This window comes from Cornus florida, unplaced genomic scaffold (genome assembly GCF_030987335.1).
Source record: "Cornus florida cultivar Cherokee Brave unplaced genomic scaffold, ASM3098733v1 CherokeeBrave_3.0.0_Hap2_Chr01, whole genome shotgun sequence".
NCBI lineage: Eukaryota > Viridiplantae > Streptophyta > Magnoliopsida > Cornales > Cornaceae > Cornus > Cornus florida.
In genome coordinates this window covers 81,933,578-82,005,666 of record NW_026775571.1, presented here as the reverse complement: position 1 = coordinate 82,005,666, position 72,089 = coordinate 81,933,578, and the positions used below count along the sequence as shown (strand labels likewise).

Here is a 72,089-nt window from a genome sequence, read left to right as displayed (position 1 = left end):
ATGAATTGTCTACCTAAACTAAGTGTAGCACAACCCATCAATTCTAAGCAGGACCCATCAAACTAGTCACAATTGTAGCACACATCAATCTAGAGAATCATGGAATTTACAATAATAAGTCATGGAACATCAAAGCAAGCATAGATTGCCTACCTACGTACAAACATGAATTAAATTGTAGAATAACCCATCAAGCATAAGTATAAACCATCAAATTAATTGACAAACCCATTTAATGAAAAACCCATGTCTAGCCATCACTAGATTCTCAATCAACCACACATAGACATGCAATTAATATAGAAAAACTAGTGTAGAGATCAATTCCCAAATAATCATACATAAGACAACATGTAATTAAAATAGAGAATCAATAGGAAGAATTAAATCATATGAATCATGTGAGACATAATTCCTAATTTAATCACACATAGACATGTAAATAAACTAGAGAATTAATAGGAAGAATTAAACCATAAAAATCATAGAAATATACCAAGATTCATGAAATTCACAAGGCTAGAACAATAATCACAACAATATATATATAAATCCCTAAAAATAGAAATATAAGGGTTTAGATTACACAAGACTTAGGGCTCATCTAATCCCTAAGTGTAGATTTAGCCAATCATGGAGGAGGTGGATGTGGTCATGAAATCAAGCTCCAAACATGGCTCCATCTTCTTCTTCTTCTTTAAAGCTCTAGAGATGAAGAGAGAGTGGGTCTAAAGATGTGTTCTTGAGTTATGCCTCCACTTCCCTCTTTTCTTCTAACCCTAATCTCTAACTTTGCTAGAGAGAAAATAAAATTACAATGTAAAAATAAAAAGATCAAAAGCTCTTTTACAAAATGGGTCACTTCCTTTTATATAGAAGGTTCTTTTCTTAGTCACTAAGTTAGGAATATAGCCCCAAAAATATCTAATCCCGTACTATGTGGTAGGTGGACTTTGGGGCGCGTATAGGAATAAGACAGCTCGCTGTTAACACATGTTCAATCGATCCAACTTTTCTTCGATCGATCTGAGAAAAGTTTGATCGATCTCACTTTTTCTGTGATCGATCTCAGAAAGTTAGATCAATTCAACTTTGATTTTCGATCGATCCAACTTTGATCGATCTCAGAAAAGTTCGATCAATCTCACTTTTTCTGCGATCGATCTCACTTGGCAGCTTTTCAACATCAGCCTCTTTTTGCGCCAGATCAGCCTCTTTTTGCTCTAAATTCTCACCAAGACTTCGTTTGACTCCAAAAAGGCCTTAAGAAGCCATTTTTAGCCCATTTTAACATTATTGACTTGAAATAGACAAAAACACAAATAAATACTAAAACGGGAAAATAAGATAGATAAAGGTCCTAGAACACTCAAGCTTAAGGGGTTTAAAAGCACACTTTTCAGCGCTCATCACCCCCTTTGATGCAAAATGGGTGTGATATTGATGCGAGAATGATGGAGATGGGAGGGAAAGAGATGGAAGAAGGTTGGAAGTGAGGAGGATCGGGGAAAAGAGAGAGTGGGGCGAAAGAGAGAGAGAAATGGAAGGTTAGGATGTTTGAAAAGGAGCTAGGAAGTGGGTTTTAAATGAAACCCAGATCAAGTGCAAGCGCCTACATAGCATGGAGGAAGACTCATGGCGGGGGCCTGCGAGGTGCTGCGGGGCCCCGCGAATTTCCAAACTCATTGCCCATTTGGGCGAGCGCCCGTAAGTAGTTGGAGGGTGCCCGCAATCTTGCAAACTCATTGCCTATTTGGGCAGGTGCCCACAAGGAATTGGTGGGCGCCCGCAGGTTCTGGGTGGAAACCTCATTTTTGAAGTGATTTTTGGCCTAACGGAGGCAGGGGCGGGGTCGAAAAATTCTCGAATTAGAAACTTAAGCTCCTTTAGACCAGAGACACCTTGTAGAACCCTCAGAACTAGAGTCGGAGCTCATTCGCAACAGCGCTATTTTTGAGGCCCGAATTTCCAGTGATATTTTTGGATTTTTGAGAAAATTGCCGAATGAGCTTGAAAAATTACGAAAATGGTACCGAGACCTTAGAATGAATAAGGAAGCCTAAAGTGACTTTTGGAACGCAATTCGAGGTAGTTCCGAAAAAGTTCACATTTTGGCTATACTTAGCTAATTTCTGAAATTTTTTGGTTAAGGTAACTTGGAAGAAGAAAGCCTTGAAATTGAAAGAATTGTTTCCCAAGAGTGTTAAATTTAATGTCGATAGCTAGACAAAGCATGGTGGCGCATCAGTCCATGTAAACTGGGTCCGTTAATAGGACTTTCTTAACTTTTCAGATTGGGACTATGCCATTAACATAAGGCTTAAGCCGTTGGCCATTAACCTTAAAGAGAGATCCATCGGTAGGATCTTGAAGTTTGATTGCACCATGACGAACGACGGATATGATGACATATGGACCATCCCACCGTGAACGGAGTTTACCAGGAAAGAGTCTCAATCTAGAATTGAAAAGCCAAACTTTTTGTCCGGAGGCAAAAGACTTGTTAACAAAGTGCTTGTCATGAAAAGCTTTAGTCTTTGCCTTATACATTTTGGCACTTTTATACGCATCATTTCGAATTTCCTCAAGCTTATTGAGCTGCAATTTGCGAGTAGGGCCAGCTTGGTTAAGATCAAAGTTGAGCCTTTTTATAGCCCAAAAAGCACGGTGCTCTAATTCGACGAGGAGATGACAAGCTTTGCCAACGACAAGTCGATATGGTGACATGCCAATAGGCATCTTATACGCTATCCGGTAGGCCCAAAGCGCATCATTTAGTTTCAATGACCAATCTTTGCGGTTCGGTCGAACCGTTTTTTTCATAATATGCTTGATCTCATGATTAGATACTTTCACTTGACCACTCATTTGAGGGTGGTAAGTTGTGGCAACCTTACGAGTGACATAGTACTTAAGAAGGACGGATTTAAGATAGCGATTACAGAAATGAGAACCTCCGTCACTGATGAGGGCTCTCGGCGTACCAAATCGACTGAAGATGTTTGATTGGACAAACTTGACCACAACTTTATGATCATTTGTTTTGGTAGCCTTTGCCTCAACCCACTTAGACACGTAATCTACCACTACGAGAATGTACTCATAGCTATAAGAGGATGGAAATGGTCTCATGAAGTTAATTCCCCACACATCAAAAATTTCTATGATTAAGTTGGGATTAAGGGGCATCATGTCTCTTCTGAACATGAATCTGAGCTTTTGGCAACGCTCACATGACTTGCAAAAATTGTAAGCATCCCGAAACAAAGATGGCCAATAAAATCCACTTTGAAGGACTTTGTCAGCAGTTTTCTTGGCACTAAAGTGTCCTCCATATACAAGAGTGTGGCAGAAATTTAGGACACTTGAGAATTCAGATTTGGGAATGCATCGCCGGATGATTTGATCTGGGCAATACTTGAATAGTTTTGAATCTTCCCAAAAGAAATGTTTGACTTGGAGAAGAACCGATCTTTCTTTTATTTTGATTATTTGGAAGGAATTTTTCCTACCGCAAGGTAGTTGACAATATCCATAAACCACGGAAGACTTGAATGAGAAATCTAAAATAGCTGCTCATCTGGAAAAGAATTACGAACTGCAGCAAATTCAGAAGATTTCTTTATGAGTAAGCGAGAGAGATGGTCTGCGACAATATTGTCTGTCCCTTTTTTTATCCTGGATTTCAATGTCAAACTCTTGGAGTAAGAGTATCCATCGAATTAGGCAGGGTTTGGTCTCTTTTTTAGCGAGTAAATGCCTAAGAGCGGCATGGCCTGAAAATACAATGACCTTGGATCCAAGAAGGTAAGAACGGAATTTATCCAAGGCATACACCACAGCTAGCAACTTTTTTTCAGTGGTGGTGTAATTCAATTGAGCATCAGATAGAGTTTTGCTAGCGTAATAGATGGCATGCAGAAGCTTGTCCACACGCTGGCCTAAAACCGCACCCAATGCATAATCAGATGCATCACACATGATCTCAAATAGGAGGGACCAGTTAGGCAGTTTCATGATTAGGGCTGATGAGAGAAGAGTACAGAGCTTCTTGAAAGCTTCCAAACAGGCTTCATCAAAATTAAAGAGAATATCCTTGGCAAGTGGATTACACAAGGGCCAGGATATTTTGCTAAAATCTTTGATGAAGCGGCGATAAAAACCGGCATGACTAAGAAATGAACGGATTTGTCGGACAGAATTTGGAGGAGGAAGGTTAGAGATCAATTCGACTTTGGCCTTGTCGACCTCAATTCTCCTTTTAGAAATGACATGTCCCAAGATAATGCCCTCTTAGACCATAAAATGACTAGTTTCCCAAATTAGAATCAGATTTGTCTCCTTGCATCTTTGAAGCATAAGGGATAGATTATAGAGACACGAGTCAAAGGAAGATCCAAAGATGGAAAAATCATCTATGAATACCTCCAAAAACTTTTTAACCATATTGAAAAATATGGACATCATGCACCTTTGGAAAGTTGTAGGTTTATTGCATAGCCCAAAGGGCATGCGCCTATAGGCAAATATTCCAAAGGGACATGTGAATGTGGTCTTCTCTTGATTTTGAGGATCAATTGCCACGTGGTTATAGCTGGAATTACCATCAAGGAAACAGTAATAGCTTTGGCCGGCTAGCCTCTCTAGAATTTGATCAATAAATGGAAGAGGAAAATGATCCTTCCTAGTGATAGAGTTAAGTTTCTGGTAGTCAATGCACACGCGCCACCCGGTGGTGGTGCGTTGTGGCACGAACTCTCCCGCTGAATTTTTAACAACGGTGAGGCCAGATTTTTTCAGAACCACTTAAGTGGGGCTTACCCACTTGCTATCATTGATGAGGTAGATGATTCCCGCATCTAGTAGCTTAATCACTTCTTTCATGACTACTTCCTTTATGTTTGGATTCAACCGGCGTTGTACCTCTCTAGAAGGTTTTACGTCTTCCTCCATATGAATGCGATGCATACAAATAGAGGGTCGATTCCTTTCAAATCAGCCATTGCCCAGCCAATAGCTTCTTTGTGCTCCTATAGCACCGCTAAAAGACTATTTTCTTAGTCCTTTAAAAAGTCTGATGCAATGATGACTGGAAGAGTTTTATTTGTACCAAAAAACACATACTTGAGGTGGGCTAGGAGTGGCTTTAACTCAAGGTGTGGAGGAGATTTCAAGAAAGGGACCGGAGGTTTTCTTGGCACCTTCCAACGAGGAAATTCCATGAGAGTACCAATGTTGAGTAAAGAATTTACTTCTTGGATGGATTAATTGATATCAAAGTTTGCAAAATCAAAGTGAGACATGCAGGTTTCAAAAGGATCTTGTTTAGAATGAAGGGGAAAGATTCTTCGACCATTTCTTTAACCACATCAATAAGAAAATAATCATCCTCTTCAGAAGGATATTGAGTTACAAAGAAAATATGGAGTTTGACTTGCATATTTCCAAAGGCAATATCCATCACCCTGGTTTGACAATTTATTGACGCATTAGCCGTAGCTAAGAAGGGCCTACTGAGGATCACAGGATTATGTTTCTTTGGGTCATAGACCGGTTCCATGTCAAAAACCACAAAGTCTACCAGGGAGTAGAATTTATCCACTTTGATTATGACCTCTTTAAGAATGCCTCGTAAGTGCTTAACCAATCTGTCGGCAAGCTGCAAGACCACGGAGGTTGGCTTAAGATCCCCCAACCTAAGTTGTAAGTAAACTAAATATGGAATCAAGTTCACACTCATTCCTAAGTCAAGGAGGGCCCTCTCTATCTTGTTGTCACCAATGGCACACGAGATTGTCAGGGCACCTGGATCCTTATACTTTGGAGGAGTACTCTGCTGAATGATCGCATTCACATTTTTAGTTAGTCTTACCTTCTTTGGTAAATGATTTTTGGAAGTGTGCTTTTGAGTGCACAAATCCTTAAGAAATTTGGCATAGGGAAGAATTTGCTTGATAGCATCCAAGAGAGGTAGGTTGATCTTACTTTCTTAAAGACCTCCCACTTGTCCTGAATTTTACAAATTTTGTTCCCAAAATCTGTCGACTCTTGGAGACGTTGAGGAAATGAAGCATTAGGCTCATAAGAAGTCTCCACATTTGAGGTAACAAGCTTGGAATTTTTAGTGCTATACTTTGGATTTTCAGGAGTGAAATTTGGATTAGATGAGATGAGATTTGGATTTTTAGGATGAAGAACTTTTTCTTCTTTTCCTCCATCAACCTTGTTGTCCACAATTCGACCACTTCGAAGGGTGATGATTGCTTGGACTTGCTCATGAGTAGGCCCACTCGGAGGAGGGGTTTCATCAATCACATGAATCCCTCTAGGATTCTCAAATGGTTGAGCGGGAAGTTTTCCTTTATCTATTTGAAGAAGTTGGTTTATTGAATTAGCTACTTGTCCCACTTGATTCTCAAGTTTAGCTATGGACTGAGTATGAGAATGAACCATTTGGAGAGTGGGCTACAATGATGTCAAGAGTTGCTTGTTGGATTCCAACATTTGCTTGTTTAGGGATTCCATCATTTGCTTATTTACAGCTAAAATCTCATCAGTTGGAAACACAAGAGGTGGAGTAGAAACATTTGGATTATAGGATGGACGGTAACTCGAAAAGGCTTGAAATTGCCTATTTTGAAACTGAGAAGATGGCTAATTTTGATGCCCTAGATTTTGAAAAGTCGAATTTTGTAGGGCGGGTTGCCTTCATGAAAAATTTGGATGATCTCTCCATCTCGGATTGTAAGTATTGGAGTATGGATTATTTCTGGGCCTGTAAAACATAGCATTTGCTTACTCTTGATTGTTACTAGGAAATTGCTCCGGTGTGGGGCAATCCTCTGAGAGATGGAAAGGGCTAGTGCATGATGCATACATCGCACTTACTGAATTTTGAGACAAGGAGGGAGGGAGAGAGATGTGGTGCCATTAATTGATAGAATTTATGAGCTATGGCATCCACTTGAGAAGATTCTTCCCTCATTGTCTTTGGTTAACATAGATTGGTGTTTTTTGCGTTGGTTAAGGTTGGAGCACTACGAGAATTATGTTGCAATGAGTTTTTACTCAAATTCTTAAGTAAGATCCAAGCCTCATTCGCATTTTTAGACATGAACATCCCTCCGCATGATGAGTCAACCATGAATCTATGTGGGTCAGTTAAACCAATATAGAAAGCTTGCACAATTGCCATTTTGGAATTAAGTGGTGTGGACATTTCCTAAGGAGGTCTTGAAATCTTTCCTAAGTCTCATGGAGTTGTTCCCATCGCTTTGTGAAAAGCTAAGAAAGGAATGCCTTATTTGGTTGGTCTTACTCACATGATAATATTTTTTTTAGAAATTCTTATTACAATTGTGCCCATGTAGTGATGGAATTTGCATCAAAGGAGTTCAACCAATATTTTGCCCTATCTTTTAAGGTGAATGGGAGGAGATGCAAATGGAGAGCATTTTCAAGGAATCCCCTAAGCTTGATGGTAGAACAAATTTCAAGGAACTCATCAAGATGCTTATAGGGGTCTTCATTTTCAAAACCATGAAAGGATGGAAGCATTTGAATCGTGCCAGATTTGATCTCATATTGGGTTGCCTCGATGTTTGGCATCACTATGCAAGAAGGAGAGGTATAAGTTGTCGGGATGAAATGGTCCCTAATAGTCATAGGAGCCACATTTGGAATTTCAGCCCTATCATTATTAATTCCCTCATTCCTGACATTTTCTTCATTACCCGCCATTGTAGTAAATTCAAGTTCAATTCCTTTTATGTTTGCAAATTCCCTAAGGTTTCTTTTGAGAGTTATTTTAAGCGAATTTATGTCAATGGGAGATTCAAGAGTTGGTAAAGATAATAACCTACGGCCAAACATTAACAACACACTTCACAACAAGCACAACACTTCTTCACCATAACATCCACATACAATGTTCCCGTTCTCCTCAATTATCAACAAGACAGAAAATAAATGGCCACGATAAGGACTGATGTTTTGTAATATAGAGAAACGATAAATAGGCTCGATAAGGGTTTCACAAGGTAAATATCACAAAGCTAAACAAATGCAAGATATTCAAATTGTTGAGACTAGACCTTGGAAAAACTTACCTGAAGTCCTCTAGACTTATAATATTTTCAGTTTTCCCTCGGCAAGCCTTGAGTCCTTAGAATCTCACAAGAAAACTTAGAATACAATGTCACCAAAACCAACAAGAAAATATTCACAAGACACAATATTCACAATCAAACCAAAGTTAATCTTTCAACTTCGGTTACAAAACCGTTTACAATCCCCAGCAATGGCGCCAAAAATTGGTCGATGCTATCCGATTACAATTATAATCAACCCCTTTCAATAGCACAGATCATTGTAAAATAGGGCTATTGTACGGGTAAGTCGAACTGCTGGGATTATTAGTTTATGGCAACCAAGGTCTTAAAATTCACTTAGTTTGATGAAGGGGGTGTAGAGTTTTTTTTTTGGTTTGTCACTTGGTAACATGGATTTAAAGATTGCATAAAACAATAAATGCAGAGTTTAAAGAGGAAATAAATTTAGATAGAGAGAACTAGGGAAGTGAATCCACTACCAACCCTATAAACATACTAGATTATGATTAACTTGGGGAAACAACATATATAAGTGACCATGATATGTAGCAACACATGGTTGCTACATTATCTTCAAGAAATTCATTAAATCAAAAGGCAAGAATAACCTATCAAAGTGTCACATGCTTGAACTACCTAAACTAGGGTGTAGCCTTAGACATGCTTATTAAACTAGAGATTATCAAGCCCTCAATAAAATGATAAAAGCACATGAAGTCAAGAGTCAAGATTAATCCATCAAAGGGAGGCCCTAAGTTATGGACTAACAAGTTTCTCATAAAACATGCCATTAAAACCATTTCACAATCTCATTCCCATTGTCACTATGAAAATGCAAGCCATACAACCATGAGAGCATATAATCTAAGACAAGATAATAGATTCAACATGATCATTTATAGAAATTAATATACATTACAATATGTAAAGTGCTTTAGATTATGAAATAACCATATATATACATCATTCCCTTAATTTAAACCAAAACTAAGGCATGCTTACAAGGGAGGGCTTCATTACCTCCCTAGAAAGGGAGTTAGTTACCCACGGATGCAAAAGAGGAAGGAGAAGAGATTACCACACCTTCCATTTTCGCACCTAGAGGCCAAGAACAACACAAACCCTCCAAAACTCAATATTTCTCTCTCTAGAACACCTTACAATATGATATATCTTTATACAACCATACAAGCCTTCTATATATCCAAAATAGCCTCCTGACCACTCTAATTTCGTGACATACCATCCCTAGAAGATTGCAGAACCACACATTGGGTCAAGGGGACAACATTGGGTGAAACAAAGTAGTTGGTGGCCTGCTGTCTGCAAAATAGCAGGCACCCACAGTGCAGGGCGAGGGCCCACGCTGTGTCAAAAGGGGATGTCGCAAAGCTCAGTGGGGGCCCGCAGCTCATGGCGGGGCTCCACCAAATTCCAATTTCTCTGCCTCATTTCGTGGGCACCCGCATTGCTTGGCGGGCGCTCGCGGGTGGCCTATCATGACATCCGGTGGGGGCCCGTAGTGCATTGTAGGCCCCTGCAATTTTTAAATTTTTCTACCTGGAATTACGGGCGCTGGCAGCTCCTTGCGGGCATCTGCAATGTTATAACTTAGGCTTGTGTTGCTTCTTGAATTGGGTTCAGGTCGGCTCGATGACACGATCATTGTTCTTAGTGCTTTTTGCAGGGAAAACATGAGATCAATGGGTCACTGGCTTGGGCAAAAATGAAGGTTCCCGGCAATGGCCTACTTTGATTCTTCATGAACTCAACAAAGCCTCACTTTTAACTATCTTTGGGGAACCAACCTGAAAGGAAACAAAAACAAGCAAATGAAGCTAATATATACAATATGATCAACTAAGGGACTTTACTAATGGAAATAAGGGCGCTTGAATATGCAATATTCGGCGCTTATCAATATATTCGTGAAAATTAAGAAATTACTGAAATTATTTCAAAATTTTATACTTAAGATTTTTATTTAAATAATTAATTAAAAAAATTAAAGGCAAACTTATGCAAATTTAATAGAGAATATTTCATCAAATTAGTATGATTTTTTTTTTTTTTTCACAATTTATTTTAACAAGAAAAATATATCAAGTGTAATTCAATAAAAAAGGGTATTATGGTCATTTAATTAAAAATAGGTAAGACAATGGGGAATTTTGTAACTAAATGTGATAGTTTATGGGGTTTTATGTCCAAAACATAGTTCAGGGGGGTTATTTGCAAACTTAGACATAAAAAGAAAGGGTATTATGGTCATCTAATGAAAAATAGGTAAGATAATGGGGAATTTTGCAACTAAATTTGATAGTTTAGGAGGTTTTATGCACAAAACATAGTTCAGGGGGGTTATTTGCAAACTTAGACATAATTGAGGGAGTTTTTTGCTCTTCACCCTAAAATATATCACATACACCTCAATTTCATACCATAAAACAAATCACTAGAATTGTAAGAATATTAATGAAACAAATCAGTAGTGTCATTAAAAGTAAGTCACTATCACCGCATATCATATCAACCGTAGTATTATAAAGTCACAATAACCCATATCATCACCGCATATCAACTATCATCAATCCACCGTCCTTTTTTGATGAGCGCTAAAAAGTGCGTATTTAAACCCCCAAAGCGAGGGTATTTTAGTCCATTCATCTATCTTTATTTACTCGTTTTAGTACTTATTTGTGTTTTTGTCTATTTCAGGTCAATAAAGTTAAAATGGGCTAAAAATGGTTTCTTACAACCTTTTTGGAGTCAAAACTAAGTCTTGGTGAGAATTTAGAGCGAAAGGAGGTTGATGCTGAAAATTTGCCAAGTTGGATCCATCCAAATTTTTTTTCTGATCGATCCAACTTTTTCAGATCGATCAAACTTATTTTGGATTGATCAAACTTTCTCTGATCGATCGAAGAAAAGTTGGATCGATCGAACTGTTCACGAAAGTTATTAAAAAGCAGGTCTGAATCTCATTTTGACCCAACTTGGGCAAAGCTTGTAAGGGATGATTTTAGGGCCGAGTTCTCACATTTTTGGGCTCCCAAAGCCTTGTATATAAGAGGGATTCAACCATTTTTGTAGGGGGATTCATTCTTTACATTGTAATTTCTATATTTTCTATTACTTTCTCTCTTTAGAAAGTTAGAGATTAGGGTTAGAGGAGAAGAGGGAAGTGGAGGCACATCTCAAAAACACATTTCTATATCCATTCACTCTCTCTCTCTAGAGCTTCAAAGAAGAAGAAGAAGAAGATGAAGCCATGTTTGGAGCTTGCCCTTGAGAGTTGCATGACCACATCCACCTCCTCTATGATTGGCTAGATCTACACATAGGGCTTGGATGAGCCCTAAGTCTTGTGTAATCTAAACCCTTGTATTTCTATTTTTGGGGATTTATATATATATATATATATATATATATATATATATATATATATATATATATATTATTGTGATTAGTGCTTAGCCTTGTGATTGTTGATTTAATTCTTCCTTATGATTCTCTATTTTAATTACATATTGTCTTATGTGTGATTATTTGGGGAATTGATCTCTACACTAGATTCTCTATGTTGGTTGCATGTCTATGTGTGATTAATTAAGGATTTAATGATGGCTAAGCATGGGTTTTTATTAGATGGGTTTGTCAATTAATTTGATGGATTATTCTTATGTTTGATGGGTTGTTCTATAATTTAATTCATGCTTGTAGGTAGGTAGACAATTTTTACTTGCTTTGATATTCCATGGCTTATTATTGCAAATTCCATGATTCTCTAGATTGATGTGTGCTACAATTGTGATTAGTTTGATAGGTCATGCTTAAAATTGATGGGTTGTGCTACACTTAGTTTAAGTAGACAATTCATTCTTTAATTTGATGGTCCATGCTTAATATTGTAATTAGCAGTTGCATTTTGTTCAGAACAATGTATTCCCCATTAATGGAAAGCCAGTAGTTAATTACATGAGCTTAGTGGTGATTCCAACACCCTAAGACCTCGCTTCATATCTCTTAAATCCCTATCTCTAGCTAGTTTACTTTAATTGCAATTTAATTTAATTATTTTCTTGAGTAATCAACCAACCCAACCCTTCTTTGCAATCAATTAGTACATTAGAGTCGAAGTTAAATTCCAACACGTATAATCCCTGCGGACGATCCCTACTCGCTATACTTCATTAGTTGTAGTAGTGGTTTTTATTAATGTAAATTTAACTAAAAAGGCTTCCTAAACCACATTCATATTTTGAACTTGCAAAGCAACCTCTCGCATTAAAAAGTTCACTTTCTAAACACTTAGAAAGGGGTATCGTCAAATTTTGGCGCCATTACCGGGGATTAACAGTTTTGTTGGAATTAAGGTAGACAATAGTGTTCATTTGATTACTTCTGTTTTTATTTTATTTTCCATTGTATATTATTTTCTCTTGTTCTCATTATTATTTGTTTAATTAGGTACTTGACTACAACGAAAGCAAACTTTGGAACTTGAAGCAGTCATTGGAGCTTAAAGCTAACATTAAAATTTGAAGTTGCTTAAGGACCATTGTGAGCAATTCTTGGAACTCTTGTATTTCAATTGTATACTTCTTTGCATGCTTGTGATAGCCCTTGTTGAGGCTTATTTCATTGCTTTATTTTAAGTCCAAGTATAGGCTCTTGTTGAGGCCAATATTTTCTTGCATTTGGATTTTAATTGTGAAAGGAGGAATTGTTTGATCCAAGTTTGGGGGGGAATTACATCCTTTCACCTTATGTCCCTCCACCATATTTTGATCCTTATGAGGTTGAGTCCAGTTCATTTCATGCATCATCTTATTATGGACTTGATCACTCTTTTGATCCTTCATGTGACTATTACCCTCCACCACCATTTTATGATGAACTAACTCCACCACCTTCTAGGTACTCACCTAGATTTGAAAAAACAAGTGTTAGCTTTACTTGATGTGCATATTTCACAAACTCCACATATTAATTCTCATTCTCAAACTTTAGCCATGCTTGAAGCTCGAGTTGAGCAAATTGAAAGTACTCTTTCTCGTCAAGAGGAGGAGGAAGAGGCAAATGAAAAAATGGAAAGAACTTCAATGTATATAGATGAGGATGATGAAAGTGAAGAGGATGAAATAAGTGAGCTAATGCCTAGCACTTTATCTTATACAAAGGAGGAAGTGGCAAGTGAAATAGTGGCTAATCCAATAGAGCAAAACATGATTAATGAGGACTTTCCTTGTTTTGATCATGATTTTATCTTCGCCATTGATACTTTAGAGAGTGAGGAGATGTTGACCACTATAAAGGTAGGAGAGGAGGAAGAGTAACTTGTTGAAGAGAGCCTTCCTTCTATTATCTCCAAAGACCCTCTAGAGACATGTCTTTTTGAAATGTATAAAAATTGTGGTTTTGACCTTGAAAGCTCCAAAAATGAAGTAAACTCTCTAATGGACTACTTCACTAACTTAAAAAGTGAGGAGATGGTGATTTTTGAGGGAGAGAAAAAGGATGATAAGAAGGTGTTCCTTGATATTCCAAATGAGTCTCTGAAAGACAATGCCTCACCAATTATCAAAGTGAATAATTGTAATACCCCGTATTTTATTTCAGAGTTTAGTTTATTAAAAAAAAAAAAAATTCTTTTATGTGAGGATTTCTTTACTTATTATTGTGCATGCTACATTATTATATTAAGTTCATTTAAATGTGCATGTAAATTAATTGTGTATGTTAAAATAGTAATTTATTCATTTAATTATGCATGTATTACTATTAATAATTTTATTTGTTGGTTATGCTTATATTAATCATTATTAGTTAATTAAAGTATTATACTTATGTTATAAAGTATTATGATGATATAATGTATTCTTATGTTATAATAATAATAATAATAATAATAATAGTTTAATAATATAATAATAATAATAATATAATAATAATTATTATAAAAGTTTTATTAATAATAATATTAGTAATAATAATATTAGTATTAAATCAATGTAATGATGAAAAATTAAATCTTAGGATAGGATTTACCTTAGGACATCTTGCTTAACTTGGCTTGCTTGGCTTAAATGTTATAGGTAGGGATATGAGAAATGGGTGAGAAGTTAATATAAATTAGATATTTGTATTATATATATTATATAAGTTTGTATATATATATTAGTAGCCAACTTACTCTTAAGGCAACTTACTTAAGTTAGAAAGCTTAAAAATTACAGAGAGCTATTTTATAGGAGTGAAAGGAAAAGAGAGAGAGAAAGAAGCTTGGACCGGTGTAGGCGATTTTACCCGACTACGCGCAACCGGCGGATTTATTTTAAATCCATAAGGCAAGTTATTATCTATTTTTCCCCTTTGAATCCATAAATTAATTGTTTAAATTATTTAGATTATGATGGGGCATTGAGAGCATGCTTAAATTTTATTAAATGATTTTTTAGTTTATTAAATTAATGAATTTTTAATTATTTAGGATGGTATATAATTAGTTATTATCCTATGATGTTCAAATTATCTAAAAATATTTCCTTAGGGCATTAGGGATTTTTTTAGAATTTTTAGGAATTTTCCGGGCATTTTCTGTAAATTCCGGCGAGACTCCGGCGAGTTTTCCGGCCACCGGCAGTGAGGAAGGTGACTGGAGTTATCTGGTGTGTTGCGGTGTATTGTAACAAGCATGCGCATGGATCAGCAGCCGTTAGATGGGTTGTGAATCCTTAGATTGATTCGGTGTAGCGCGGCGCACCATATGATAGTGCGCGCTAATCATCAGCCGTAGGATGAAAGGAGCATAGGTGGATTGATCCGGTGTGGCGCGCATGTAGGAAAGGTGATGCAGCCAACCAACCGGAGGACGCCACGTCAGCAGGAAGCCATCAACGCGCGCGTGGGAGCGCGTGCGCGCGTGGCTGATGCCAGACGCGCGTGGAGGCGCGTGGGAGAGTGGGAAAGCTTGGCGGCGCGTGTGGGGAGCTCCGAGAGGTGCGTGGGGGCGCGTGAAGGGCCTCTGCAGCTGCTGGAAAAGGCCAGAATACCCCTAGGGACTGTTTTGTCATTACCAGGACCTTCACTATACATTTTGGGGCCTCGGGTTGACATTTTTAGAATTAACGGGACATTATATTATTATTTTATTTCTCGTCAACTATTATAATTGTCTGATTAATATTTCTAAATATTAATTGTATCAGTTAAAGTGCGAATCGCTAGTAAACATATGTAATTAAATTAACGACTATTAATGGTATTATTTTATTAAACTGTAATAACCATTAATGTTAAATTAATTAGTGCTTGGTTTTATTCATATAAATAACCCATTATATATTATGGAATATTTATACTGTTAATCGTATATAAACCATGATTATTATGCTGTGTGCATTTCAGGAAATAAATGGACTGTTTAATTATGTCACATTTATATTATATGGATGAGTTGCCATATAGAACCATGTGAGCTGGCTAATAAGTTTAGACTCATTTATACCTTATGCATTCGTTGCGATAGACAGATGTGTGGCTGTCGGGGTATGTGGTTTAATATTATTGGCATGTGTTGCCTAATTGACATACTCGGTATATTTATTAATATTGTTGGCATGTGTTGCCTAATTGATATGCTCAGTATATTCATCGGTACTTTGAGAGGCGTTATCACTGTATAGTTCGTTATAGTCTGTGTTGTCAGTACCGTGCACCATGTATAATAGCTGATTTCCCGGGTAGGGAAAGGCGACACTTGACCACCTAGTGTGAGTCTAAGTGATCACCGTCTATTCTGGTTGAGGTCATGTTATACATCGGATAGTTCCCGTAGGATGTATACAGATATAGTACTCATCCGATTCATAATGATTAATTTATTTGATTCTCTGATTTGGGTCATAGTAGAGAGGACTTGCTCGTGGGGTTGACCCACCATTGTTGTTATTTCAGGATACGGTCAGTACCCGTTCCAAGGTTGAGGTTAGCAGTGTGGGACCACCATCCGAACTCATCTACTCTTACGATCTAGTTCAGGGTAGAAGTTTTACGTATTACTTCAGCTTCAGTTTTTATTTACTTTTGACGTTGAACTCTCAGGTTTATATTTAGGGATCCTTGACATAGGATTTCCAAGTTGTAATGGAGTACTGTATTTAAATAAAGGATGGATGGATGTTGTATTATTTAGTGTTCCTTTCCTGTCTAAATTCTTTTATTATCATCATTTTGTATTCCATGCTTGTATATTGCCAATTGTTTTTTGATATCCCTCGTTTTTCGTGTATAAGCCTGATCAACTTATGCGTGGAAAATGTGGGGGTGTTACAATAATCATTTGAATGTGTTTCAAGAACACAACAAAGAGGCAAAGCCAACAATGATTGATTTTGTTTTCAAGACCGTGGATGAAAGGAACAATATCATCTCTTTTATTTCTTTTCAAGTCATTCTTTTGGAGGATGATTTCATTGTTATAAGTGAGGCATGAAATGAGAAAATGGAAAAGAGGGTCAATAAGGATGTTTCATATCCGGTTTTTTATTCTTTTGATTAGCGAGTTAACCCAACGTCTTACTAGAGACGTTAAACACTAGTATTCGTAAAGTTTCACATCTCTATTGCTCCCTCATTTCTTTTTATTTTTCGTTTTTGTGTACATTCTTCCATCTATTTTTCAATCTCCATTCTTGTTACCATCATTGGGGTTTAACAAAGGATTTTCTGCACTTTCATCTCAAAATTAGGCATTTAGTGCCCTATTTGATCGATCACAAGAGAGATTCGATCGATCGAACATCATCTCTGCATATCCTCATCTTTATGTTCCATCGTTCGAACTTTCTCTGCATATTTTAGCTCTTTGTCCCATCGTTTGAACTTTATGTTTGATCGATCCAAGTAAATTCGATTGATCCAGGAGCCCTTATGATCGATCGAGATTCCATACTTAGAAATTTTTTTGAAGCTCTGCAAATTTCACTCTCTGTCCCATTGTGTGAGCATAGATCGATCATGGTGTGATCGATCCAAGTCAAGATCGATCACAGCTTTGCCCCTTTGACTTTTTTCCTTTTTCCTTTTTCCTTTTTCCATTTTTATATTTTTTTATTTTAGTTTTCATTTTCTTTTACTTTTGCTATTTTCTGTTATTTCATTTAGTTACTTTTCTCAAAAAAAAAAAAAATGTTGGATCCATCCAACCTTATGTTGGATCGATCGAACTTATGTTGGATCGATCGAAAGTTCTAAAAATTTCAGAAACCCAAAATGCATGCTCTCGATCTCATCGTTCAAATTTTTCTAAGATCGATCCAATAGTGCCCTGATTGATCCAAGTTCGCTGAGATCGATCCAATCTAAAAAAAAATAATAATAATAATAAAAAAAATAAAATTAAAAATTTAATTAAAAATTATTCTTTGCATTTTTTATTTCCTTACATTTTTACTTCTTACATTTTTATTTACTTACCTTTTTATTTTTGTTTGTGTACATATTTGTCTTGTCTAAAAAAAACAAATTAAAAAAATAATAAGTATAATAAAAAAAAAAAGGGTTTTCAAAGTAGCATTCCGTCTTGCTAGAGACGTTAACTTAGCACCCACATGACACATTGTGTCTTTTATCTCTTGTATCATACATGTTCATGTTCATTCTTATTTCTTTATTTTTCTTGCATTTTGTTTTATTGTATATATTTTCATAAAATAAAATAAAATAAAAAATTTTAAAAAAAGAGAGAAGAGTTTTTATTTTCACTCTTTATTATTTTGTTCTTACATCCTTTCTTACTTTTTGTTTTTCATTTCTTGCATTGTACATATTCTTTCATTGCATTTTACCTTCTTTATTTTTATTTTTGTATTTTGTTCATGCATTTTATTCTTTGATTTTCTTACATTCTGTATATAATTGTTTTCATTAAATATAAAAATATAAAAACTTTTCACCATTGTGCCCTTATGAGTAGTTATGCATACTTTATGCTTTAGCTAGGGCTTGATCTCATATCTCTCTTTCATCTTGTGTTATATTGCCTTGGAATGCATGATTGATTATTCTTATCCCATTTGTTATTTGATATAAGTTTGCTAGTGTGATTATTCAAATAGGTTGTTGATTCCAAGTTTGGGGGAGACATCTTTCGAATTGGATCATTGCTGGGCTTCATGTCTTTTCCACCATGGTATACTCTTTCCATCTTTTCCATTATTCTCAGTGCACATTGAGGACAATGTGTGGTTTAAGTTTAGGGGTAAGGTGTCTTTGTTGCATTCTACTTAAAATTGAGCTTTAAATGCATGATTGAGATTGAAGATCTATATTAGTTATGATTTTGATCTTTTGAGGACTATATTGCTTAGAATTTAAAAATTACTTGACTTAAGAGTCCAATACTCCTTGTATGCCTTATGGATGCCATTTAGGAGTAAATTTTTCGAAAGATTGATATCTTGCTTGCATTTATGGTCCACATCATCCTGATTTTGTGATTGTTTTGAGATTCACTCTAAGATTCTACACGAGCACAGGCGTACACTAGCATTCATTTGTGGCGTACATGCTTTATTAATTATTGAATTGGTTATATCCCAATTGAGCTAGTAGTGCATTGAAAGCTTTTATTCTTGATAAAGGTGGATAACAACCCCTTTTCACTAAGTAGCTGGGATTCTAGCCTTATCAAGCATTGAATTTCTCACGCTGAAAGGTGGAAGGCCCAAACTCTAGGTTAATAACTTGAAAAAAAAAAAAAAAAAAAAAAAAAAAAAGTTGCAAAAGCAATAAAAGTGAGGACTTCTCCCAAAAGGAGAGAAGTAGGAAATGATTAGATGGAGGTTGTCTTGATTTGTAATCTAATTGATTTGAGCATGTAAGTCCATAGGGGTGTTTGAACGCCTAATACCCTAAAGCCATTCGGTTTGAGAGTCATTGACCTAACGCTCGACCTCATGGATCGCTAGAAAGCTTAATAGATCAACACATTACACCATGCTTCCATCTTTGATCCTTAAAAAAAAAAAAAAAAATCCGAGTGAAAAGAATAAGCGCACCTAGAACAATAAAGCTTTAATAAAAGGTCCACTCTATGTCTTGATGATCGGTACTAGATTTGTGTGTTAATTTGAGGGTAAGGATGTGATTAATTATTTAGTTGGCTAATATAGCAACATATTTGATGCCGGTCCACTCAAAAAGGATTCTAGAGTTGTTTTGATTTGCATGATCATTTTCTTGATGTGTGGAGGACCATATTTGCTTGCTTGATATTGAAATTTTGGGAGATTGCTTGGAAAGGGTTAAAAAATTGCATACTTGAGGTAGTTTTCTGCCAATGCTTGTTTGCAATATTGGTGCCTCTTTAGAAAGAATGAGCTTAATGTTTGTGGTGTCATTTCTGGAAACCCTTACGAGACTTCACTCATCCACTAGGGGTAACCTAGGGGTTTAAAAGGCTTGTTGCATACGCTAAATGCAATCGTGTTCCATACGAAAGTGGCGTTATCCATTTATTGCTTTCTAGTTGATAGTTGTATTGTTGTTCATTTCATTCCTTTACTCTATAGTTCATTGCTAGGGACAAGTAATATTAAAGTTTGGGGGTGTAATGAGCGCTGAAAAGTGCATATTTAAACCCCCAAGCGAGGGTATTTAAGTTTATTCATCTATCTTTATTTACCCGTTTTAGTACTTATTTGTGTTTTTATCTATTTCAGGTCAATAAAATTAAAACGAGCTAAAAATGGTGTCTTACAACCTTTTTAAAGTCAAAACTAAGTCTTGGTGAGAATTTGGAGCGAAATGAGGCTGATGCTGAAAATTTGCCAAGTTGGATCCATCCAACTTTTTTTTTGAGCGATCCAACTTTTTCTGATTGATCGAACTTATTTTGGATTAATCAAACTTTCTCTGATCGATCGAAGAAAAGTTGGATCGATCGAACTGTTCGTGAAAGTTATTAAAAAGCAGATCTGAATCTCATTTCAACCCAACTCGGGCAGAGCTTGTAAAGGATGAATCTAGGGCCAAGTTCTCACATTTTTTGGCTCCCAAACCCTTGTATATAAGAGGGATTCAACCATTTTTGTAGGGGGATTCATTCTTTACATTGTAATTTCTATATTTTCCATTACTTTCTCTTTCTAGAAAGTTAGAGATTAGGGTTAGAGGAGAAGAGGGAAGTGTAGGCACATCTCAAGAATACATATCTAGATCCATTCACTCTCTCTCTCTAGAGCTTCAAAGAAGAAGAAGAAGAAGATGGTGCCATGTTTGGAGCTTACCCTTGAGGGTTTCATGACCACATCCACCTCCTCCATGATTAGCTAGATCTACACTTAGGACTTGGATGAGCCCTAAGTCTTATGTAATCTAAACCCTTGTATTTCTATTTTTGGGGATATATATATATATATATATATATATATATATATATATATATATATATATTGCTGTGATTAGTGCTTAGCCTTGTGATTGTTGATTTAATTCTTCCTTATGATTCTCTATTTTAATTACATGTTGCCTTATGTGTGATTATTTGGGGAATTGATCTCTACACTAGATTCTCTATGTTGGTTGCATGTCTATGTATGATTAATTAAGGATTTAGTGATAGCTAAGCATGGGTTTTTATTAGATGGGTTTGTCAATTAATTTGATAGATTATTCTTATGCTTGATGGGTTGTTCTATAATTTAATTCATGCTTATAGGTAGGTAGACAACCTTTACTTACTTTGATATTCCATGGCTTATTATTGCAAATTCCATGAATCTCTAGATTCATGTATGCTACAATTGTGATTAGTTTGATGGGTCATCCTTAGAATTGATGGGTTATGCTACACTTAGTTTAAGTAGGCAATTCATTCTTTAATTTGATGGTCTGTGCTTAATATTGTAATTGGTAGTTGCATTTTATTCACAACAATATATTCCTCATTAATGGAAAGCAAGTGGTTAATTACATGAGCTAAGTGGTGATTCCAACACCCTAAGACCTCTCTTCATATCTCTTAAATCCTTATCTCTAACTAGTTTACATTAATTGCATTTTAATTTAATTATTTTCTAAAGTAATCAACCAACCCAACCCTTCTTTGCAATCAATTAGTACATTAGAGTCGAAGTTAAATTCCAACACGTATAATCCCTGCGGACGATCCCTACTCGCTATACTTCATTAGTTGTAGTAGTGGTTTTTATAAATTTAACTAGAAAGGCCTCCTAAACCATATTCATATTTTGACCTTGCGAAGCGACCTCTCACATTAAAAAGTTCACTTTCTAAACACTTGGAAAGGGGCTTGTCATTCTTCCTTCCATTCTTTAGGATTGGCTCTTCTTTCTTCCATCCTTTTCATTCTTGAATTTTTTTTTTTTCCTTTAATTTTCTCCATTACATCACTCAGTCTAATAGCAAGTTAGATAAAAATAAAAAAACAATTGTATATGAAAATTATTTGATTTATTATTTTGACACATTTTTTCAATCTGCCAACAAAGCCAATAGAGGTACTTTTTTATATTGCTAAACTTCATACAAATAATATGTTTTGTCTATGTGTAAAAAAATTATGAACAGGGAAAATATGTTCATATGAATATAGTTGGTATTATTATAATCTAATTAACAGCTGTGAATTCAAGTTGTAATGTGACTTCTTATACATATAGCTACCTTAAATCCAATACTTGTATGACAAATACTTTTACTAAGATTAATGAGGTTGATAAAACAGGTTTGCTAGAACTTAAAGAAGGTATGCACTTATGGGCTAGAGTTGAACAAACTTACCCTTATGACACCAACACAATTCTTTATTTGTCAGTACTTCACATTCAATTTAATTTATGGTTGTGCATTCATTCACACCAACCTCTTTCTGAACTACTAGTGCTTGCACCCTAAAAATAAATGTTTATTCGGCCACATTGCACAAGTCGAATAATTTGACTAAATTTCAAGTTGATGCTTGAGCCTATTAAATGAAGATATACACTATATTACTAATAGGACTCTTATTCAAATTGGAGTCTAAAGTCAATAAAGTGGCTAATTTAAAGCTACGTCATTTTTATTCCAAAAACACGTTCATTTGGATAAGCTTAAGACAAAAGACAAAATGAATTGCATTTGGATAAGCTTAAGACAAAGGAAGTTTTTAATTCAAATATAATATTTGAATTTTAAAAGGAAACTGCTAAAGGAAACTATTGCTCCAGACATCTATAAATACCACCATGAGGGCCTTGTGCAAAAAGTCCCCGATGACAACAAATTTCCTACTTCTGTAATTTCATACTTCTGCAATTTCTTACTTAGTCTTTTACTTGTATTTTACTTCTAATTATAGGAGTAGTCTAGTGTTAGATTTAGAATAAATCACTCTGTATGAGAATTTTACTTATGAAATAAAAGTCGACGTTTGGCTTCAGTCCCCTCTACTTTTATTTTCTAAGTCTCTTGGAATAGATGAATGCTCGTGTAATTTATTTTACTCCCTTCATCCATTCCACTTATAGTGCTAGAAGTCTTTTTTATTGAGGCGTTGAAGAACCTAAAGGAAGGGGTCATCTTTGCCTTCCAACAGTCGCCTGATTTACAAAAGGGCCAATTAGGAATTCGGTTAGCACCAAGGATAGTTTGGCTATCCAACCCTTTGAGTAGAAAGACTCTGGCACGCCCCTAAAAAACAGAGCCAAACAATTTGGCATGCCCAGTGGGACACCGGAAGTGTTTAAATTCAACCTTTATCCATAGTATTTACTCGGTCTCAGTCGCAAAATTTGTCTGCGAAACAGCCTGAATATTAGGAACAAGAGGCTGAACTTGAAGTGAATCAATATCCTTAACATCAGGAACAAGTGGCTGAAATCAAAGTGAATCAACAACCGAGTAATCAGATGTTGGTTAAGAATGTTAACAACTTAGTGCAACGGGTGCAAATTGCCAGCCGTACCTTTCATGGAGCACTAGAGCTAATCCATAACACATTGGCTAATTTGAATGATTCTTTGACCATTCTATTAACAAGGTTTGATCAACACCTTATGGCACGGTCGAATACTACAAATACTTTATTGCATTCATAACAACAAGTTACAGCGCCTGTTAGGGTTCAACAGATTTACTACCAACAACAGCAGCAAGGGTTTCAACCCCTTCTGTAGCCGTTGCATGGACAACATCAACCCCAGGCTAATCAACCGCAGGCTAATTAGTCGCAACATTAAATACCAGCGGAGTACCAACCAATCGGAGGGGCCAATCAAAATATGAATTGGCGACCACTTAATTCGATTTATCAATACCAACCGCAGGTATGTCAGCCCCAAGAGGGGCGAGATAATTTAATGTTGGTTTTAATTTTCCAGCGCCTCAGCCTCAGGCGCCGTATGTGCCTCAGCCTCAGGTGTCGAACATGCCTCAGCCTCAGGTGTCATATGTGCCTCAGCCTCAGACACCTTATATGCATTAACCTCAAGCACAACACCGAAATCATCAGCCCTTGATTGTTGATAGAAATCAATTGACTAATTTAATTCAAGAAATTTATGGACCGGACCCAAGAAGAGTTGGTCACCGTACATATAGGAAGCTATATTTGGATTATATAGACCTATATGAGTTTCCAAGAGGTTATAAAGTTTTCAATTGTTTTACTTTTTCGTGAGAAGACTCCACTTCGACCATAGAACATATTGGTCGGTTTACCATTCAATGTGGTGAGGTTGGAGCAAATGAATTCTTAAAATTAAGTCTATTTGCTAATTCCCTTACAGGGACCACATTTTCTTGGTACATAAGTTTACTGGCAAATTCGGTCTATACTTGGCAACAATTGGAAGAAAAGTTTCATATCCAATTTTATAAGGTCGAACTAAGGGTGTTAATGGCTAACTTATCTAAGCTGTCCCAAATACCTGGAGAGATGGCTGAAGCCTTTATTGGTAGGTTTAAAAGAGAGAGACATAAATGCCAAATAGCCCTTTTAGAAACTGAATATGTGAGTCTAGCCTTGAATGGTTTAGACTTTGAATTAAGGGAATACAATTTTGGGACTTGTTCACACTAGCTTCTAGTGCTACAAGATATGAAAAGGTCCTGAAAGAAGAACAAGAAACAAGGAATGCCACTAGGGGTACCAATTACAGGGACCCAAACTGACGAGTAAAGCCGCTTGTATACGCTAAAATAATATAGTGAATGTGCGGTTCAAGAAAAGCCTTTTTGGTCAAGTTTAAATTTATAAAAACCACTACCACCACTACTACTAATGTAGCAAGAGTGAGTAGGGATCATCCTAAGGGATTGGTGGGTCATATTAAGATGTGGAAACAAGATTAGGGTTAGTAGGTCGAGTGATCAAAGATTGGTTGGTTTGGTTAATTAAGCTAAAACTAAGACTAATCAAGTTTAATATAGAACAAGTAATTAAAGTATAGAGAAAACAAGAGAGAGAGATCTTGGGATTTAGAGGACACCACTAAGCATAGCCTTTCTACACACTCAATGAACAATTAATGAGGGGAAAACATGCGTTGCAATATTAGTGTGTGTGTGTGGTTGTTTCAGCAAGCATGGATGACCAATTAAGTATATATTGTCTAAACAACATAGTGAATAGCAAAATATATCAAACTAAACCATTAATCCTTCCTTTAAGCTCACAATCCAAACACATCACAAGGTTAGAGATGTATACTACTTGCATTCATAAGTATGGAACATCAAACAACAAGCATGGATTGTCCTCCCATTTAACAACTAAGGCAACTACACTACAACTAACCTAATGGCATGAAATTAAACTAATTAAACTAAGAAAGAGACACAATCCATCAAGAAATGAGTATGAACCATCAAATAAACCACAAGAGCATTCTATTAAGCATTATATCTTGACAATCTCTAGATTTATAGCATTAATACACATAGACATGCACCAATAACACAAAAGCTAGAGATAAAGCCATGAACATCTATTCTAGCATACATAGACATATGGATAGAATGAAATGATCAATAGGAAGAATTAAACTACACAAATCATTGAATAAACAGGATCTATGTATATATAAATGTCAAAACATGTATTACAACACAAATCCCCTAAAAAATACATAAATTAAGATGTTGAAGGCATGCTTAGGGCTCACTCTAGCCCCAAGAGGATGTTTAGCCACTCATAGATGGTGTCGTCCAACCCTCAAGGGCTATCTCCATGGTAGAAATGCTTTTGATCTTGAGGTGGATGGAAGAACTCCCAAGAATGTGTCTTTAGCCTCCTCTCCTCTTTTCTTCCTCTCTAAGAATTCTTCAAGATGGTAATAGATCATATGTGTAAGAAGTAGCTCAAATCTTTATATAAGTAGCCCAAATGTTGTATCCAATGGTCTGGGCTTGTACACCAAGGCTTCTCCAATGATTGGACCATGAGATAACTTTTAATGAGCTGGAAATTGAATTAATTCGCACTTGGGAGGGTTCGATCGATCGAACATGGGGTGTGATCAATCAAACATGGCTGAGATCTATCGAACTTTGGCTGGATTGATCCTTCCTTGGCGGTGCCTTTTTAGATAAGGACAAATCCGAGATATTTTTGATAAAGAGACAAAAGTGGTAGGTGGGGTGGTACAACTGGAAAAGATCGAATATTTTCGATCGATCTGAGAATTGTTAGATCGATTGAACATTGTGGATCTTTGGAAACGGACAAAATAGCTTGGATTTATCTTGAGGTGCTGAGATTGATCAATGTCAGATCGATTGAAGATATTTTGTGATCATTTGAACTTTGTGCAATTCCACCACTTTGCTTCATTCTGCTCCCACTTTGCTCATTTCTTCCATTCAACTTAAGATTGTTTCTTTAATGCTCTTTTTTGGCTGAATTAGCTTATTTTGGGGATAAGCGCCAGAAAATGGAAATAACATGAAATCAATCTAAAGCAGGAAAATAAGATAGATAAAGGTCCTAGAATACCTAAGCTTAATGGGTTTAAATGTGCACTTTTCAGTGCTCATCACACCCCCAAACTTAAATATTGCTAGTCCCTAGTAATGAAATAGAAAGTAAAGGAATAAAATAAACAAGTATGAACTAGAAAGCAATAAATGGACACATGCAACAAGCCTTTTAAATCCCTAGTGGACGAGTAAAGTCTCGTGAGGATTTACAGAAATGATATCCACAAACATTAAGCTCATTCTCACAAAAGAGGCACCAATATTGCAAACAAGCATTAGGAGAAAAACTACCTCAAGTATGCAAATTTTCAACCATTTCTAAGCAATCTCCCAAAATTTCAACATCAAGTAAGCAAGTATGGTCCTCCACACATCAAGAAAATGATTATACAAATCAAAACAACTCTAGAATCCTTTTTGAGTGGACTGGCATCAAATATGTTGCTATTTAAGCCAACTAAAGAATTGATCACATCCTTACCCTCAAACTAGCTTACAAATCTAGTACCGATCATCAAGACAAAGAGTGGACCTTTTATTAAAGCTTTATTGTTCTAGGCGCACTTTTTTTTTTTTTTTTATTTATTTAAGTAACTACCCTAATGATCAAAGATGGAAGCATAGTACAATGTGTTGATCTATTAAGGTTTCTAGTGATCCATAAGGTTGAGCGTTAGGTCAATGACTCCCAAACCGAATGGCTTTAGGGCACTAGGTGTTCAAGTACCCCTAAGGACTTACAAGCTCAAATCAACTAGGCTACAAATCAAGACAACCTCCATCTAATCATTTCCTACTTCTCACCTTTTGGGAGAAGTCCTCACTTTTTATTGGTTTTGCAACTTTTTTTTTTTTTTAATTAAGTTATTAACCTAGAGTTTGGGTCCTCCACTTTTCGGTGCGAGAAATTTAATGCTTGATGAGACTAGAATCACAGCTACTTAGTGAAAAGGGGTTGTTATCCAACTTTATCAAGAATGAAAGCTTTCAATGCATTACTAGCTCAATTGGGATATAACCAATTCAATAATCAACAAAACATGTAACCCACAAATGAATGCTAGTGTGCGCCTGTGCTAGTGTAGAATCCTAGAGTGAATCTTAAAACAATCACAAAATCAGGATGATGTGGACCACAAGTGCAAGCATGATATCAATCTTTCGAAAAATTTACTCTTAAATGGCATCCATTAGGCATACAAAGAGTATTGGACTCTCAAGTCAAGCAATTTTTAAATTTTAAGCAATATAGTCCTCAAAAGATCAAAATCATAACTAGTCATGGACCAATCATAGTAAATCCCTCAAATACATAAGTCATGCTCAAAATTTTAAATTTAAAGCAAACACTATAAAGTACACTATTACCCCCAAACTTAAATGGGTCAGTGTCCTTAATGTGCAAAGAGAACAAAGGGAAAGAGTGTAGCAGTGCAATTAGCAAAGAATGACCAAGACAAAAGTCTCCAAAATGGGTGGTGTAAACCCCCCCTCCCCCCAAACTTGGGATTAACTGTGGTCCTGAAAAGATGGCACTGGGATAAAACTCATCAGATAACAAAAGGGATAATAATAGTGCACAGTGGACATGCAAGTGTAAATGGGATATCAAATGAAAATAGTGAAAGAGGAATAAGGTTGGTGCTGTAAAAATTTTGGCAGCACTCTCTCTCACTAAAGTTACTGGGACGCACCTGATGGAGTCAATAATAGACAGATATATCAATACACAGATATGACATCCAAAGATAAAGCATGGATAAATAGTAAGAAATAAGAATAGTATATAGTACATCCAGTGTAGTATCAGGGCTAACAGACTGGCCACAAAAATAATATAACAGTATCAAAAATAGCAGACATCACAGATATATGGAGTAGGAAAAGGAGAGATATAAAAAGATCAAGTGGAAGAGGTAGGACTGGCAGGGCGTGATCCGCGAATGTCTTGGAATAAGTCTCATCGCGCAGCCATGACATCCATACGCAGAGAAGAAATGTCAGCTCATATGGAGATAGTGTCTGCTCGGATGGATACTACGGCATTCATAAGTGTGGAACATCAAACAACAAGCATGAATTGTCCTCCCATTTAACAACTAAGGCAACTACACTACAACTAACTAATAACATGAAATTAAACTAACTAAACTAAGGGAGAGGCACAATCCATCAAGAAATGAGTATGAACCATCAAATAAATTACAAGAGCATTCTATTAAGCACTATGTCTTGACAATCTCTAGATCTATCGCATTAATACACATAGACATGCATCAATAACACAAAAGCTAGAGATAAACACATGAACATCTATTCTAGCATACATAGACATATGGATAGAATAAAATGGTCAATTGGAAGCATTAAACTACATAAATCATTGAATAAACAAGATCTATGTATATATAAATGTCAAAACATGTATTACAACACAAATCCCCTAAAAAATACATAAATGAAGATGTAGAAAGCATGCTTAGGGCTAACTCTTGCCCCAAGAGGATGTCTAGCCACTCATGGATGTGCTCCTCCAACACTCAAGGGTAAGCTCCATGGTAGAAATTTGCTCATCTTCTTGGTTGATGAAGAACTCCAAGTTTGTGTCTCTAGCCTCCCCTTTTCTTTTCTTCCTCATTAAGAATTCTCTAATGTCTAAAGATAATGTGTGTCTCCCTTTAAAAAGTACCTCAAGTCCTTATATAGGTAGGTCAAAATGTCATCCAAAATGACCTGGGCTCGTACATCAATATTCCTCCCAATGATTGGATATAAGACAACTTTTTATGAGCTAGAAAATGAATTAAACCGCACTTGGAGAAGTTTGATCGATCAAACCTTGGCTTTGATCGATCGAACATGGCTGAGATCTATCAAACTTTAGCTGGATCGATCCACCTTGGCAGTGCCTTTTTAGATAAAGATAAATCTGAGATATTTTTGAGATATTTTTGGGAAAAAAACAAAAGTGGTAGGTGGGGTGGTACAACTGGATAAGATGGAATCTTTTCGATCGATCTAAAGAAAGTTCGATCGATCGAACATTGTGGGATCTTTGGATAAGGACAAAATAGCTCAGATCTATCTTAAAGTACTGAGATCGATCAAAGTTAGATCAATCGAAGAGATTCCCTGATCGATCAAACATGTTAAATTTCTATCACTTGTTTCCTTTTACTTTCACTTTGCTCCTTTCTTTGATTAATCTCAAGATTGCTTCAATTATGCTCTTATTTTGGCTGAATTAGCTTATTTTAGGGATAAGTGCCTGAAAACAAAAATAACATGAAATCAATCTAAAACAGGAAAATAAGATAGATAAAGGTTCTAAAATACCTAAGTTTAAGGGGTTTAAATGTGCACTTTTCAGCGCTTATCACACCCCAAAACTTAAATATTGCTAGTCCCTAGCAATGAACTAGAAAGTAAAGGAATGAAATGAACAACTATACAAGTATGAACTAGAAAGCAATAAATGGATAATGCCACTTTCGTAGGGAACACGATTGCACTTAGCATATGCAACAAGCCTTTTAAACCCATAGGTTACCCCTAGTGGATGAGTGAAGTCTCGTGAGGGTTTTTAGAAATGATACCCACAAACATTAAGCTCATTCTCACAAAAGAGGCACCAATATTGCAAACAAGTATTGAGAGAAAACTACTTCAAGTATGCAATTTTTCAAACATTTCCAAGCAATCTCCCAAAATCTCAATATCAAGCAAGCAAATATGGTCCTCCACACATCAAGAAAATGATCATGCAAATCAAAACAACTTTAGAATCCTTTTGAGTGGACCGGTATCAAATATGTTGCTATCTTAGCCAACTAAAGAAATGATCACATCCTTACCCTCAAACTAGCACACAAATCTAGTACCAATCATCAAGATAAAAAGTGGACCCTTTATTAAAACTTATTATTCTAGGTGTGCTTATTCTTTTTACTCATTTATTTATTTATTTTTTATTATAGGATCAAAGATGGAAGCATGGTGCAATGTATTGATCTATTAAGCTTTTTAGTGATTCATGAGGTCGAGCGTGAGGTTAATGACTCCCAAACCGGATGGCTTTAGGGCATTAGGCGTTCAAACACCCCTACGGACTTACAAGTTCAAATCAACTAGGTTACAAATCAAAACAACCTCTATCTAATCTTTTCCTACTTCTCATCTTTTGGGAGAAGTCCTCACTTTTTTATTGCTTTTGCAACTTTTCTTTTCTTTTATTTTTTTTTTCCTTTTTTTTTTTTTTTTTGAATTCAATTATTAACCTAGAGTTTGGGCCCTTCACCTTTCGGCGTGAGAAATTCAGTGCTTGATGAGGCTAGAATCCTGGCTACTTAGTGAAAAAGAGTTGTTATCCACCTTTATCAAGAATAAAAGCTTTCAATGCACTACTAGCTTAATTGGGATACAATCAACAAAGCATGTACCCCACAAATGAATGCTAGTGTGTGCCGGAGCTAGTGTAGAATCCTAGAATGAATCTCAAAGTAATCACAAAATCAAGATGATGTGGACCACAAGTGCAAGCATTATATCAATCTTTTAAAAAATTTACGCCTAAATGGCATCCACAAGGCATACAAGGAGTATTAGACTCGCAAGTCAAGCAATTTTTAAATTTTAAGCAATATAGTCCTTAAAAGATCAAAATCATAGCTAACATGGATCTCAAATTTCAATCACGCAATTAAGTTTCAAACCTAAGTAGAATGTAACAAAGACACCTTACCCCCAAACTTAAACCGTACATTGTCCTCAATGTGCAATGAGAACAATGGAAAAGATGAAAAGAGTATACCGTGGTGGTTTAGACATAAAGCCCGGTAGTGATCCAATTCAAAAGACGTCTCCCCCAAACTTGGAATCAACAACCTACTCAAATAGCCACACTAGCGAACTCTCATCAAGTCACAAATGGGATAAGATCAACAAATCATGCATTCTAAGACAAGGTAACACAAGATAGAAGAGATATAAGATCATGCACACATTTTTTTTTTTTTTTTGAATAAGTAAATGAAATTCAAGAAACTATGAACAATAATTGCTAAGTTTAACGTCTTTAGCTAGACGTAATGCCACTTTGAATGAACAAGTTCAATATTTGAAAAGGGAAGTCAAAGTCAAAACAACACTACACAAGTTCAGATCGATCTCAAGAAGGATTCGATTGATCGAAGATGCAAAAACCTGCAGACATGTTCGACCAATCAGACAGAGAGGCCTTAGGAAGCAGGTGGATACAGGTTCAAAATTTTTCTAAGTGTGGGGACTGCAGATCGATCCAACTTGATTTTGGATCGATCGAAGGACTTATGATTGATCTGACAGAGAGCTAAAATATGCAGGTTTACTTCGAACGATTGGACAGAGAGGTGATTGGATGCAGGTTTGATGTAGGTGAGGAGTTTGATCGATCGAACCTCCTTGGAAATCGATCGAACAGATGCAAAATGTGCAATTTCAACATTAAAGTGCATGCAAACCTAATCACAATCCTTAGTAATGCATATGAACTCAAAGCAAATATCTAAACTTCGCAAGAAATGAAATTTAAGATAGAAATGGGGGAGGAATAGGGTTATGACACCCTACGAAATGCACTAGTCTTTAACGTCTCTAGTAAGACGTTGGGCTCTTTTAGCCCAGATCAAACATCTTGTTATGCATCCCTTCCTTGTTAAAGTGATAAATGCTTTGAACTCCACCCAACAAATGGTTCCCTAAGGAACTTATTGGATTAGGCTCAAAAGAAGTTTTTAGTCCTTGGTCAAAATGATCTTTGGGCTTCCATACCCTTTCAAAATAAGATTTTGAAACAATTTTTTCAGAATTCAGTGTTAAAGATAAACCTTTTGAAATCTTGGTCTCACACAAAAACTTAATACCTTCACATTCATGGTTATAATGGCAATTATCTACAACATTTACTTCTTCATGCTTGTCAAATGAGTTGGTGGTTGGATTAATGATATTCAACTTCACCTTCATGTGGCCAAATGAGATTTTCATTATCCCCATCCTACAATTAATATTGGCATTTGTGGTTGCCAAGAAAGGATAGCCAAGGATAACGGGAATTTGGCTCCTAGGATTTAGAATCGGTTCCGTGTCAATGACAACGAAATCAACGGGGAAAAAGAATTTATCAATCTTAATCAACACGTCCTTAATGATACCCTTAGGCTTTTTGATAGATCGGTCGGCAAGTTACAAAACCATCGACGTCGGTTTCAATTCTCCTAAGCCTAATTTGACATATATCGAGTATAGAAGAAGGTTAACACTTGCTCCTAAATCAAGGAGAGCTCGATTAATGACATGGTCACCAATGATGCATGAAGTGGTAGGTGAACTGGGGTCCTTAAACTTTGGAAGAATGTAATGCTGCAAAATTGAGCTTACTTACTCGGTTAAGACCACTTTCCTAGGTGTTTGGCTTTTGGTCTTCCTCTTTTGGGTGCAAAGATCTTTCAAGAACTTGGCATAAGCCGAAATTTGCTTAATTGCATCCAAAAACGGAAGATTAACTTTCACTTTCCCAAACACTTCCATGATTTCATTTGTTTTGGCCTTTTGCTTATCAATTGAAATGGATCATTTTAAGGTATCCGGAAATGGAGCTTTTGGTTCAAAAACCTTTTCCAAAATTTTCTTTGAAATTTCTTCAACACAAGAAGTTTTGAAATCACTTTGCTTCAAATCACTTTTTAACATTTTCTCATTTAAATGGTCATGCATATGCAATGAATGAAGAATAGGATATGAAACGGGACGGGTATCAACTTGTGGTTGCACCAGTTCACTCTTTTCATTGGACATACCCACTTGGTTGTCCATAATCTTCCTACTTCTCAAGGTCATAACTGCATTGACATACTCTATTATGTTACCTTCTGATGAGGAATGAGTCTCCACAATACATTGTTACTTTGGTGGGGCATTCAAAGGCATTTTTCTTTTCTCTCTTACATTCAAAGTGCTAGCTATTTGCCCAACTTGGGTTTCTAGCTTTGCAATAGATTGAGAGTGAGAATGAAACAACTGTGTGTTTGCCTCTAAAGTGCCCAAAGCTGTTAAAACTTCTTCCTCAAAAATGGGAATCCTAGCATTTCCTTGAGAATATGATTGATTAGGAAAATGAGAAATTGAAAATTAGTTTCCTTGTGATTGATATGGTCTATATCCTTAGGATCCTTGGCCTTGCATTGGAGGTGGAATATACTTCCCATGAAAACCACCTTGGGAAGGGTTTGAGCCCTCCCCTTAGAGAGAAGTTTGGGTGATTTCTCCAACTAGAATTGTAATGGTTGCCATAAGGATCGTTCCCTTGATTGATAAATGTTGCATTGACTTGTTCATGATGTTCAATTTGCACATGTCCATGAGGACAATGGGAAGAAGAATGTAGAACACTAGAACAAGTCATACATGTCTCATTAGATGCATAATGAGAATGGCTAGGGAAGGAAAATACTTGAGTCGCCGAGTTTTGGTTGATCAAGAATTGATCAAACCTTTGAGATAAGGATTTCATTTTGGCGGTAATTTTATTAGAGTGGTCGACTTGATGTAAGCCAACACTTTTCCTACCACTAGAATTCATACCATTATTTGAAGATAAAGTTCGATGCAAAGAGTTTTTACTCATGCTTTCATAAAGACGCCACACATTATCCTCATGCCTATCAATGTAAGAGCCACCAATGGAAGCATCAACCATACCTTTGTAATTGTCTGATAAACTCTCAAAGAAATATTGAACTAATTACCATTTGGGCATGTCATGATGTGGACACTTCCTAAGCAATTCATTGAAACGTTCCCATGCCTCATGAAATGTTTCCCCATCCCCATGTGAAAACTATCTAATAGAAGTTCTCATGGCATTGGTCTTAAAAACTAGATAGTATTTCTTCAAGAACTCTTATTGCATTTCGGCCTAAGAAGTTATTGAAAAAGGCCTAAGATTGTTAAACCAATACTTTGCCTTGTCTTTGAGGGTGAATGGAAAAAGTTTAAGCCTTAAGACCTCTTCCGGTATGTCCGCGTAACTTACGGTGGAACATACTTCAAGAAACTCATCCAAATCCTTCTAAGGTTCTTCACTTGGAAGCCCATGATAATTAGGAAGCATTTGAATGGTTTGTGGTTTGATTTCATAGTGGTGTGCTTTAAATGGTGGCAATTGAATGCATGTGGGTGCATTATATTCATTAGGCACCTAGCAATCTTGTAAAGTAAGGGGAGGATTAGCAATTGGAGGTGCAACATAGGCACCTTGATTTCCTTAGACAGTGGGAGGTTGTGGAGCATACATTGGCTTTGGCATTCCCAATGGAACTTAGCCTTGTTATTGTGATTGGTGAATGAATGGCCTAAGCATGCCTAATGGAATTTGTATGTTTTCATGATGCACATTGGGATAGAGGATACCTTGTTGGTCTATGTGACCAAGGTCTTTTACATGCTCTCCATTATGGTCTTCCATTGATGAAATGGATTGACTAGAACTTCCTCTTCCCCTAGGATTGCGAACTACAGATTCAAGATGAAAATTAAGAGGGACAAGAGTAGGTTTCAATGATCTACAACCATGTATGCATAAGCAAAACACAACAAGCAACAATGAATGAGCAATCACTTCACATTCACAATAAATCAATCAACAAACTTCCTCCACATAACATGATCCCATACTCCCATGCGTTAAACAATAAGCAAAGAACAATAAAATGCCTCCGCGTGGGCCGATGATTTAAGTAGAGATTGAGTTAAGAAAGAGCTCACAAAGGGTCCTTTAGCACTTCAAAAAAAATTTCAGTTTTAGTCTTACAAATTTTTTTAGATTTTAGCTTTTTTCTTTGCTTTGCTTAGCTCCTTTACTCGAATGCTCCTTTGCTCACTTCTCTAGCCCAATGCACCTAGTTAAACAAGAACCAACACAATAAGTAATCAAAATAAAAATGAAAATAAAGTAAAAACACAATCAAAAGAGTACTAATTCCTAATTGATTACACCAATACGACGTTGCCTTCAATTAATCCTCGGCAACGGTGCCAAAAACTATGGTGTGGCCATCGTTCTACCACATAGCTTAAGAAAGTGCATTAAGGTGAGATGCCAAGTTTTAAATTTATAAATGTCACTACTACCTTTCACTAAAAATATAGTTAGGGTAAGTAGGGATCGTCCCAAAGGATTAGTGGGTCATATTAGTTGTGAAATCAAGATTAGGGTTAGTAGGTCAAGTGATCAAAAGATTAGTTGGTTGAATTATGCTAAAATGCAATTTAAACTAAAGTAAACAACAATGCAATAGAGAGAGAATAAGAGAGAGAAAGATCTTGGGGTTTAGAGATCACTACTAAGCATAGTTTTTCTACACCCTTAATGAATAATTAATGAGGGGAAAACATATGTTGCAATATTGGTGTGTGTGTGTTTGGTTGTTTCAATTAGCACGGATGACAATAAAGTATAAATTGTTTAAGTAACATAGTAAAAAGCACAATATATCAAAGTAAGCCATTAATCCTTCCATTAAGCTCACAATCCAAACATATCATAAGGTTAGAGACATATACTACTTGCATTCAAAAGCATAGAACATCAAACAACAAGCATGGATTGTCCTCCCATTTATGAAATTAAGGCATCTACACTACAACTAAGCTAATAACATGAAATTAAACTAATTAAACTAAGGGAAAGGCACAATCCATCAAGAAATGAGTATAAACCATCAAATAAATTACAAGAGCATTCTATTAAGCATTATGTCTTGACAATCTCTAGATCTATAGCATTAATACACATAGACATGCATCAATAACACAAAAGCTAGAGATAAACACATGAACATCTATTCTAGCATACATAAACATATGGATATAACGAAATGGTCAATTAGAAGCATTAAACCACATAAATCATTGAATAAACAAGATCTATGTATATATAAATGTCAAAACATGTATTACAACACAAATCCCCTCAAAAATATATAAATTAAGATGTAGAAAGCATGCTTAGGGCTAACTCTAGCCCCAAAAGGATGTCTAGCTACTCATGGATGTGGTCCTCCAACCCTCAAGGGCAAGTTCCATGGTAGAAATTTGCTCCTCTTCTTGGTTGATGACGAACTCCAAGCTTGTGTCTCTAGCCTCCCCTCTTCTTTTTTACCTCACTAAGAATTCTCTAATGTCTAAAGATGATGTGTGTCTCCCTCTAAAAAGTAGTTCAAGTCCCTATATAGGTAGGTCAAAATATCACCCAAAATGACCTAGGCTCATACATCAATATTCCTCCCAATGATTGGATATGAGACAACTTTTTATGTATTGGAAAATTAATTAAGTCGCACTTGGAGAAGTTTGATCGATCGAACCTTGGCTTTGATCGATTGAACATGGCTGAGATCTATCAAACTTTTGTGGGATCGATCCACCTTGGCAGCGCCTTTTTGGATAAAGACAAATCTAAGATATTTTTGGCAAAGAGACAAAAGTGGTAGGTGGGGTGGTACAATTGGATAAGATGGAATCTTTTCAATCGATCTGAAGAAAGTTGGATCGATCGAACATTATGGGATCTTTGGATAAGGACAAAATAGCTCAGATCCATCTTGCAGTGTTAAGATCGATCAAAGTTGGACCGATCAAAGAGATTCTCTGATTGATCGAACATGTTGAATTTTCACCACTTGCTTCCTTTTGCTTCCACTTTGCTCATTTCTTTGATTAATCTCAAGATTGCGTCAATTTTACTCTTATTTGGCTGAATTCGCTTATTTTGGGGATAAGTGCCTGAAAACGAAAATAACACGAAATCAATCTAAAATAGGAAAATAAGATAGATAAAGGTTCTAGAATACCTAAGCTTAAGGGGTTTAAATGCGCACTTTTCAACGCTCATCAAGCTTTTGGTTCAAAAACCTTTTCAAAATTTTTCTTTGAAGTATCTTCAACACAAGAATTTTTAAAAATATTTTGCAATTCTTTCTTTTCAAAATCACTTTAAAAATCACTTTTCAACACTTTCTTATTTGAATGATCATGCATATGCAATGAAGGAGGAATAGGATGTGAAACAGGACGGGTGTCAACTTGTGGTTGCACCGGTTCATTTTTTTCATTGGACATACCCACTTGGTTGTCCACAATCTTCCCACTTCTTAAGGTTGCCATTGCATTGACATGCTCAATTGTGTGACCTTCCGATGAGGAATGAATCTCCATAACACACTGTTGCTTAGGTGGGGTATTCAAAGGCATTTTCCCTTGCTCTTTAGCATTTAGAGTGCTTGCTATTTGCCCTAATTGGGTTTCTACCTTTGCAATAGATTGAGAATGAGAATAAAACAATTGAGTGTTCGCCTCTAGAGTGCCTAAAGCAGTCAAAACTTTCTCTTCAAAAGCGGGACTCCTAGAATTTCCTTGAGAATATGATTGATTTGGAAAATGAAAATTAGAGAATTGGTTTCCATGTGATTAATATAATCGATATCCTTGGGATCCTTGGCCTTGCATTGGAGGTGGAATATACTTCCCTTAAAAACCACCTTGGGAATGGTTTAAGCCTTCCCCTTGGCTTTTCTAAGAGAAGTTCGGGTGATTCCTCCAACTAGAATTGTAGTGATTGCCATAAAGATTGTTCCCTTGATTAACAAATGCTGCATTGACTTGTTCATGATGCTCATTTTGCACATGTCCATGGGGACAATTGGAAGTAGAATGTAAAACACTTGAATAAGTCATACATGTCACATTAGGTGAATGATAAAAATGGTTAAGGGAGGAAGATACTTGGTTCGCCAAATGTTGGTTAATCAAAAATTGATCAAACCTTTGAGATAAGGATTTCATCTCGGCGGTTGTTTCATTAGAGTTGTCGACTTGATGTAAGCCAACATTCTTCCTTCCACTTAAATTTCTACCATTCTTAGAAGATAAGGATCGATATAAAGAATTCTCACTTATGCTTTCATAAAGACGCCACACATCGTTCATATGCCTATCAATATAAGAGCCACCCATGGAAGCATCAACCATTTCTTTATGATTATCCGATAAACTCTCAAAGAAGAATTCAACCAGTTGTTATTTAGGCATGTCATGATGTGGACACTTCCTAAGCAATTCATTGAATCTTTTCCATGCCTCATGAAACATTTCATCATCCCCGTGTGAAAACTCTCTAATTGAGGTTCTCATGGCATTGGTCTTAGAAACTGGATAGTTCTTCTTCAAGAACTCTTGTTGCATTTCCGCCCAAGAAGTTATCGAAAAAGGCCTAAAATTGTTGAACAAATATTTTTCCTTGTCTTTAAGGGTGAATGGAAAAAGTTTAAATCTTAAAACCTCTTCTGGCATGTCCGTGTATCTCACGGTGGAACATATTTCGAGAAACTCATCCAAATGCTTGTAAGGTTCTTCACTTAGAAGTCCATGGTAGTTAGGAAGCATTTGAATGGTTTGTGGTTTGATCTCATAGTGATGTGCTCTAAATGGTGGTAATTGAATGCATGTGGGTGCATTATATTCATTCAACGCATAGTGATCTCTTAAAGCAAGGGGAGGATTTACAATTGGTGGTGCTACATGAGCACCTCTATTTCCTTGAATTATGGGAGGTTGTGGAGCAAATATTGGCCTAGGCATTCCCAATGGAACTTAGCCTTGTTGTTGTGGTGGTGGGTGAATGAATGGTCTCGACATGCCTAATGGTACTTGAATGTTTTCATGATGCACATTGGGGTAGAGGATACCTTGTTGGTCTATGTGACCAAGGTCCTCCACATGGTCCTCATGATGGTCTTCCATTGATGAAATAGATTGACTAGAACTACCTCTTCCCCTAGGATTACGAACAATGAATTCAAGATGAAAATTAAGAGGGACAAAAGTTAGATTTAATGATCTCCGACCATGTATGCATAAGCAAAACACAAAAAAGCAACAAACAATGAGCAATCACTTCACATTCGCAACAATTCAATTATCAACAAACTTCCTCCACATACGATGATCCCATACTCCCATGTTTCGAACAACATTTAAAGAAAAATAAATTGCCTCCACGCGGGCTCACGATTTATCTAGGAATTGAAAAATAAGCCTCCACGCGAGGCAACGATTTAAGTAGAGATTGAGTTTAGAAAGAGCTCACAAAGGGTCCTTAAGCACTTTAATTTATTTTTCAACCTTAGCTTTGCAAATTTTTAGATTTTAGCCTTTTTCCTTGCTTTGCTTAGTTCCTAGCTTAGAATGCTCCCTTGCTCACTTTTCTTTAGCCCAATGTACCTAGTCAAATAAGAACTAACACAATAAGTAACCAAAATGAAAATAAAAATAAAGTAAAGACATGATCAAAAGAGTACTATTTTCTAATTGTTTCCACAAATACAACATTGCCTTCAATCAATCCCCGGCAACGGCGCCAAAATTTGACGAGAAAATAATGTAGTGAATGTACAGTTCAAGAAAAGCTTTTTTGGTCAAGTGTAAATTTATAAAAACCACTACCACCACTACTACTAACGTAGCAAGAGTGAGTAGGGATCGTTTTAAGGGATTGATGGGTGGTATTAAGATATGGAAACAAGATTAGGGTTAGTAGGTCGAGTGATCAAAGATTGGTTGGTTTGGTTGATTAAGCTAAAACTAAGACTAATCAAGTTTAATGTAGAACAAGTAACTAAAGTATAAAGAAAACAAGAAAGAGATATCTTGGGATTTAGAGGTCACCAATAAGAATAGCCTTTCTACACACTCAATGAACAATTAATGAGGGGAAAACATGTGTTGCAATATTTGTGTGTGTGTGTGGTTGTTTCAACAAGCATGGATGACCAATTAAGTATATATTATCTAAGCAACATAGTGAATAGCACAATATATCAAGCTAAGCCATTAATCCTTCCTTTAAGCTCACAATTCAAACACATCACAAGGTTAGAGATGTATGCTTGTTGCATTCATAAGTATGGAACATCAAACAACAAGCATGGATTGTCCTCCCATTTAACAACTAAGGCAACTACACTACATTAAGCTAATGGCATGAAATTAAACTAATTAAACTAATTGAGAGACATAATCCATCAAGAAATGAGTATGAACTATCAAATAAACCACAAGAGCATTCTATTAAGCACTACATCTTGACAATCTCTAGATCTATAGCATTAATACACATAGACATACATCAGTAACACAAAAGTTAGAGATAAAGACATGAACATCTATTCTAGCATACATAGACATATGGATAGAATGAAATGATCAATAGGAAGAATTAAACCACACAAATTATTGAATAAACAAGATCTATGTATATATAAATGTCAAAACATGTATTACAACACAAATACCCTCAAAAATACATAAATCAAGATGTAGAAGGCATGCTTAAGGCTAACTCTAGCCCCAAGAGGATGTCTAACCACTCATGGATGGTGTCCTCTAACCCTCAAGGGCTATCTCTATGGTAGAAATGCTCTTGATCTTGAGGTGGATGGAAGAACTTCCAAGAATGTGTCTCTAGCCTCCTCTCCTTTTTTCTTCCTCTCTAAGAATTTTTCAAGATGGTAATAGATCATATGTGTAAAAAGTAGCTTAAATCCTTATATGGGTAGCTCAAATGTCACACCCAATGGTCTAGGCTCGTACACCAAGGCTCCTCCAATGATTAGACCATGAGACAACTTTTAATGAGCTGGAAATTGAATTAATTCACACTTAGGAGGGTTCGATCGATCGAACATGGGGTGTGATTGATCGAACATGGCTGAGATCTATCGAACTTTGGCTGGATCGATCATTTTTTGGCAGCACTTTTTTGGATAAGGAGAAATTCGAGATAAATTTGGGAAAGAGACAAAAGTGGTAGGTGGGGTGGTACAACTAGATAAAATCGAATATTTTCGATCGATCTGAGAATTGTTGGATCGATCGAACATTGTGGGATCTTTGGATAAGGACAAAATAGCTTGGATCCATCTTGAGGTGCTGAGATCGATCAATGTCAGATCGATCGAAGATATTATGTGATCAATTGAACTTTGTGCAATTCCACCACTTTGCTTCATTCTGCTCCTACTTTGCTCCTTTCTTCCAATCAACTCAGGATTGCTTCTTTAATGCTCTTATTTGGCTGAATTAGCTTATTTTGGGGATATGCGCCTAAAAACGGAAATAACATGAAATCAATCTAAAGCGAAAAAATAAGATAGAGCGCTCATCACAAACTATGAAATTCATGTGACAGAGTCATCGAATAATAATTATGTCAAAGATTTTACTTATGAGATTCATTTGACAAAGGTTGAAAGTGGCCTTGATGTTGATGCTACTAAAAAATTATGTATTGAACCTTGTATATGTCAAGGGTCGACAAAGCCTCTAGAAACCATTAGTGGTGCCCAGGTGTCAGATTCAACAACCAGAAGGACACTAAAAAAGGTGAAAAGAAAATATACTTCTGCTCTAAGGCCTACTTGGCTATGGATAGCAATTCGTTCGGCCCCAAGAAGCCCAAAAAGGCCGATTTAAATTATGAGTTGTTGATTGACAACCAAATATGCACGTTTTGGTTGTAAATGTGAATAATTTAGTGCTAAGATTAGAAATTACCCATGAGCTAAACATAATCAGCCTCTACATAATTCAATCCTTCACCTAGACCACTTACTTGCCACTTTGGTGGCAATGTTTGATCAGCACCTCAATTGATTAAGTGTTCAAACCAATTGTATGGTGAATGTGTCATAGTTAAGATGTGGCTGAAAGATTACTGATACGCGAAATAAAAATAAGGGCTGGTGGCAATAAGTTGTTGATCGGAAAATCAATCGAAGAATTGTCAGAAGATATAAGGACTGGTTAGCTATGTGAAGGGCCAAATAAGAGTGACTGATTTAAATTGTAATCCATCAGAAGATGTAACTCTTTAAAATTTTGGTCTGCCCTTATTACAAAGAACCGGGGGCATTGTTTACACCCTAAAAATAAATATTTATTCGGCCACATGGCACAAGTCGAATAATTTGAAAAAAAAATTTACTCCAATTAATTAAAGTTAATTAATTGATGGGTGATTTCTTATAATAGGCTGTAATAATAGAGGATTATTGCAGGTTGATGCTTGAGCCTATTAAATGAAGATATATACCATATTACTAATAAGACTCTTATTCAAATTGGAGTCTAAAGTCAATAAATTGCCTATTTTAAAGCTACGTCAGTTTTATTCAAAAAACATGTTCATTTGGATAAGCTTAAGACAAAAGACAAAAGGAGTTGCATTTGGATAAGCTTAAAACAAAGGAAGTTTTTAATTCAAATATAATATTTGAATTTGAAACGGAAACTGCAACTCCAAACATTTATAATTAAATAGCACCATGAGGGCCTTGTGCAAAAGGTCCCTGACTACAACAAATTTCTTACTTCTACAATTTCATACTTCTGCAATTTCTTACTTAGTGTTTTACTTATATTTTACTTCTGTTCATAAGAGTAGTCTAGTATTAGATGTAGAATTAATCACTTCTTGTACTCTGTATGAGAATTTTACTTATGAAATAAAAGTCAACGCTTAGCTTCAGTCCCCTCTTCTTTTATTTTCTAAGTCTCTTATAATAGATGAATACTCGTGTTATTTGTTTTACTCCCTTCATCCATTCCACTTATAGTGTTGAAAGTTCTCTTTATTGAGGTATTGAAAAACCTAAAGGAAAGGGTCATCCTTGCCTTCCAGTAGTTGCCTGATACACAGAAGGGTCGATTACGAATTCAATCAGCACCAAGGATAGTTTGGCTATCCAACCCCTTGGGTTAAAAGACTCTGGCACGCCCCTAAAAAAACGAGCCAAATAACTAGTCCGACATATCATATATTATTAACCTTACTAATGTCAGTTGCACACAAACAAGCACAATCCCAAGTGAATGGGGTGTCATCCACAAACATAGAAGGCAAAATCGCGGGGCTAGTTCAGGCAGCGTTGTGAGTGCCTATATAAAGCTTTGTGGGGGTTAATTAGTAGCAAGGATTAGTGACACTTTATGGGCTTGTACAGAAACCAAGTGGGTTTCTTGTGCTATTTTGTGAATAATAGTGAAGGTTGGAGGGCAAAGGCCTCGTCCCTTGTGTGTTCTTGTGTAACTGAGACTTGGTGTGACCAAGTGTTATCATAGGGCAAACAATTGTACAGTGATTTTGATCTTTTCATAGTTGTGAGATAAATAACCTTTTTTTTTTTTTTTAGTTGAATGGATAAGCTTGTATAAATGAGACAAATAACCTTAATAAGCGAAAAAAAACCAAAATTACATTAGAGGTTTTTTTTTTTTTTTTTTTTTTTAGTAGATAATGGAATGTACTAATTATGTTACATGTTTTGCATAAAGAAGACATGCGCACGTATGTTTTGCTATTTAGTTAAAGAAGACATGCATTCTACAGTACTAAGATCCACTATGCTAAATCATTATAGGAATATATTGTAAACTATAATTTATTCGTGCAAATCATTAATCACAAATAAATATGAATCCTAAGATCTTAGAACTTCATTATCTTCACATTGCTATAATGCATAAATAAAGTAGTTAGATATAAATACCTCGATCTATAATTGTAAACCTTGTTGAGATGAAGTCCAATGTCGAGATCCTTTATCAATGAACTAAGCCGCAACTCTGAACAATAGGCAAAACATGGAAACTGATTTCTCTCTCTTGGCCTTTTGCACACATAAAAATTATATCATGTTATTTTCATTAAGCATACATAACTGATGGGAATATGCATTTTTATAAAGGCAGAGAAAGGACCAGTTTTATTTTTTAGTAACCTTAATTCCACTTTCCATCAAAGTAAGGAATAAATAGGAAAACACTTCTTCAATAATTAATTACCATAAAAGGTAATTTACAAGTTGACTAAATAATATAATATTAATCTGATACCTATTTACTTAACCACTAATTAATGAAATATATCACATGTCCAAAACATATGGGCCACACAATTAATAAATAATCTTACATTCTCCTACTTGGCTTATATGATAACTTCTGTAGTGGTTTAGTAAAATAGTCATTAGTGTGCACCATAAGTCAGATTGAGTCCTTAAGTTGATCATCATAAATACCATGGTAAATAAATTACTAATGCGAGTCATGGCAGTTATATATTACTAAATGACACAGTCACTTCCATGTACCACAACACTAGTAACCTATTCAACATAGTCTATAAATGAGAAGTATCAATAATAATATAACAATAATATCTTTTCCAAGACTATTCCTATTACCACTTATTATTAAAGCAATACGTACGTATACATTAATTAATAGGAAATATTATAAACACATTTAATGAGCGTAAAATGTCAAATATATATAAGCACTATTAAGTAATCCACAATTAAAAAATAATCAACATTGACTACATTCAAAACCCATTCTTTCAACATATTCACAAATATCATGGGTGGTAGTCCATTCGTTAATGGATTACAATCATAAGTTGTGTGCTTATATATTTAATAGACATTTGTTGTTTCTAAATATCTTCTTTAATAATAATGTATTTCAACTTTAAAATACCTATCTTTTTTTTTTTTTTACAAAAAGATGAACAATTGCACCATAAATTTTCAACAATCTGAAAATGGTACCTGTAACTCCAAGTCCTGAAATAAATTCTGTAACAATAAATTGTAACCTCAAAGCATGCTACAAATTAGAAAATTCATAATAATCAAAGTAATAATAAATTACTTTGCATTTTTTCATAATATTGTTCCTCCAGCCAAAAGGAATAAATAACCAATTATGAATTAATGATTATCCACATATTCATAAAAATGTCTTTCTAAGTGTGAGCATATAATCTTTTATCCCCTACCAACTTGTATATACATCAAACTTCACAATATATGCATAAGGAATATTTTTCATTTCTTTATCTTCTAGCTAACTCATTCTTTGGAATTACATTAGGCTGAATTTATCCCCTTTTTATATATGGAACAATATTGGTTGAACAATGTTTCATACCAAATCTTTCTAGAACTCTTTCAAAATATGCTTTTTGAGACAATCCTAAAATTCTACGTGATTAATCACGGAATATTTCTATTCCTATCACGTAGGATGCCTCATCCATATCTTTCATTTCAAAGTTCTTAGAGATAACTTTTAGTTTCATATAATAAACTAATATCACTACTAGCAAACAAAATATTATCAATAAATAGAATCAGAAATATAAACTTACTCCCACTAACCTTCTAGTATATATACATTGATCAACAATATTTCCCTTAAAACCAAAAGAAATAATGGTATTATTGAACTTAAAATACCATTAAGTTCATATATTGACATCTTAAGTTTATAGATCATATACTCTTTATACTCTAATGTGAAGCCTTCAAGTTGTTCCATATGGACTTCTTCTTCTAAACTCCCATTCATAAAAGTTGTGTTCACATCCATTTGATGTAACTGTAAATCATAATAAGCTACTAATGCCATGATATTTTAAGAGAATCATTCTTAAATACTGTAGAGAATTTTTCTTTATAATTTCTTCATTCATGGGACTAATCCATTTAGTTAAATGATTATTGTCAATGGCTTGTGAATATGTAACCGAATCCTTATATATCTTAATATATATTAAAATTCGATTCTTGCAGATATATCACATAGTCATCCGGAATAGCAGATCTCCTTTCTCTTTGAGATACTTTTAATGTTATTCCTTATGATTCTTCTACAATCCATTCATTGGTGACAATCTCATTATGGAGTTATTGATCATTCAATTGTTCTTCGTTGTTATACGATTTAACAACTGAAGGAACAATTATTTCCTTAGAAGCTATGGGTAAAGAAATTTATACCCTAACTTCTTGAATGATCACATTCTTATTTTTATCACTTCCACTGACTTCACCATTCTCAATGAATCGGACATTTTCAGTTTCAACAATTCTCATACTATGTTTAGGATAGTAAAACTTGTACCTTTTAGATTATAGGTAACAAAAAATTACTTAACATACTCCTAATCATATCCATAAAAGTACGATTACGTCTTTCAGCTACACGCTTCTGTTGTGGTATGTATAACAAAGTGTATTGAGCACAAATGCTATATATTTCAAGGAGTTTAGCAAATGGTTAGAGTTTTTGGTGTGTGTCATGCCATCAAGCTAAAAACAAGATAAGTGGCCAAGTTTAAATTTGTAAAAAGCCACTACCACCACTACTACTAATGTAGCTAGGGTGAATAGGGATCGTCCCAAGGGATTGGAAAGCTATGTTTATATGGAAACAAGGTCAGATTAGTAGGTCGAATGATCAAAGATTGATTGGTGGTTTGATTAAACTACAATGCAATTTAAACTAAAGTAAGCAAAGTAAATGCAAGATAGAGAAAACAAGAGAGAGAGAGGTCTTGGGACTTAGAGATCACCACTAAACATCACTTTTCTAAACACTTAATGTAAAATTAATGAGCAGAAACATGTGTTGCAATTTGAGAGTGTGTGATTGATTGTTATAACAAGCGTGGATGACCAATTAAGCATATATTGTCTAAGCAACATAGTGAATATTACAATATATCAAACTAAGCTATTAATCCTTCCTTTAAGCTCATAATCCAAACATATTACATGATTAGAAAAATATACTACTTGCATTCATAAGTATGGAACATCAAACAACAAGCATAAATTGTCCTCCCATCTAAGAACTAAGGGAACTACTCTACCACTACACTACAACTAAGCTAAGGACATGAAAATTAAACTAATTAAACTAAGGAAGAGGCACAATCCATCAAGAAATGAGTATAAACCATCAAATAAACCACAAGAGTATTCTATTAAGCCCTATACCTTGACAATCTCTAGATCTATAGCATTAACACATATAGACATGCATCAATAACACAAAGATTAGAGATAAACACATGAACATCTATTCAAGCATACATAGACATATGGATAAAATGAAATGATCATTTGGAAGTATTAAACAACATAAATCATTTAATAAACAAGATTCATATATAAATAAGTGTCAAGACAAGTATTACAACACAAATCCCTCAAAATACATAGCATCAAGGTTTAGAAGGCATGCTTAGGGCTAACTCTAGCCCCAAGGAGATGTTTAGCCACTCATTGATGTAGTCCTCCAACCCTCAAGGGCTATCTCCATGGTAGAAATGCTCTTATTCTTAATGGAAACCCTAAGTAGATGGAAGAACTCCCAAGAATGTGTCTCTAGCCTCCTCTCTTTTCTTCTTCTCTAAGATTGGTATACCATGTAGAATAATCTCTTGGAACTCTATTGTATCTCTTCCCTTGTAAAAGTGGCTCAAAATCCTTATATTGGTAGCTCAAGTGTCACACCCAATGGTTTAGACTTGTGCACAAGGGCTCCTTCAATGATTGCACCATGAGACAACTTTTAATGAGCTAGAATTTGATTTAATTCGCACTTGAGAGGGTTCAATCGATCAAACCTTTGGTGAAATCGATCGAACTGAGGTGAGATCTATCAAACTTTGGCTGGATTGATCCTTCCTTGGCAGCGCCTTTTTGGATAAGGACAAATCAGAGATATTTTTGGGATATTTTGGGAAAAAGATAAAAGGGGTAGGTGGAGTGGTAGGTGGGGATAAGATCGAATCTTTTCGATCGATCTGAGAAATGTTGGATCAATTAAAGATGGTGAGATCTTTGGGATGAGGACAAAAGTTAGGATTCATCTTGATGAGGCCTAGATCGATCCCTTCCTGATCGATCGAAGGAATGCTGAGATCGATTAAACTTGATGAATTTCCACCACTTTACTTCATTTTGCTTCCACTTTGCTACTTTCTTCCATTCAACTTAAGATTGCTTCTTTTATGCTCTTATTTGGTTGAATTGGCTTATTTTGGGGATAAGTGCCAGACTTTCGTAGGGAACACGGTTGCATTTAGCATATGCAACAAGCCTTTTAAACCCCTAGTGGACGAGTGAAGTCTCGTGAAGGTTTCTAGAAATGTTACCCACAAACATTAACCTCATTCTCACAAAAGAGGCACCAATATTGCAAACAAGCATTGGGAGAAAACTACCTCAAGTATTCAATTTTTCAACCATTTTCAAGCAATCTCCCAAAATTTCAACATCAAGCAAGCAAGTATGGTCCTCCACACATCAAGAAAATGATCTTGAAAATTAAAACAACTCTAAAATCCTTTTTGAGTGGACCGGCATCAAATATGTTGCTATCTTAGCCAATTAAAGAAATAATCACATCCTTACCCTCAAACTAGCACACAAATCTAGTACCGATCATCAAGACAAAGAGTGGACCTTATATTAAAGCTTTATTGATCTAGGTGCATTTATTCTTTTCACTCGAAATTTTATTATTATTATTATTATTATTATTATTATTTTACTAACTTAGAGGATCAAAGATGGAAGCATGGTGCAATGTAGTGATCTATTAAGTTTTTAGCGATCCGTGAGGTCGAGCGTTAGGTCAATGACTCCCAAACCAGACGGCCTTAGGGCATTAGGTGTTCAAACACCCCTAAGGACTTACAAGCTCAAATCAACTAGGCTACAAATCAAAATAACCTCCATCTAATCATTTCCCACTTCTCACCTTTTGGGAGAAATCCTCACTTTTTTATTTGCTTTTGTAACATCCATTTTTTTTTTAAACCAATTATTAACCTGGAGTTTGGGCCCTCCACCTTTCGGTGCGAGAAATTTAATGTTGCATGAGGCTAAAATCCCGACTACTTAGTGAAAAGGGGTTGTTATCGATCTTTATCAAGAATGAAATCTTTTAATGAACTACTAACTTAATTGGGATATAACCAATTCGATAATCAACAAATCATGTACCCCACAAATGAATACTAGTGTGCGCTTGTGCTAGTATAGAATCCTAGAGTGAATCTCAAAACGATCACAAAATCATAATGATGTGGACCATAAATGCAAGCATGATATCAATCTTTCGAAAAATTTACTCCTAAATGGCATCCACAAGGCATACAAGGAGTATTGGACTCTCAAGTCAAACAATTTTTAAATTCCAAGCAATATAGTCCTCAAAAGATCAAAATCATAGCTAGTCATGGACCAATCATAGAAAATCACTCAAATCCACAAGTCATGCTTAAAATTTTAAATTGGCAACAAACACTGTAAAACACACATTACCCCCAAACTTAAATGGCACAGTGTCCTCAATGTGCAAAGAGAACAAAAGGAAAGAGTATACCAGTGCAACTATGGCAAAGAATGGCTGGAACTTAAGTATCCAAAATGGGTGGTATAACCCCCCCCAAACTTGGGTTTAACTGTGGTCCTAAAAAGATGGCACTAGGATAAAATCTCATTAGATAACAAAGGGAATAATAATAGTGCACAGTGGACATGCAAGTTTAAATGGGACAATGAAATAATGAAAGAGGAATAAGGGTGGTCCTGAGAAATTTTTGGGTAGCACTCTCTCCTATTGAAGTCACTGGAATGCACCTGATGATGGAGTCAATCACAAACAGATATATCAATACAAACGTATGACATCCAAAAATATAATCATGCATAAAGAAAATAAATAAACAGTATATAGTACATCCAATATCAAGGCCAACAGACTGGCTGAAAAAATAATATAATAGTATCATAGTAGCAGTCAAGAATCACAAATATATATAGAGAGATGTAGAGATCAGACAGAAGAGGTAGGACGGGCGGGGCGCAATCCATGTATATCTCTAGAAATGTCGTGCAGTGCAGCTAGAACATCTGCATGGAGGGTAAAAATATCAGCTCAGAGAGTGAGTGTCTGCTCAGATAGAGACTACTGTATCCTTCAAAGCTTGGATACGCTCTCCAAAGCCAGGTGTCGGTGTTGGAGCCTTAGGTATAACTAGATTAGGAGAATGATGTGCATCCTGAGCCTGCTCCTGGAAATGTAACGGCGACCTTGCTGGAGAGTGATGTTGTAGCTCCTCTGGAGGCTGCTGCTCCAGGTCTATATCCATCTATGCTGTAGCTAGATCGATTATTGGGTCTATTGCTGCTATTGCCTCTGCCTTGGCTACTACGGCTGCTTCTGCCTCGACTGCTGCGGCTGCTTCTGCTTCTGCCTCCTCCTCCTCTCTCTCTACTGCTAATACTATGTCATCCTCTAAGCTCTTGACAAGAGCCTTGTAACTCTTATCCCAATCCTTCTTACTAAAATGACAAGTTCCAAACTCAGTACGCTCCTATAGGCAGAAAGGATACTGGTGGTCCCGCAGGATCTGAGTAATTAGATGGCCGAATGGGAGAAACTTAGCTTGCTTGGGCTTGGCCTTGCTAACATAGTTTGTATAGAGCTTCATCATGACACTCTAATAAAATGCTGGGATAGAAAACCAGTGCCATGTGTAAAAAGTATATAGGGCTGCAAGAAAATCGCCACGTCTTTGGATCTTGTGGCCCGCAATAAACACATTTTGGTACAAGACCGAATCGAAGAACCACAGATCATCTGGCAAATAGGTGTGGGTGGCAAAGGTCTCACCCTCACTATAGTGGCCTACAAGTTCCATGACCATGTCTGCAAAAGAGGGCCTCCGTAAAATGGGATAGTGAAGATTGGGAGGGCAGACATGCGGGCATCGAGAAGATCGGGCCAGAGACTCCACCGTGATCCTGATGGGATGGCCGTCTATGGTAGTACGCAGCTCTTCCAGATTACTCAGGGCAGGCCGAAGATTCTAGTAGAATAACTGGACAAGCCTCGGGTAAACTGGGTATGTGATAGGGGCTAAAATAGCTAAAATGCCCCTATGGTTAATGTCGTCATATGTTGCCCGGGTCAAGACTGACCGAGAGAAGAAATCTATATCAAACACCGACATATGCGCCACTGGAAGGCATTAGTATCTCAGAAGAGGTCGGTCTACGTCCCGACCTGGCTGAGCTAGTGGTGGTGATGGTGGAGGTAATAGTGTATACTCAGCCTCATCAGATGATGAAGAAAAAGATGCAGAAGTAGAAGACTAGAGTCTGCTGTCTGATAAGGAAGACTGAGCTGGTGCTGGCTCTGCAGGTTGCTCCTGAGCATGGGAGGGCTCTCCAAGCTCCTAAACATGAGAGGGCTCTCCTGGCTCCTCTATCCTCTGTCTAACTCGTCGCTTATACTGCCAGCGAGCAACAGTCTTTACTCAGGCCATGGCCTGCAAAATAAAAAAAAAAAAGCTTATAAAAGAAGTCAGTACGGGTATAAAGCATTGAAGCATAGTATATATAGAAACATAGATGTTAAATAAGGTAAACAACTCAAAGTGATTGGCATGAATCTATGCAAGTTATAATGCAGCCAGGTATAGATGATAAATAAGTGACAACTAAGTGAAACATGCTAGACAGTATAAGTATGGAATGCATCCAATGTAGAAAACACAGGTATTGGGGATATATAAGATAGCATGGAACACAGAAGATGTTGTTTGAAGTGTATATGCAAATCTGTGATGTTCAGTCGATTAGGAAATTGTGAAATCGATCCAACTTAGATCGATCTGGTGTAGGTGAGATCGATCTTTCTCAGATTAATCTGAGAAATGTTCGATCGATTGAACTGTTGTGACAAAACTGAAAAGTCACAGATCTGTGATGTGGATGGCTTGGGGGCCTCTCGAGTAAGCTCGTGGGCCCTTTTACACAATAACAACACAAAAATGGTCACTTGATTCGGCTCGTGATCCCTGAAAATGAATTCGAAATCAAAAAAATATACAGATATATACATATATATATAAGCTTGAGAACTTCATAAATGACAAGATTTGAACATGGCAACTCTAGATCTAAGCATGGTAACAAGAGAAACATAAAGATTGAAACTCGAAATCAAATAATACGACTCAAAACTTACCAAATCCGAGAGAGAAGTGGAAACCGAGATGATGAGATTATGAGATCTAGAGTGAGAGATGATGTTCGAAGCTTGGGAGACTCACCGGAGGGTTCGCCGGAGTTGGGAGAGGTGGTGTGCAACGGCGGAAGAGAGATGGGGTCTTAGATCGATCTTTGAAATCAATCCAAATAACCCTAGGGTTTTATTTTAAAAACGATCGCTGGAATGTTCGATCGATCTGAATGGAACTTAGATCGATCGAACATAGATCGATCTGAAAGGTCTTGAGATCGATTTATTCTCTCTAAACGACAATATTTTTGGAATTTTTGAGTTTTTGAAAATTACAAATTAAAAATTAAAAATTAAAAATATTTTTGGATTTTTTTTTTTAATTTTGAAATTTAAAATTCAAAATAAAGTCAAAGTAAAAGTTAACAAGAGTTACAGATCGATCAACCCCAGCTCGATCCAGAAAAGGCTCAGATCGATCAAACATGTAAAAACCTGCATACAAGTTCGAACGATGGAACAAAGAGGCCTTTTTCATGGGGTTCAAAATTTTTATAAGTGTTGGGAATGAAGATTGATCCAAGAAGAAGTTGGATTGATCTTGGAACTTAAGATCGATCAGATAGGAACTTTGCGCGATGGGACAGAGAGCTGATTTATGCAAGTATTCTTCGCATGATTAAACAAAGAGCTAAAATATGTAGGAAATTCTTGCATGATGGAACAGAGAGGTGATTGGATGCAAGAAAGAAGGTTCAATCGATTGAACATATTTTGAGATAGATCGAACAGGCACAAAATGCCCAGTTTCAATATGAAAGTGTATGCAATCCTAATCACAGTTCCTAGCAATGTATATGAACCCAGAACAAATATCTAGATGCCTCAAGAAATGAAAAATAAAATAGAAATGAGGAGGGAATAGGGTTGAAAACCCCTACGAAATACACTAGTCTTTAACGTTTCTAGCAAGACGTTGGGCTCTTTTAGCCCGGATCAAACATCTTGTAATGCATCCCCTCCTTAATAGGGTGATAAGTATTTTGAACCCTATCCAACAAATGGTTCCCTAAAGAACTTGTTGGATTTGGCTCAAAAGAGATTGTCGGTCCTTGGTCAAAGCAATTCTTGGGCTTCCATGCCCTTTCAAAGTAGAATTTTAAAAAACCATTCATTGAATTCAAATTTGAAGATAAACCTTTTGAAGTTCCAGTTTCAAGCAAAGACTTAATTATATCAAGTTCATTGTTAGCACATTTTTCCATAACACTCACTTCTTCATGCTTGTTAATTGAATTTAGGGTTGGATTGAAAATATTCAACTTCACCTTCATGTGGCCAAATGAAATTTTCATTATCCCCGTCCTACAATTTATATTGGCATTTGCGGTTGCCAAAAAAGGACGGCCAAGGATAACGGGAATTTGGCTCTTGGGATTTGGAACCGGTTCCGTGTCAATGACAACGAAATCGACCGGGAAGAAGAATTTATCAATTTTGATCAAAACACCCTCAATGATACCTCTAGGCTTTTTGATGAATCGGTCGGCAAGTTGCAAACCACCGACGTCGGTTTTAAGTCTCCTGAGCCCAATTTAACATATACCGAATATAGAAAAAGGTTAACACTTGCTCTTAAATCAAGGAGGGCCCGACTAATGACATGGTCACCAATGATGCAAGAAGTAGTAGGTGCACTGGGTCCTTAAACTTTGGAAGAGTGTTATGTTGCAAAATGGAGCTTACTTGCTCGGTTAAGACCACTTTTCTAGGTGCTTGGCTCTTGTTCTTCCTCTTTTGGGTGCAAAGATCTTTTAAGAACTTAGCATAAGCCGGAATTTGCTTAATTGCATCCAAAAGTGGAAGATTGATTTTCACTTGCCTAAACATTTCAATGATTTCATTCACTTTAGTCTTTTGTTTTTCAATAGAAATGGATCCTTTCAAGGCATCCGGAAATGGAGCTCTTGGCTCAAAATCTTTTTCTAAAACTTTATTTGAAGTATTTTCAACACAAGAATTTTGTAAATCATTTTTTAACTCCTTTTTCAAATCACTTCTTAAGTCACTTTTCAAGTCTTTCTCATTTGGATGATCATGCACATGCAATGAAGGAGGAATAAAATGTAAAACGGGACGGGTGTCAACTTTTGGTTGCACCGATTCACTCTCTTCATTGGACGTACCTACTTGGTTGTCCACAATCTTCCCACTTCTCAAGGTTGTCACCGCATTAACATGCTCAATTATGGGACCTTCCGATGAGGAATGAGTCTCCAGAACGCATTGTTGCTTTGGTGGGGCATTCAAAGGCATTTTCCCTTTCTCTCTAGCATTTAAAGTACTAGCTATTTGCCTTACTTAGGTTTCTAGCTTAACAATGGATTGAGAATGAGAATGAAGTAATTGAGTGTTTGCCTCTAAAGTTCCTAAAGCGGTTAACACTTTCTCCTCAAAAGCGGGACTCCTAGAATTTTCTTGAGAATAAAATGGTTGATTAGGAAAATGAGAATTAGAGAATTGATTACCATGTGATTGATATGATGATGATCTAAAACCTTGGGAACCTTGGCCTTGCATAGGAGGTGGAACATACTTCCCTTGAAAACCACCTCGGGGAGGGTTGGAGCCTTCCCCTTGGCTTTTCCAAAAGAAGTTCGAATGGTTCCTCCAACTAGGATTGTAATGATTGCCATAGGGATTATTCCCGTGATTAACAAATGTTGTATTGACTTGTTCATGATGCTCATTTTGCACATGTCCATGGGGATAATTGGAAGTAGAATGTAAAACTCTAGAATAGGTAATGCATGATTCATTAGAGTTGTGATGATGCACATGATTAGGAAGGAAGATATTTGATTCACCAAGTTTTGGTTGATCAAGAATTGATAAAACCTTTGAGATAAGGATTTCATCTCAGTGGCTATGTCATTGGAGTTGTCAACTTCATATAAGCCAACATTCTTCCTTCTACTTGAATTTCTACCATTTTTGGAAGACAAGGATCAACGCATAGAATTCTCACTCATGCTTTCATAAAGATGCCACACATCATCCTCATGCCTATCAATATAAGAGCCACCCATGGAATCATCAACCATTCCTTTAAAATTGTCCAACAAACCTTCAAAGAAACATTGAACTAATTGCCATTTGGGTATGTCGTGGTGTGGACACTTCCTAAGTAAGTCATTAAGGCACTCCCATACCTCATGAAATGTTTGCCCATCCCCTTGTGAAAATTCTCGAATTGAGGTTCTCATGGCAATGGTTTTTGAAACCTGATAGTACTTCCTCAAGAACTCTTATTGCATTCCTGCCCAAGAAGTTATGGAAAAAGGCCTAAGATTGTTGAACCAATATTTTTCCTTGTCTTTAAGGGTAAAAGGAAATAGTTTAAGTCTCAAAACTTCTTTTGGCATGTCTGTGTATTTCACGATGGAACACACTTTAAGAAACTCATCCAAATGCTTATAAAGCTCTTCACTTGGAAGTCCATGATAGTTAGGAAGCATTTGAATGGTTTGTGGTTTAATCTCATAGTGATGTGCTCTAAATGGTGGCAATTGAATGCATGTGGGTGCATTATATTCATTCGGCACATAGTGATCACGCAAAGCAAGAGGGGGATTTACAACCGATGGTGCTACACATACACCTTGATTGTCTTGAATTATGGAAGGTTGTGGAGCAAAAAGTGGCCTAGGCATTCCCAATGGAACATGGCCTTGTTATTGTGGTGGATGAATGAATGGTCTAGGCATACCTAATGGTACTTGGATGTTCTCATGATGCACATTAGGGTGGAGGATACCTTGTTGGTCTATGTGACCAAGGTTCTCCACATGGTCTTCATTATGGTCTTCCATTGATGAAATGGAATGATTAGAACTCCCTCTTCCCCTAGGATTTCAAACAATGGATTCAAGATGAAAATCAAGTGAACAAGAGTAGGATTTAATGATCTCTGACCATGCATGCACAAACAAAACACAAACAAGCAACAAAGCAATAAACAATCACTTCACCTCTGAAACAAATCAATTAACAAACTTCATCTACATACAATGATCCCATACTCCCATGCTTTGAATAATATGCAAAGAAAAATAAATTGCCTCCACGCGGGCTCACGATTTATCTAGAAATGTAAAAACAAGCCTCCACGCGGGCTGACAATTTAACTAGAGATTGAGTTAGAAAGAGCTCACAAAGGGTCCTTAAGCACTTCAAAGTATTCTTCAAGTTTTTCTTACTTGTCTTTGCAATTTTTTTAGACTTTTATCCTTTTATGCTTAGCTTTAGCTTATTTCCAAGAATGCTCCTTTGCTAACTTTCCTTGCTCAATGTACCTAGTCAATCAAGAACAAACACAATAAATATCTAAAAATGAAAATAAAGTAAAAATATGATCAAAAGAGTACTAATTCCTAATTGTTTCCAAAACACGGCGTTGCCTTCAATCCCAGGCAACGACGCCAAAACTTGGTGTGTGTCGTGCCATTAAGCTAAAAACATGATAAGTGTCCAAGTTTAAATTTGTAAAAAGCCACTACCATCACTACTACTAATGTAGCTAAGGTGAATAGGGATCGTCCCAAGGGATTGGGAAGCTATGTTGATATGGAAACAAGGTCGGATTAGTAGGTCAAATGATCAAATATTGATTGCTGGTTTGATTAAACTACAATGCAATTTAAACTAAAGTAAGCAAAGTAAATACAAGATAGAGAAAACAAGAGAGAGAGAGAGGTCTTGGGACTTAGAGATCACTACTAAACATCACCTTTCTAAACACTTAATGTAAAATTAATGAGGGGGAACATGTGTTGCAATTTGAGAGTGTGTGATTGACTGTTACTACAAGCATGGATGACCAATTAAGCATATATTGTCTAAGCAACATAGTGAATAGTACAATATATTAAACTAAGCCATTAATCCTTCCTTTAAGCTCATAATCCAAACATATCACATGATTAGAAAAATATGCTACTTGTATTCATAAGTATAAAACATCAAACAACAAGCATAAATTATCCTCCCATCTACGAACTAAGGCAACTACTCTACCACTACACTACAACTAAGCTAAGGGCATGAAAATTAAACTAATTAAACTAACGGAGAGGCACAATCCATCAAGAAATGAGTATGAACCATCAAATAAACCACAAGAGTATTCTATTAAGCCCTATGCCTTGACAATCTCTAGATCTATAGCATTAACACACATAGACATGCATTAATAACACAAAAATTAGAGATAAACATATAAATATCTATTCTAGCATACATAGACATATGGATAGAATGAAATGATCATTTGGAAGTATTAAACAATACAAATCATTGAATAAACAAGATTCATATATAAATAAGTGTCAAGACAATTATTACAACACAAATCCCCTCAAAATACATAGCATCAAGGTTTAGAAGGCATGCTTAGGGCTAACTCTAGCCCCAAGGAGATGTTTAGCCACTAATTGATATAGTTCCCCAACCCTTAAGGGCTATCTCCATGGTAGAAATGCTCTTCTTCTTGATGGAAACCCTAAGTAGATGGAAGAACTCCCAAGAATGTGTCTCTAGCCTCCTCTCTTTTCTTCTTCTCTAAGATTGGTATATCATGTAGAATAATCTCTTGGAACTTTATTGTATCTCTCCCCTTGTAAAAGTGGCTCAAAATCCTTATATTGGTAGCTCAAGTGTCACACCCAATAGTCTAGACTCGTGCATAAGGGCTCCTTTAATGATTGCACCATGAGACAACTTTTAATGAGCTGGAATTTGATTTAATTTGCACTTGAGAGGGTTCGATCGATCGAATTAAGGTGAGATCTATCAAACTTTGGCTGGATCGATCCTTCCTTAGCGGCACTTTTTGAATAAGGACAAATCCGAGATATTTTGGAGAAGAGACAAAAGTGGTAAGTGGAGTGGTAGGTGGGGATACGATCAATTCTTTTCGATCGATCTGAGAAATGTTGGATCGATCAAAAATGGTGAGATCTTTGGGATAAGGACAAAAGCTTGGATCCATCTTGATGAGGCCAAAATCGATCACTTCCTGATCGATCGAAGGAATGCTGAGATCGATTGAACTTGATGAATTTCCACCACTTTGCTTCATTTTGCTTTCACTTTGCCCATTTCTTCCATTCAACTCAAGATTGTTTCTTTTATGCTCTTATTTGGCTTAATTGGCTTATTTTGGGGACAAGTGCCTGAAAATGAAAATAACATGAAATTAGTCTAAGGCGGGAAAATAAAATAGATAAAGGTTCTACAATACTTAAGCTTAAGGGGTTTAAATGCGCACTTTTCAGCACTCATCAGTTTTAACCCACTTTATCATACTTTCCATAATATTCACCACCTTTATATGACCTTATGATTTTTACTATTCTATCTAGTTGTTATTTCAACCTCATTTATGTATACTTCAAGAGTACCCATTGCTTGAGATTTTTCATGCAATAAATAGATATATCCAAAATGTAAAAAATCAGCTATAAAGGCAATAAAATATTTTTCCCCACCAAAAGATGGAACATCAGAAAGTCTACAAATGTCTGTATGAATAATTTCAAGAAACTCTGTACTTCTTATGGCTCATTTCTTTATGTGTTTGATTTGTTTACCCTTAATACAATCTGCACACACACCAAAATCAGTAAAATCACATCCTTTACTAATTTTCCTAACCTTTCACTGAATATTATCCAGTCTTTTATGCCACAAGATAAATGAATTTTCATTAATTGAGTTATGCTTAATTCTAACATTATGATGTAAGATCAAAAGATTTTTAATAAATAAACTATCAAGTTTGAATTTACAGAAATCATCAACAATAATACCATAGCTCACAAATTAGAATTTTGTTGAATAAACATCATTATCAAACTTAAATGAAAAATTATTAACATAAAGTTTTGAAATAAAATCAAATTGAGAGAAATTGAAGAAAAATATAAATAGTTTAAAATAATTTAAATAAAATCCATTGTCTAAGACTAAACAAAATGTCTCAATGGTTTCAACAAAATTTTTTCTCAATTCTCATAAATAGGAAATTCTCATTTGAAGTTGTGGTTTAGGCCATAAGAAATTCTTGCATCTATTAGAAATATAAACATTAGTACTTAAGTCAACCTATCATGTATTAGAAAGAATATCAATAAGTGATTCGAAATATGCAAAAGTAAAAGACTTATCTTTCTTTTTGAATCATTCTTTATGTTCCATGTAATCTTTCTAAAAGTGTTCAATACATAAATGACACTTTTACATTATTACATTCTTTTCTTTTAGTAGAATGACCTAAATCTTTTAATTTTGGGGGTTGCTTACTTAATGCCTTTTCAGGCTTATTCCCAAATATCTTTCTAGCTTCTTGAGTCTTGATATAAACATAATGATTACCTACTGCTTAAGCCTTGTCTCCTCCTAAATTAACATAATGGTCAATTCTTTCACTTTCCACTTGTCTTAATAGTGTTAATTTGAAATGACCCATACTGAGTAAACAAAAAATTGAGAATAAATTAAATAAGAAAATTCCCATCCACAATCATCCCTAAGGTTCTCAATTTTGTAGCAACATTAGTCATCTCAAAATTATTTTCATACATGGTATGAATACCAACAAAATTGCATAGTAGTGATATCAATCAATAATTTTCGTTCTAGATATTTATCTACAATACGAAAACATTCTTTTAGTCAAATATTCTTTAGCACTATCACTATGGGAAACAATTATTCGCATAACTATAATGCTTAATCTGTTCGATCTCTCCCAAACTTTATGGAATATCTTTTCTTCCTCATTGTCTTTATCAGTAATAACAGTAGGTTTTTCAATTTAAAATGCTAAATCAAGATTTAGCACACGTAAATTTTGAACTTAACTTACTCATTGCATTATGAGAAAGTAGTCTTATTGAGAATCAGAACATATGTAGCATGCGAATTAAGAGATGTTATAAAATAACCATAATAAGGTAAAATGCTCACAACAATAATGCTTTGAGTTAACAACACGTATGTATAATTTAAAAATATAAATACAATGTATAACTATAGTACACTTTTGGGTGGCAACTATAAAATACTAATAATGATACTTACATGTATTTATATATAAACCTTCATTAGTGATGCATTATTTAATTAAACAAATAAGTTACCTTTGGATATCCTATATCTACTTAATTAAAAAATACATACAACCCCTTAATTTTTATTTAATCACTTGAAAATCAATTCTCTTTGTGAAATTATTTCTCATAATTAAATAAGCTCAATATTCATGAATATCACAAAAAATCATAAGCATCAATCATTCATGAAATATTGCAATTATGTCTACTACTAAAATTAATATGCATAAACTATTATGGTTAGGTCACTTTGGTAGCTACCAACCTTTACATAATATGAATATTAAATTAGGTAGTGACTAATTTATCATTAATTATATTTACTACTAAACTTAATATTCATTAATTATTTTGGTTAGGCCACTTTGGTAGCTACTAACCCTCACATAACATGAATATTAAATTAGCTAGTTACTAATTTATCATTAATTTATTCATTAAACATTATACACGTATACTTATATTGTTCGATCCAAGTTTAAGCAACCTCATTCCCAAAAACTTAGTAGTCCCAAATTTTTTTTTAAAAATATCATTTTTATTTTATTTTATATGCATAATAAGTTATATTATTTTATTTCTAGACTCTAAGATCATTATTGAATCAATCCTAAATTGATTATTCATCATGTATGTAAGTATAGATACAAAATAATAATTTATTTGCATGTCTAATAAGATCAAATATCTAGACTCACATATTATTCTAGAAATTCAGATTTTTAATTAAATAAATCAATCTATAAAACTATTTAATCATGCAAATCACAAACTTAACTTACATAACCATTAACTTGACATATATGATTATTCTATAATTTCGTGTCAAGTACTAAATGTGACTCTATCATTAACTTATATTAGACCATGCACAAAAATCTAGAATTAAACACATATATATAATTCAACTAAGGCAATTTAACGAGACTAAGAAATCAATTTATGGAAATCAAAAACAGGCTCAGAAATCGATGCATGTAAACCAAAATAAATTCACCGATCCATTATACTAATCCATCATGCACCCACACTGATCATGAATTAATACCCATATTTATGCATCTGTTTTACATATATGGAAACTATCATGTAAACTGTGTATCATTATTCAACTTTTAGTAATTCATTTAAGTTTGGAAATCGAGGCACACAATTTTGATTAATTGTTTTGTGCCAACAAATTTATCAAAACATATCACGCATAAGTTGTTCAGTGAGAAAGCTACTGTATATGTATATATAGATGCCAAATCTAATAAATTAAATTATTTAATTTTAATTTAAACTTATGCAATATTAATGAAAAATAATGAGTTCATAAACCATAAGCTTTGATATCACATGTAAACTATAATTTATTCGTGCAAATGATTAATCATAAATAAACATGAATCCTAAGATCTTAGAACTTCATTGTCTTCACATTGCTATAATGTATAAATAAAGTAGTTAGATATAAATACCTTGATCTATAATTGTAAACCTTGTTGAGATCAAGTCCAATGTCGAGATCCTTTATCAACGAACTAAGCCGCAACTTTGAACAATAGGCAAAACCTGGAAACTAATTTTTCTCTCTTGGCCTTTTGCACATATAAAAATTATATCGTGTTGTTTTCATTAAGCGTACATAACTGATGGGAATATGCACTTTTATAAAGGCAGAGAGAGGACCAGTTTTCCTTTTTAGTAACCTTAATTCTACTTTCCATCAAAGTAAGGAATAAATAGGAAAACACTCCTCCAATAATTAATTACCATAAAAGGTAATTTACAAGTTGACCAAATAATATAGTATTAATATGATACCTATTTACTTAACCACTAATTAATGAAATATATCACATGTCCAAAACATGTGGGCCACACAATTAATAAATAATCTTACATATATTGCAACTAAATAAACTTTAATAACAATTATAATGTTTAATTTAAATATGTTCAGTCAATAACAAAAGCAGGATTTGATCAATAGATCTCACTAGTAATTATTTAAAAGCTTTACTAATTAGGTTAGTTACTTCCCCCTTTAACTAGGTTTGGGTTAAAATATAAGTGATGGAAAAAAGGTTTAAGTTGAAATATAAATGATGTAAAAAAGGATCATATATTTACTAATGGTAATGGTTTTTCTTATGATTAATAGAATTGATCTCATGAGAAAAAATGGATCCTAACTCCTAAGTGAGTTGGATTAAGTTGGAAATGAATTTTTGAATTGAAAATTGATTAAGGATGTAAATTCTAACAATCCAAATCATTTATGTATTATTACATCCAAATTCAACGAATTGAAATCTCTAATTTATATAGGCTCTCTTTTTGCAGTTTGTGCTTGACTTTTGCTGTGGTGGCTTCAAGATTTCATAAATTTTGATAGATCTGTACGTGTGTGTTTTCTGTCCGTAATATATGATATGTACATATAAATTAGTTTGGAGCCGAGCTCAAAAGCGCTAACACTTGGGTGGGAGCTCATTTCGAGCTCGAGCATCATGCTGAAAAAGAAGAGTGGACATACATGTTCACTAATTTTTTTTTTTCTTTTTTATTGCATTAAATGCGTTCTCTCTGCATATAAATCAAAATATTAGTACAACGTATTATATATATATATATATATATATATATAAATTGCTCTTAAAAAAGAAGTGAAATGTGGGTATGGGATTAGCCTGATAGCTTTAACTGTGGGGGGAGTGTGAGATTATGTTTGAAAAATAGTTATTAATTAAGTTATTCTAGGATAAATAGAATATTCTATAAATATAGAAAAAGAAATTGCTGAAAAGCCAACTCATACTTGCACATAATATAGTTCATTAGTGTTGGTAGATGTTGGTAGGTGTAAACCTAATAGTTTGAACTCAATTTGGGAAAATACTGGGAAATAATGTGATGAATAGGGTCCAAATGTCGGATTAGGATCCTCTGTTATAAATGGGTCCTGTTATACCCATGCTGTAGTGTAAAAATGTATATTTTTAAAAAGGATAATTTTTTAGTGAGACTGAAAAAAGGAAATACGTTAAAAATATTACAAAAAAAAGAAAAAAGAAAAAGGAAAACAAAATATTCTGCTTGAGCGCGTCCTTCATCACCATCCCGTAAAACAATAACAAATATTTGAAACCAAAGTGACCTCATAATATAATATGTGAGAGATAAAGTCCATGTTTTTGTGCTAAACAATTTTTTTTTTTTTTTTTTTTTTTCAAATTACTCAAATTTGAGTTTGAAAAAAAATTGAAAGATATTGAGGTAAAGATTATAAGGTCTTGAGGTAAAGATTAAAGTTGTTGATAATAAGTTTAAAAAGTGTTGAGAATAAGATTAAAGTTATTGAAAACAAGATTAAAAGATGTTGAGATAATATTAAAGGTGTCGAGAACAAGATTAAGGAGTGTTGAGAACAAGATTTAAAGGTGTTGAGAAAAAGATTAAAAAGTGTTGAGAACAAGATTAAAGGTATTGAAAAAACTATTAAATCGTGTTGAGAGAAAAAAATTAAAGGTGTTGAGGTGATTAAAGGGTGTTGAAGTAATGATTAAAAGGTGTTTAGAATATGATTAGGTATTGAGAACAATATTAAATGTATTGAGAATAAGATTAAAATATATTGAGAAGGAGTTAATTAGGTATCTTTCCAAGCATACGGACTTAAATTGCTTAAATTTTAATTATATTTATCACTACTTGTTTCATGTGTTAAAATTTTGAAATTTGAATTTTTAATGATTTTTTATCAACCGTTGCACAAATTGTTTTTCTTCTAACAGAGGACTATTGTTCCACTTTTCAATTTTACCTAACAAATGATGCTCTATTGTCTTGGAGTGTGACAATGTCACTCTATTTTTTGAAAAATATAGATGCTAATCAATTATGAGTCATATACATAACATATAGAATGAAATTCTTGTTCAAAAAGTAGTTTCATAATTAGTATTTACTTCCAAAGCATTGGACATTATCTTTTAAAAACAATGACAAATATTTGAAGCCAAAATGACCTGATAATATAATATGTGAGAGACACAGTCCATGTTTTTGTGGAAGATTTATTTATTTATTTTTCCAAATTACTCAAACTTGAGTTTGAAAAAAAATTAAAAGGCATCGAGTTAGGTAAATATTATAGGGTGTTCAAGTAAAGATTAAAGTTGTTGATCATAAATTTAAAAGGTATTGAGAACAAGATTAAAACTGTTGAGAACAATATTAAAAGGTGTTGAGGTAATAGTAAAAGTGCTATGAACAAGATTAAATGGTGTTGAGAAAATATTAAAGGTGTTGAGAAAAAGAATAAAGTTGTTCAAAACAAGATTAAAATGGTTGAGAAAGTGATTAAAATGTGTTGAAAAAAGGATTAAAAGTGTTAAGAATAAAATTAAATGTATTGAGAACAAGATTAAAAGAAGTTGAGAAAAAGATTAAAAAGTGTTGAGAACTAGATTAAAGGTGTTGAGGTAAATACATATTAAAGGTGTTGATGTGATTAAAGGGTGTTGAGGTAATGATTAAAAGGTGTTTAGAATACGATTAAAGATATTGAAAACAAGATTAAATGTATTGAGAATAAGATTAAAATGTATTGAGAAGGATTTAATTAGGTATCTTTCCAAGGGACTTAAATTGCTAAAATTTCAATTATATTTATATCTACTTGTTTCATGTGTTAAAATTTTGAAATTGAATTTTTCATGAATTTTTTATCAACTGTTGCACAAATTGTTTCTCTTCTAGCTAGCAGAGTTCCACTTTTCGATTTTACCTAACTAATTGCGCCCTTTTGTCTTGGAGCGTGATAATGTCCCTCTATTTTTTTGAACAATATAGATGTTAATCAATTATGAATCATATATATATAACTTATTGAATGAAATTCTTGTTCAAAAAGCAGTTTCATAATTAGTATTTACTTACAAAACATTTGACATTATCTTTTCAAAATAATGACAAATATTTGAAGCCAAAGTTACCTGATAATATAATAATTGAGAGACAAATTCCGTGTTTTTGTGGTGCACTTATCCCCCCCCCCCCCCCCCCCCCAAAATTACTCAGATTTGAGTAGGAGAAAAAATTAAAAGGCATTAAGGTAAATATTATATGGTCTTCAAGTAAAGATTAAAATTGTTGATAATAAATTCCCTCCCCCAAATTACTCAGATTTGAGTAGGAGAAACAATTAAACCCCCCCCCCCCCCCCCCCCCCCAAATTACTCAGATTTGAGTAGGAGAAACAATTAAAAGGCATTAAGGTAAATATTATATGGTCTTCAAGTAAAGATTAAAATTGTTGATAATAAATTTAAAAGGTGTTGAGAATAAGATTAAAACTATTGAGAACAAGATTAAAAGGTGTTGACGTAATATTAAAAGTGTTATGAACAAGATTAAATGGTGTTGAGAAAAAAATTAAAAAGTATTGAGAATAAGATTAAAGGTGTTGAAAAAAATATTAAAGGTATTAAAAGATTTTTGTTCTGTTCGGTAGTTTTGTCTTCTTTTTTTTTTTTTTTTTTTTTTTGGTAATATTTTTACCGTTTCCTTTTTTCCGTCTCACTAAAAATTATCCTTTGTTTTTTTGGCCTCATATAAGTATTAACTTTAAACTATTCAGCTAGTCAAAACTAATCTGAATAATAAGTTGACCGATGGAGTCCTATGGAATTAGATCATTCCCCTGTGTCTTATGTATAGAACTGGAAATTAAATGAAATTGCATTTTAGAAGTCTTAATAATGGGTAGCAGCAAGTCTAAGGTGTCATCAAATCATTTATTATGGTTTCTGTTATCTTCAATGATCCACCCTAACGAAAACAAAATGAGACATATACATGATATAAACATACATATACCGATATATGGAAAAGGGTTGTTTCAGGAATGGTAATTTAAAAGTGATCACATTTTGAAAGGGTTGGAGCATTCGAGGAATGTTGTCTAATTTACCTACTACTCTTTTACAAATATCAAGCATAAGTCAGAGGTCAAGTTGCTGTTGGACGGGGAATCGCAAAGTCAGGGGATTGTCAGCAGTTGGTGTTTGGTAGAACGATAGGGTGTGAGACAGAGTCAAAGTTCAGTATATTTTGTTTCAAGCATAATAGATCGGTTTACTTTGGATTGAAGTCTACGAGATTTTTCTCATACAAACATTTGACGTATTTTAACAACTGGGTTAATTTCCTCGCTAAAAATCCTGGTGTCATCTCTAACTTTATACTTTTGTTTATTTTATTTGCATGTGATTAATTGTTTAATTGCTAAAATAAGTAAAGTTGGAATGGAAAAGACACCAACCTGTTTTAAAATAATCAAAACTTTCAAAATATTCCGTTACGTACGACTCACAAAATTAAGTGGGTGCCATGTAAGGTGGCATTAAGAATGTGACATCATGGACAAAGGAAGATGAGGTTAGGACGTTGTTTTTCATGTGATTGGTGTTAATTACTGTAAAAAGATAATAATTTTAATTGATTTGTTCAATTTGGATAATGGCGATCAAGTTTGGGTGGTTATGAGGTTTATGTTAAGGGTTATGATAATGCTGACTTTTTCGGACTTGGATCCTTTGAATTAAAATTCCTTTTAAGTTATTATAAGTTGAATTTTCTACAGAGTGATATGTGTCATTTAAGATATATCTATTTTAAGATAGGAAAACCTTTAGAATACGCTAACGACATTAACTCTCGCTTGGTAACTCTATTTATTTTAGTAATTTATTATAATAATAATAAATAAATAAATAAATGAACACCTTCATTTATTTATTATTATTATAATTACAATAATTATTATTATTTTGTAATGAAGAATTAATTCACACGGTAAATATTTTAAATTTTTGGTTGATTTGTAAACTTTGAATATTGTATGTGCCATAACCCGTAAACCATACTTATCTTTTAACCTTCATTGTTTTTACGCCCTGTGAGAATCGAACCTAGTCTACCTAGATTTTTTTTTTTTTTGACAATGTGTATTATTTTAAGAATAGAATTACCCGTGTAAATCATAATTAAGTGGAACATTAAAGACATTGTTTTATTTAGGGTAAAAAATTGATTTTAAGCCTGATAACAAGTGGCTTAACTCCAAAAATAATAATAATAATAATAATAAAATAATAATAATAGTAATAAATTACTAAAATAAATAGAGTTACAAGCGATCTTATTGCAGAGAAGAGAGGAGAGAGTGTTAACGTTGTTAAGGTATTCTAAAGGTTTTCCTATCTAAAAATGGCATAGTTTCCTAACTTTTATTAAATTAGCAGTGATTTATCATAGGTCATAGATATATCTTAAATGACATATGTCATTCTGTAGAAAATTCAACTTATGATAACTTAGAGGATCCCAGTCCGTGGAATTTGTTTAGGGTTTTATTGTAACTTAATGACTTAGTTTTAAAAACTGATCACATTGCCCCCAATATACACTTTGTTTTAGGAGTATGTTAGATAAAAATAAAAAAAAATAAAAAATAAAAAAATAAAATAAAATTATACATTTATTTTAATCCCTCTATTGATGTAGGTTCAGTTTCCTCAGTCCCTCCATTAATCTCACCACCACCCTCAATTGTGACAGTAGCATGCACACTATCCACTGTTGCAGTAGCTCCAACTATGAATAGTTGAATCAAAGAAATTTTTTTGTGTTCTTCAAACATCTGAAGGACATCTAAATCAGTTGTAATCTTTCTTAAAAACTCGTTATCCATGATCTAAAAGAAAATATCAAACACTGTGTCAGAACAAGTCCTAAAAAAAAAAAGCAAACAATTAAACAGTATGGCAGAACAAGTCCGTGTAAACAACCACCACACCCCCCCCCCCCCCCCCATATGTTAATGTAATGTTTGGATTATATAAAAGTATATTTGAGGAACATGTAAATAAAGGGCACCAAATCTCCCCCCCCCCCCCCCCCCCATATGTTAATGTAATGTTTGGATTATATTAAAATATATTTGAGGAACATCTAAATAAAGGGCACCAAATCCCCCCCCCCCCCCCCCCCCATATGTTAATGTAATGTTTGGATTATATGTTAATGTAATGTTTGGATTATATAAAAGTATATTTGAGGAACATGTAAATAAAGGGCACCAAATCATATTCGGATTTGGCAATGAGGTGATATGTTAGGTCAATTGCTTTACGAAATAAGAGGGCCTACTGAAAATGTAAAAGTTATAAAGAACTTTCTAATCTAGGCAAAAGAAGGAAAGCTAGCCAATAGCGGACTTCATTTTCAACTTGGTTGGGAGTTGGGAACATCAATTACATAAACTATTATGCTGAAATTTCTTTTCATTTCCTTTTAAAAAAAAAAAAAAAAACACATAATTTAAAATAGAGTTACATGGAACAAACACAGGCAGTTTTTTTACTAGTACAAACTTAACCTGGAGAGAGGCCTTTTTGAGTTGGGAGAGATTTCGCTAATTAATTTGTTTTACACCATTTGAAGCCTCTCTCTCTCTCATCAACTCAATAATCTGCCCACATGCATGCTGTCACTTTCCCAAATGGAACACAACAGCAACACCATAAGTCACCACCAGCTTCCCCATTTATTTGTAAGCTCATTAATTTGTTTTACACCTTTTGAAGCCTCTCTCTCTCTCTTCAACTCAATAAAATGCCCAAGAACATTCACATGTCTTGTGATTACTCTTATAGATAGCAGAGAAGAAATAAGTTGGGAGAAGAATAGAATGTTTGCTTAGGAGGAAAATGGAGAGGGAGTTTGAGAGTTTTCGGAAGTTAGAGGAATGAGAAGGTCAGAAAGATATATTAGTGCATATTAAATCTTTCTGATTCTACTCGTTCCATTGATTTCCGATTATTCCTCCCTCTCCTTAGCTTTTCTCTACGTTGATTTAATTCAGATCTAGTATGTGATAGGTTCTATCTATTGATCTTTGAATTTATTCTCGTGTTAATCACCTATTGATTTTTTCTATTCCAGGTTGTTTTGTTTTTTTGAGCCTTTTCCCTTCGACCCCTTCTGTTTTAAGGAAGTTGCGGTTCTGTTTTGAGCCTTTGCCCTTGGACGTCTCAGATCACCTGTTCTTGTGGGGAAGGTTTAATTTGGGGGGTTTTTCGGTTTTCTTGCTAGGTTATTTCTTGTACTTGAAAAAATCATGGTATTCATGGTTGGAAGCAAAATTAGACCTTGTTTCTTGTGTTCACGCGCGGCTCCAACCAGAATAGTCTCACTCCTGCTACATTTCTGATAACACACATGAAAGTGATTTCAGAAGGCTCAAGAAGGTAATAAATAAATATGTATGATACTTATACCGGAAAAAGTTAATAATAAATATGTATAATATCCATAGTTTTACATGAAAATTTGTTACTCGTTTTGAAGAAATTATTGTCAACAAGTTTTTTAAACTATGCTTCTTGTGATTTTTTTTTTCGAAGTATGTTGACGCCTCTATTGATTGTATCAGGCGGGTAAGTCTCATGTATTTATCTTGTTAATTATTATTACTTACCTTGTCCTCTACACTATCAAGCTGCGAATGACAATGAAGGCTTCAAGGATTTGTGACAGCAACTTTCTTTGTTTTTTTAATTTTTTTTTAAGTCTTAATTGGAATATTTTGAAGAAATTACTGTCAACTATAGTTCTTGACTTTTATTGTGTAACTGTAAGAATGTATTGCTCTATATTCAGCAATTAATAATACGGCAAACAATGTATACTTTTTTATTTTTTTACCGCTATTTTATTTTTTTAACATTTAGAATAAACTACCAAACTCACTCACTCACAAAGATAACCGAGCATCCAAAAAAAAAACAAAGTACAAAAAAGAGAGGACTCAAAAGTAATAAGCTTTGTTCAATAAATTAATGCTTTCGATAAGATAAAAAAAATAAAAATAAAATAAAATTAATAAAAAAATAAAATTATTTCCATTGAATAACGTACTGAATCTTCCTATAATCAATTTTGTTACTGCAGATTTAAAAATATTGTTGTGCCATTTAAAATATAAAACACAAGATTTGTTCAGATTCTCAAATGGACGCACCTTGATTTTGTATGATCCATACATACCACGAATATTTATTGTAATTTCATAAAAAATAAAATAAAATTTGGACAAATTAGAGCGATCATAGGAGCTTAGACTGTCAACCACGTTTTCGCTCTCTCTCTTTGGCCAGGGAAGAATTGAAACTAAACCTATCCAAACCACACCCAACACCACCTGACCGGCCTCCATCCTTGACCATCTAAGCCCCATGGCCTAGAGGGTGTATGCATTATCACATCTTAATTTTTGCCACCCAAAATAAGTTCACACATTTTTGGATTTTGAATCTCTCAAATCTTTCACACAAAAGTACGTTGTAACTAAATTCCATTGGGGATGACAAGAAAAATTAAGGTGCATAGTGAAATCAGAATGTGTGTACATGACACCAGCCTTAGAGCTCATCATCTCATATTTAAGAGATTAAATCTATTCCCCCAAACCCAATCCAGCATTAATTTTATCTTCTCATTTATTTAAGATTGGAAGGAATTTTAATAAAATCTAACCCACCTTGTGCAAATTCTCCATCGAAGCTCCCAATTTTTAATTTTTTTTTAAATGTGTCTGTAAGATCCACATGCATGTTGTCACTTTCTTGCCCAAATGGAACACAACAGCAACCCTGTAAGTCACCACCAGCTTCCCCAAATGCATGTAAGCTCATTTATTTATTTGACCCCTTTTGAGATTCCTCTCTACTTCTTTAAGACATTATGTAATGCAAGTCTTTTTACTAAACAGGAATTACAGCCTGTATAGACCCAAAGCAAATTAAAGTAGCGAAGTTACCATCATCTTCCTCGTATCTCCAAATAATTATCCTCTAGGAAAGTCTGTGGAAAGTCACCAGCTGTAACATTTACATCCTCATGGACAATATGTTAGAAAGACACATGCATGTATTTTCCATTTTTTTTTTTTTTTTTTTAAACTACCATTCCATTATTTACCAAGTACTTTAAATAAAATAAAGAATATTGTCTTTCTTTTGCTTAATTGCTCTACAATATCATCTATTCATCTTCACTGTGTAATGTGTTAATATTATAAAATTTATTTATTTATTTAACCTGCAGACCTTCCGACTATACTTTTCGGGTATCATGCATCCTGGTAGAAGATCCTTGTAGACTTCTTCATGTAATTCACCATGCAGAAAGCCATTCTTCACATCGAATTGTTGCAATGGCCAATCCAAGTTCGCAGCTAAAGACAACAAGACTCGAACTGTGTTGATTTTGGCTACAGGCCAGTGCGAACGTCTTTGTGTAATCGATTCCATAGGTTTGGGTGTAACCTTTTGCACCAATCTTGCTTTAAAGCATTCAACTGTGCCATCGGCTTTATACTTCATAGTGTAAATCCATCGACATCGAATTGGTTTCTTTCCTGGTGGAGGATCAATGAGTTCCCAAGTTTCATTTTTCTACAAGGATTTCATCTCCTCGTTTGTAGCTGCTTTCCACCTAGGGTCAGCTAAGGCGTTCTGCACACTGTTAGGAATAGATGCAATAGATAATTGATTTAAAAATGACAAATTTGATTCTGACAAACGATGGTTCGACACATAATTGCTCATGGGATACTTAACTTTTTTAGAAAGTTCGGGTTCATATGTGGCTTTAGGAATACCTCTAGTGTGACGCGGTGGTATTTGTTTTCTGAGTGGCTCAGGCACTAAATCAGGAGCATCCTCAGTAGGAGATTGGGTTGAAATATCAGTTGCGAGGGACTAGAACTTGGATGACG

At 34.9% G+C, this 72,089-nt stretch overlaps 1 non-coding gene and 1 pseudogene across 1 annotated transcript; both read left to right on the top strand.

Annotated features, from left to right (window-relative positions):
- Nucleotides 1–33,892: 33,892 nt before the first annotated feature.
- On the top strand, nt 33,893–33,999 carry LOC132283534 (small nucleolar RNA R71). Its single transcript, XR_009472055.1, has one exon. It is a non-coding gene; the product is annotated as a small nucleolar RNA R71 (small nucleolar RNA).
- Nucleotides 34,000–38,223: 4,224 nt separating this feature from the next.
- Nucleotides 38,224–38,322, top strand: LOC132283951 (small nucleolar RNA R71; annotated as a pseudogene).
- Nucleotides 38,323–72,089: the final 33,767 nt, after the last annotated feature.